The sequence below is a fragment of the Barbus barbus genome (genome assembly GCF_936440315.1).
Source record: "Barbus barbus genome assembly, chromosome: 3".
NCBI classification, from domain to species: Eukaryota; Metazoa; Chordata; class Actinopteri; order Cypriniformes; family Cyprinidae; genus Barbus; species Barbus barbus.
Genome location: NC_136731.1, coordinates 42,625,698 through 42,682,804, shown reverse-complemented (window position 1 = coordinate 42,682,804; position 57,107 = coordinate 42,625,698). Strand labels below are relative to the sequence as shown.

The 57,107-nt window shown below is 37.8% G+C and overlaps 4 protein-coding genes across 4 annotated transcripts; 1 reads left to right on the top strand and 3 right to left on the bottom strand.

The window, feature by feature from the left end:
- Positions 1-3,319: 3,319 nt before the first annotated feature.
- Positions 3,320-12,189, bottom strand: LOC306852235 (zinc-binding protein A33-like). Its single transcript, XM_079388944.1, has 6 exons — positions 11,561-12,189; positions 11,341-11,436; positions 10,642-10,872; positions 10,545-10,567; positions 10,351-10,472; positions 3,320-4,238 (listed from the first exon to the last, which is right to left on the bottom strand). Exons 1-6 carry the CDS (start codon positions 11,957-11,959, stop codon positions 3,736-3,738), a joined length of 1,374 nt encoding a protein of 457 aa, XP_079245070.1. The 5' UTR covers positions 11,960-12,189; the 3' UTR covers positions 3,320-3,735.
- Positions 12,190-19,261: 7,072 nt separating this feature from the next.
- LOC306850705 (CCN family member 1) lies at positions 19,262-34,165 on the top strand. The gene is made up of 5 exons (XM_079386517.1): positions 19,262-19,460; positions 22,281-22,494; positions 29,353-29,757; positions 30,848-31,026; positions 32,263-34,165. The coding sequence occupies exons 1-5, from the start codon at positions 19,404-19,406 to the stop codon at positions 32,566-32,568; spliced, it is 1,161 nt and encodes a 386-aa protein (XP_079242643.1). The 5' UTR covers positions 19,262-19,403; the 3' UTR covers positions 32,569-34,165.
- Positions 34,166-34,569: 404 nt separating this feature from the next.
- ddx39ab (DEAD (Asp-Glu-Ala-Asp) box polypeptide 39Ab) lies at positions 34,570-43,165 on the bottom strand. The gene is made up of 10 exons (XM_079381805.1): positions 42,942-43,165; positions 41,091-41,299; positions 40,878-41,005; positions 39,450-39,726; positions 39,256-39,374; positions 37,636-37,767; positions 37,270-37,379; positions 35,445-35,589; positions 35,219-35,366; positions 34,570-34,799 (listed from the first exon to the last, which is right to left on the bottom strand). Exons 2-10 carry the CDS (start codon positions 41,296-41,298, stop codon positions 34,783-34,785), a joined length of 1,284 nt encoding a protein of 427 aa, XP_079237931.1. The 5' UTR covers position 41,299; positions 42,942-43,165; the 3' UTR covers positions 34,570-34,782.
- Positions 43,166-45,674: 2,509 nt separating this feature from the next.
- On the bottom strand, positions 45,675-49,668 carry LOC306845508 (volume-regulated anion channel subunit LRRC8D; the record flags this gene model as incomplete). Its single annotated transcript, XM_079378363.1, has 4 exons — positions 45,675-46,791; positions 46,931-47,308; positions 48,190-48,440; positions 48,808-49,668. The coding sequence occupies 4 exons, from the start codon at positions 49,666-49,668 to the stop codon at positions 45,675-45,677; spliced, it is 2,607 nt and encodes an 868-aa protein (XP_079234489.1).
- Positions 49,669-57,107: the final 7,439 nt, after the last annotated feature.

Sequence of the window (57,107 nt, the reverse complement as noted above, 5' to 3'; positions counted from 1 at the left end):
CGCCTGCGTTCGGTCTTAAACACATCAGGTCAGTCTGTTGATCGATCTGACCTGTTAACAGATCAACCTCACCGAAATTCACTCTTCAGTGGACTCAAATGCATTCAAGACAAGCCACTGCCCAAAATTTTACATGCAAACCCTCAAAAAAATGAGCTATCCATGAATAAACAGCTACAAATGGTAGGCATTCAGCGCTGGCATCACGGCAGGCGGCTAAACGCTACAGCGAGGACCTGCAGCAGAGATACAGGAATAAGGACTGAAAAGGAAGAGTATTTGTATGAAGACCTTTGGCTGGAACAGGCGGCGAGAAAGAAAAATAAACATGTAAAAATGAAAATGAGACGACACGAGGTGTCAGACCTCAGCCAGTGGATACAGAGTTTAGAAATAACAGACAGCAAGAGGAAACAAACCACAAAACCACACTGGAACATCTTGAGTGGGCGTGGCAAATGGGCGGAGTCTTGGTGTAAAGGGGTGGGGCAAACGCGAAGAGACCGACGCCCACACTTCCTGCCGCCCATCACTCAAAGCGACTGCTTGCTTAACGTCCCTCTGCTGCTTCCAGACAATTCCCCGCCTCCGTCGCCCTGCTCTCCATCAGACATCCTGTTCTTCCCTCTATCGGTTCCTCACATCCAGCCTCTTCCCGGAGCTCAACCGGACTGACACCGTCACTTATTTCAAGTCCAACGTCATGTATGAAATATACATTATTGGTCAAAAATTTTGTTCTTTATTATTACCACATAAAAAAAAAAACACGCTGAAGTAAATGTAAATGTTATTTTACATGCAAATGTAAAATAAATGTACTGTAATCTGTAGAATTAAAAATAATGTATTCAATTATAGCATTAAAAAAGTGCTAATCTAATTCAGAGTTATTATAATAACCAAAATAAATACAATTGCTATTTAAAATAAAACAAATGATAACTAAAACAAAATAAAATATATAAATAACTTCTATTATTTTCACTAGTTGCCCCGGGTAATGTTTCTTATTCTAAATAGCTTACTTGATTTACCAAATTGGCTACAACTAATATATATATATATATATATATAAGCTGTATAAACATATTTACTAATGCTAACAAAAACACAACAAAATGACTAAAACTTTAAGGGAAATTGAAATGAAAATCATTCAAAATATGAATAATAATATAATACTAATGTCTATGATACGATAATATATTAATGTTCACATTTAACTTATATAATATACAAGAGCCTTCTAAACCAAAACTATAAGCTAACTTGAAAATGACAATAAATAAATGACAATAAATTCACCACATACACAAACAAGTTGCAGAAATAGATACAGTTTTTATTGATCTATTTTGGTTTAGAAAAATGTTTCTTCTTATAACATTTGAACCAAAATACAGACATTATTATATATATATATATATATTATAAAGAGGCTTATGTCTGTCACGGCTATGTTCAGTTTAGCTCAGTTCTGGTGATGTCTGTTATGAGTTCTCCTTAGTTGCCATGGTTTCTGATTAATCCTTGTCCAGCTGTTCCTGTTTAGCTCCCTCATTTACCATGTGTGTATTTATACTTCATACTATATTTCAGTAACATCTTCTTGGAAGTATGAACCCTCGTCTGTATTCCTCATTCCTCTATAACCTGTGACAATGTCATGATCAGCATGCCCTATGAAGTTTTTATACAGGTCCTGATATTAGTGCTCTCGATGGGCCAAAGTTAACTGTAGCGGTTCAGTTTGCCCCATGTAGATGTTGTTATTATCGCCATGTGACAAAAAGCATATTTCTCCATTGTAACGGTGTTATATCTTGCCGACATCTATAAATGTTAAATCTATGAAAGCCCCGAACCACAAAGTTAATACATATCGTAACTCCTAAAACAGGTGGAGATTCACAACACATCACTGTTTCTTATTGGTAAGATATGATAAATAATATGATTTACATGTGTTTTAATTCAGTGCAATGTAACACTCCATTAAATATCGTCAGGATAATGAATAAAAATATATTAACCGTAAAAGAAATGCATGGTTTTTTCTACAGAAGAGGATTAGGGCCAAGCAATAATAATAATAAACAAGTAACAAGCATCACACGTTTGTTTTCCAAAATGCCTTTCTGAAAGAGCTTCTTGGCACTCTGTAAGGCTAATGTTGCTAAAGCTTAAGTCTGTTTTCACTGAAGCTGCCTTCACGTGCTGCCAGAATGATTGTAAATAGGAATATGGTAGTTAAAAATTGCATATGAAAGCAATGTGAAGTCGACCGCTTGAATTTGTGGAGCTCATAATCACATGTGGGACTATAAGGCACAATGAAAGCAGCTGCCGTTATTTTTATCTGTGTAATTCATAAATGCTTATTCATTATGCACAGTACAATCAGATGACTGACGTTTAAACCAAGTATGGGTTCTGTAAAGATAACGTGTACTATAGTGGGATGTTTATTTGCATGCAGGAGCTTGTGCTCTAGAAGCTCCGCCCTCTTCTGAAAGTGGGCCAGGAGCACCAGCTCATTTGCATTTAAAGGGACACAGCCAAAAATGTCGCGTTTTGGCTCATACCCTAAAAGTGACAATTTTAAAAAGCTTTAAAAAAAAAGATCTGAGGTTTTTGAGATAAATATTCACATAGACACTCTGGGGACATCTTGTAAAAAAGGGCATAATAGGTTCCCTTTAAAGTCAAGAAAAATGTCAAATCAAAATGTTGCGATTAAACTATTATTTTGAGAATAAAATCATTATGTTTCGAGAAAAAAGTTGGTGAATTTAGAGAAAGTTGAGATAAAATCAAAATACACTCTGTTATTACTGCATCCTGTTAATGTACAACAATACAGTGCAAATAGCATCTGTCACTATTTAGAAGTATAAATAACATCTAATTAGCTACTATTTACACTTATTGGAAAGATCTGCTACTTTTACAGTGTACATAGAATGGCTTTTCACTCAGTGTAAATATCACATCTCTAAAATGCTGCTGGCAGGGGTGTCCAAAGTCCAGCCCGCGGGCCAAATACGGCCAGTGGATGAATTTCAAATGGCCCACAGCTTGTCTATTGAAATGTAGGCTATTATATTTGGCTATTAAATGCGTTTACTTGCAGGTCTCAATCAGACAGCGCTGTGAGAAGCATTCGAGTGCAGATCTCTCCGATACAAACCACAGATGTCACAGTGACTGAAACTATAGTTTAAAGGCGGATGAAACCGCGTTCTGGTAATTCAATGAGTTTATTCTAAACATTTTATCTCAACTTTTTTTCTTGAAATTTAACGAGTTTTTTCTTGAAACATAATGACTTAATTTTTGAAATTTAATGAGTTTAATCTCAACATTTTATTTCGACATTTGTCTTGAAATTTAAGTTTAATCTTGCATTATATTGACTTTAATCTCGAGATGGTTTCCTTTTTTTTATAGCTTGGCCCTAATTCTCTTCCATATTTTTTCCAGGCATGAAGATCATAGTTTTAAACTCATAATTAATAATTTTACAGTTTGATTAATCTCACTAAATCATTTATTGGTCTGTTTTATAACAGCAGTATGTTGGTGTGTTTGTATTTAGTGCTAGACATCAGTCATGTGATCAGCTGCGGCCCAATCGCAGCCGTACTGATCAACAGCACTCTTAATCATGTGATATGATTAAATATTGAAACATGATGAAAGCAGGAAGATCCAGATTTACAGCTATAACCATTACTGACTGAATGGTAAGATCCTCAGAGAGGAGGTACAACAGAAGAATGGGAAGACAGTGTCAGTGAAGGTGGTTGTGAATGTGTGTAGATGTGTGTTAGTTACAGGATCAGAGAATGACATCGTTCCTCCATCATAGTCCAGATACACTCTCACACGCTCAACATCCTGTTTAACATGAAAACCAGTGCGGGGCTGGAATAGAAAGGCAAATATAGAATTCTTATACCACACACTCCAGACATCAGTTTCAAAGCAACGTCCCTTCCTCTGGTTTGATGCTGTAGTTACTCCAACACTCCAGTATCGACTCTTTTCAATCTCTACATCCCAGCAGTGTGTTCCTGAGTTAAAACCCTCTGAACCCAGTACACAGTAATAATCATCAAATCTCTCTGGATTATCAGGAACCCGATGAGCCGTTTTAGGATTTCTCACACTGGTCAGATCCTCAGAGAGGACGAGACGAGGATGAGCCGTGTTTGGATCCAGAATCACAGGCGCTGATGAGACACAATCAACAGATGCTTTTATTATGATCTCCATATAATGATCAAGAGTGAACCAAACACAGATTATTATGAATTATGAAAATTAATCCTATTGATCAAACATTTTCCTCTGATCACTCTCATTTTTATTATCAGTGTTTAATGGCATCAGATACAAACCATAAATCGATGTATCTTGAGAAGTGGGACAAAATTGAAAATATAATACCTTGTACTCAGATAAATGACACTATATTTATGTATCTTATGTGTATTAAGCTACTGAGTTATGCTTTGATGCAGCTTTTCTCTTTTTTATCAAAATGTGCTTTTAACCTAAATATAATTTCAACTTTATCTTTAATAGCAAACAAAATATTTGTAACATTTCAAAACACATCCTCACGTTAGGAGACAGATTACACTTTCACATGTGACCAACAATTCCACAACGAATATAAAATATCATAATGAAATATTATCAAAATATTTCTCTGACAGTGGTAATGAAAACCTGAATTGTAGTCATTTTAACTAGCCTATCTAATAAATTCAATCAATTAATTACTGTATTTACAAAAACAACAAACAGTGAGTATGCTATTGTTTATAAAAGATTCACATTTAAGTATTTTGATATATCTTTGGAACACAAATGATCTATTTTCTCTCATCTCAGAACAGTATGTCTGCTGTGCATCTGCTATGGTAGCATGGTATCTTTTAAAAACTTATATGAACAAATAAAACAATTAGAAGTGATGACTATCAATCCACAAAAGCAATATACACTGTCAGGTCACATATTTAGTATTTATACATTATTAGAAAAGGTAAACACTATTTTATATTTAATATAATTAAAAATGACTTGAAAACTACAAAATTATGATGACTTTACATTGAATGTCAACTCCGTCATTGGTCCGTCATCACCAACAGAAAGAAAATCTTAAAGTGGTGACATCTGACAGTGTTGACAAATTTTGCATTTCTTTCACAAAACAAATGGAGTTCATGTAGTAGCCTGTTTTTTCTGTTGATGCTATTTGCTACTTGGGGGAAGGGGTGCACCCTTTAAAAAGCATTAAAAATAAATCCTAATGTTAAAAAGCAAGACGGAGCAACACTGGCTTCATGCACTCTCTGTATGATGTCACTTTTAACCTAACCGACCAATATATAACTCATTCTAGTGCTTGCTATGGACATAATTAAATGATCTCTCTCTCTCTCCTTGAATAGCTGGTCAATTAGTTGGCTTTCAGTGGGCATTAAATCAATCAGCCCTTTCCATGATTTTCTGATTCAGTTTCTTTGTGACCACAAAGAACAATACAGCAATGACAACAGAAAAGCAAAGTCTCACATATTTTTTTTCCAGATATTCTCTGTTCTCATCCACTCTCTTTGCATGTTTGCTGCTGATTGGAGTGGTGATGCTTCCTGTTTTGCTTGTCTGTTGGCCTTCCAATTTAATCCTGCAGAAACACTGCTTTTTCAAAGTTCAATAAATTGTTCAGTGGCGTTTTTTCCAGTTGCCAAATCCATTCACTTGAAATGTATCTGTCTTGAACTCACCAAATTCAAAACACGTGAAACAAAAAGGCTGATCAAGAGCTGCACTGTATCAAACCAGTCATAAATCACATACCATTTGTTCCTAAAGTTTCTACCATCCGATACTTGAAATGAAATTACTGGTTGATATGGCCCGACTTCAGTAAATTTTGCAGATATTAACTTCCGGGAGGTGCCATGTGAGAGCAAGATGCGTGCGAAGGCAGCTCCGTAATTTTCCATTGATATGTGAAGCAAAATTAAACATTATTTAATTTTCACGTCAAGTTCAGAATACCCACCTTAAGATGCCAAACCAACCTAAAAAAAATTTTGAACAAGCGACCGAAACCCCAAGAGACATTCAAGATGACTGTGGCAGCGAGGCTAGCACCGTGGCTAACAAGGCAGTGCTAGAGGGGATAGCTGCTCTCCAATCAATTTTTCAGTTATTTAAGTCGGAGGTAGTTGAGGCTATCGACAAGAGACTAGACCAGTTCTTGACCTCCATTAGACCAGAATTAACTGCTCTCAAAAAAGAGACTGATGTCACTATGTCGGCCATGAAAAGCACAATAGATGACCAAGCTAAAACAACAGCGGAACTCGAAAGTAGTGCAACTTTTACTTGGGATACGGTCTCCCAGCTACAAAAAGATGTTGAAAAGCTAACAAGCAGTGTCTCACAGCTCACTGAGAAATGTATGGACCTGGAAAGTCGCAGTAGAAGGCAAAACCTGCACATTCTAAACATTAAAGAGGGCGAGGAGACTGGGCGCAAGACCACAGACCTGCTGAAGAATGTGCTCTCTTTGGAAACTTTACCTTTGATCGACCGCGCTCACAGATCTTTGAGAAAACCTTCCAACAACACGTCATATCCCCGGACCTTCATTGTTAAATGAAGCTGCACTACTTTCAATATTGGCAGGACATCATCCGAAAAGCGGCTTAGCTCAAGTCAATCATCTACAACGGAGAGAAACTCCTGATATTCCCTGATTTTCCAGCTGCCATACTGAAACAGCGTGCTCGTTTTAACAGAGATAATGACCTATCAGGAGCCTGATCGAGACGGTACGCAGCACATCGCCCGCGACGACGATCATCGTGTCAGGACCGCTTCCCACGTATCGATGAGGACACAAAAGGTTCGGTAGACTTTTTGCTTTAAACGAATGGTTATTGTCATGGTGTTGTAACAGTTAAATGTTACTTATAGTGTTATTCTACTACCCACCATTAGGGGCACTATTGTTCCTTTTTGATTGAGCATAAATACAGGTAGGGAGTAGAAGAAGAGAGAGCTGTTTGGTAAGAGGAAAGCATGGCTTCCCTCTGGTAACCTTGCCTTTACTGATGTCCTGATTGGGAAACGTACCGTTTTATGCTCAATCAAAGACTCCTTTTACCTACCCTCTTTTGTACCAATGGTCCACTTTCTACTTCATGGTACATGTTGGGACTAGAAAGGATAAATTTACCTGCATAATATCTCATTTGCCTTGGGTTACCGAAATGGGATATTAATCAAGAAGAGAAGAACTATTTTCGGTTTGTGTCGGGAATTGCTGTGTGGAGTATTGAATTTTGGCCTGGACTGTTAACAAGGATTGAGTAATTGTGTGCATCTACATTGTCTAGACTAGAAGAGTTCTTCTTTCACCTATGGACTGTGGCATATAATTATCACCACATTCGTTGCATCCGACATTACATGCTCATATCATTATGACTATTCATTTTGTATGCATATTTGTTGGTTGAGTCATTTGTACTATTGGGTTATGGTTTGTTAATTTGTTTTGTGTTTACTATTGTGCATTTCACTATTGTTTATTTTTTTCCATAATACATCTTTGCGAAGAAAGTCAGTTTTCTGTTTTATTGTTTTTTTTTTACATCAAACAGTTTAACGAGTGTGATAAGTTGGTATGTAGATCCCTTCCCAAAAAGACTTTCAGATTTATAGTAAACTTTTACCCATAGAAGTAGGAGTTTGTTATAGTGTAAAGAACAGAAACTGCTCTTTGTTAATAATTGGAATCTTTTCTGGGAGCATCCTAGGCTTTTCCGTGCTGATGGCCTGCACCCCAGCAGAGTCGGAGCGGAACTCCTGTCGGACAACATCTCCAGGACGCTACGCTCCATATGACTAGTAAGCCAATTCTCAAATAACTGCTATGATGACTTTTGGTCTACCCACTTAAAAGATAGAAGTACTTGCGTTGTCCAATCTATACAGACTGTGTCTGTTCCCCGAATAGCGAGGTCAAAATATAAATTTAATGCATGATCTAGAAAAATCTGATCGTGATTAAACCAGAAAAATACAAAATAAATGAACAAAACATTTTTTAAAGCTTGGGCTCCTAAACATTAGATCACTCGCACCCAAAGCAGTTATTGTAAATGAAATGATCACAGATAATCATTTTGATGTACTCTGCCTGACTGAAACCTGGCTTAAATATTTTGAATATCTTGGTCTAAATGAGTCTACTCCACCAAGCTACTGTTATAAACATGAGCCCCGTCAGACTGGTCGTGGCGGCGGTGTTGCAACAATATATAGTGATATTCTCAATGTTACTCTGAAAACAGGATACAGGAGGTTTAACTCATTCAAAATACTTCTGCTTAATGTTACACTGTTAGATATGCAAAATAAATCTCTCCTATCTCTTGCTCTGGCTACTGTGTATAGACCGCCAGGGCCATATACAGATTTCCTAAAAGAATTTGCAGATTTCCTCTCAGATCTACTAGTTAATGTTGATAAACTGCTAATTGTCGGAGATTTTAACATTCACGTTGATAATACATATGATGTGTTAGGACTTGTGTTTACTGACCTAATAAACTCTTTTGGAGTCAAGCAAAACGTCACCGGGCCCACTCATCGTTTTAATCATACGCTAGATTTAATTATATCGCATGGACTTGATCTTACTGATATAGATATCGTACCTCAAAGTGATGATGTTACTGATCATTTCCTTGTATTGTGCATGCTGCGTATTACTGATATTAATTATATGGTGCCGTGTTATCGTCCGGGCAGAACAATTGTTCCAGCCACCAAAGACACCTATAACTATAGGACAGGAAGAGCTAAATAAACTTATCAGTGCATCTAAACCAACAACGTGTTTATTAGATCCTGTACCCACTAAACTACTGAAAGAGTTGTTGCCTGTAGCAGAAGAACCGCTTCTCAATATTATTAACTCATCGTTATCTTTAGGTCACGTCCCAAAACCATTCAAGCTGGCGGTTATTAAGCCTCTTATTAAGAAAACACAACTAGATTCTAATGAACTGGCAAATTACAGACCCATTTCAAATCTTCCGTGTATGTCTAAAACTTAAGAAAGAGATGTGTCTGCTCAATTATGCTCCTTCTTGCAAAAAAATGATCTCTATGAAGAATTTCAGTCAGGTTTCAGGCCTCACCATAGTACAGAAACTGCACTTGTTAAAATTACAAATGACTTACTACTAGCTTCAGACCAAGGCTGCATCTCATTGCTAGTATTACTTGATCTTAGTGCTGTGTTCAACACTATAGACCATGACACACTCATAGATCGATTACAAAACTATACTGGTATTCAAGAGAAGGCTTTAAGGCGGTTTAAATCCTACCTGTCCGATCGCTACCACTTTGTTCATTTAAATAGGGAGTCATCTCAATTATCACCAGTAAAGTATGGAGTACCACAAGGATCTGTCCTAGGTCCTCTGCTATTTTCAATTTACATGTTGCCCCTTGGTAATATTATTAGAAAATACAGGATAAGTTTTCATTGTTATGCTGATGATACTCAACTATATATCTCAACAAGACCAGATGAAACTTCTCAACTATCTAAGGTAATAAATTGTGTAAAAAATTTAAAAGATTGGATGACCAATAATGTCCTCCTATTAAATTCAGATAAGACAGAGATATTACTTATTGGACCAAAAAGAAGTACATAGAATCTCTTGGATTACAATTTACAATTAGACGGATGTACTGTTACGTCCTCTAAAGTAAAAAATTATTTATATTAGACAGCAACTTGTCCTTGGAAAATCATATTTCCCATGTTACAAAAACAGCATTCTTCCATCTTAGAAACATTGCCAAGCTTCGAAACATGCTACCTGTTTCTGATGCAGAAAAGCTAGTCCTGCGGGCCTCTCTGTTTAAATCTAAAACGGGCCCAGATCTCTTCCTGTTTACTTTTTCTTTTTGAGTAAATAAAACACTGTAGTTTATAATTATTATTATTATTATTATCATTATTATTATTATTATAGGCAAAGAAAAAAAGTCGAGCCCTTAACAACAACTTAAGAAATATTTTCTTGGACAATATAATGACAGGTTTCGAAGTTACTCATGAGGTTTGCATGTTTAACACGACAAATACGTGAATCATTAAGTTATATATATTTTCATTATATACCAGTATAAATAGCATGATCTTCACTCTGAAGATAAATTGAAATAATCTAGTGATTTTGTGTACTGATAAACTGTAAGTGCAAGAGCAAAAATATTCTGCAGACTCACTGTTGTGGACGATGTCCTGCATCTTCTTCCAGACTCTGAAGGACAGGTTGCCCAAGTATCGTGGCACATCAATCAAAGCTCCAGAAGGCATCTGTGGATCCGGCTGTGATGAGATCTGGACTCTGGAAGAACATTCAGGATCAGAACTGCAGTGGCTTTGACTTCAGAAGCAGAGACACCAGTAGATCACTCACCTTTCCATTGAGACTGGAAACTCCTGCAGAACAAACACACAATTTATCATCAACAACTCAATCAATCAATCAATCAATCTATGATCAGAAATCAGACCTTTAGAAAGCAGACATCACTGGCTTTCATCATCTCCTCCGTGTCTTTGATTGTGTTTGAAAGAGCTGAGATGTGTCTGTCCATCTCCTCCAGCTTCTCCTTCATCTTCTTCTTCTTCTGCTCCTCTTCCTCCCTCAGTGCAGTGATTGTAGCTTTTTCTTCATCTCTGAGAAACCGATGAAGCTTCTCAAACTGCTGTTTAATCTGACGCTCTGTGTGCCCAGCTTGAGACTGAAATCAAACCACATTCACTTCAATCGTCTCATTCTGGAGCAACATGAAGAGTGAGTAAATGTGGGTTAGTTAAAGACAACTTTCTGAAGTACTAGTATTGTAGTAGTAGATGTTCCGTCTCTGTAGGTGCAAATACACATAAATCATACTAGGTTTTCTTCAGAATGATGTTTTAATTTGCTTTATACGATATATTTATGTGAGACACCATTTGAAGGCATAACAAGCACATTAACCAAATGTATAACTTTTATGAATGCCAGAACTAAAAAGTTTCAATGATGCATGAATTAAAATGCTCGCAATGAAAACAATGTTTGTATGCATGTATGTTTTTTCACAATATGTGCATTTAAAAATGCTGCCCAACATTTCTGTTTCAGTCAGTATAGAAACATTGATTTATGTCAAACAAACCAGTTCAGCTGCTTTAAATTTGTTAATGTCAAAATAATCAATCCTCACCTTAATGTGTTGAACTGTTTTCTCAAATTCTTCTTTTATTTTGTCATTGTGTTTAAGTTTCTTTTGTAAGGATTTTAGTGCTGTATTGAGCTCCTCCTAGAGTTAAAAAAGGAATTCATGTAATACATAATACGAGCAGCATGACACTGAGAAATTTCTACATAAGGTTACGCTATTTCTGTTATATATGTTTTTATCCTCCTGTGTAAATCTGTCTCACCTTATATGATGGAACCACTTCACCGATGGGTCTGAAGGTGTGATTAACATGTGTCTGTGAAGTAAAGCAGACTAAACAAGCAGGCTGTTTGTCCTCCAGACAGAAGAGTTTGAGTTTCTCACTGTGTAAACTGCAGAGCTCCTCAGATCCTGATGAACAACGCTCATTTCTCTCCTTCAAGAACAACTCACACAAGTTTTTTAGCACAAGACTAATTGGAGGATCATCTTTTGAGGTTCTTCTCCTGCAGACAGGACACTCCCGAGTTTTCTTAGCTCTCCAGAACTGTTGAAGACACTCTTTACAGACACTGTGACTACATGATAAAACAACAGGATCCTTGAAGATTTCATAACACACAGCACAAGAAAGTTCTGCAGATACATTTATTGAAGCCATTTTCACTGTTGGAGCTCCAGCGATCTTTACTTTCGATGGTTTCAAAAGTGAATCACCACAAGAATCACAAAGATCTGCTTTCTGTTAAAAAAACAAACATCCCAAAAATTCTTCTTTAAACCTTTATCTTCATGCTCCACTGATCATGGAGTTTTGCTTTTTTTTAAGAGAGACAACACTCTTCAAGAGAGTTTTTTTTGACATAAAGGAAAAATAACAATCTCTTCCTTGTGAGTGCAGTAAGAGGGTGGCGTTCCAGATCACCTGGGTGTGTTAAAACAGGTGAAAGGATTTCTTCAGGTTCAGTGTTGTTAAAATGCATTCAAAATTCATGTACAATGAAACCCAATAAAGTAAAATGCTAGTTATAAAACTGGTTAATGTTTTGGGTCATTTGGCCAAAATGTTGCTTTAATCCATCTGGTAGTGCTATTAATATTGCTGTGTAAATAAATAATGTACAGCGTATGAATACATTGAAAATGCTTTATTATATTTGAAGTTGCATACACTATTAACTGAAGTTAATGATTTTAATTGTGTTTTTAATTTCTTATTACAGTTTGGTTGAAACAGGATGAAATAAAACCTAGGACACTAAATAAAAACCGGGAAAAAGGAACAAAATGCATGCTATGCATGTTAAAACAAACAGTCCAGCATTGGGGGGTGGTTGGGGCCTCTGGAGGTGGGGAAGGATACACTGTAAAAAAAAAAAAAAAAAAGAAAAGAAAAGTTGAGCCAAATTAAAGGTTTAAGGCAACCAGCTTCAGCAGATTTTTGAGTTCTCAATTTATTTTTTAGGAAATTTCTCAACTTTTTGTTGTATAAACTTAAAACAAGAAGTTGAGAAAACTCAAATCTGCTGAAGCTGGTTGCCTTAAACTTTTAAGTTTGCCCAACTTTTTTTTGCAATGGATTTATTTATTGTTTTTTAATTTTTCACAGAGTTTCTCCAGGGTCTGCCCTTTTGAAAAATCCATTATAAACCATGAATTCCACACTAGTCCAAACTTGTTTATGCTGGTTAGTTCGGGAATGCTGTTGTCTAGCTCAAGGGTTTTCAAACCTGTCCTGGAAGAGAACCAGCACTGAACATTTTGTATCTATTACAGTCTCTACTAATGAGCTGATGGGATCATAATAGCGCCTAAAAGATATCATATGCTGGTCCACCAGCACACCAGAATCCCATACAGATCCCAGCACTCAAAACATATCTTACGTGGTGATTTTTTTGTATATCTAAAAATTCTTAAATCAAGAAGGATTTTCTAGACAAGTAAAAATTATTGTCTTGTTTTCAGAAAAAAATAGACAAAATTAAGTGAGTTTTTGAGCAAAATAATCTGCCAATGGGGTAAGAAAAATAATCTTATGTCAAACAGAAAACAAGATTATTTTTCTTACCCCATTGACAGATTGTTTCAAGCAAAACTCATGTAATTTTGACTTGTTTTTTTCTGAAAACAAGACTATTTTTACTTGTCTAGAAAATCCTTCTTGATTTAAGAATTTTTAGATATACAAAAATCTAAGTCAAAAGCATTTTTTTGCAGTGTGTCAGTGTTTGGAGAGGCGAGCAGCACTTACAAAGACATCAAACCAGTTTCTGCCTTTCCATCTGTTCTGCATCGTCCTACAAGAAAACAGAAATAAATGTATGAAATAGTCTGCAGAGTATATGCCTACATTACCCATCTGAAATCTAGAAGCAGCTCTAATGAAGCTGTAGCAGGATCTGAAGCGTCTCAGCTCTCATGAGGACAGAGAGAAGAGAACAGAGTCCATGCTGTGCTTTAGCACACATCTCACACGCCACAATGCAGCACACGCAGTGCACGGCTAACTGTGTGCACTTTCAAAACTAACTAGGATTTAAAGGGTTAAATGGATACTAATCACAAGTCATTATGATGTCTATTAACATTCAAGGGGAGTTTCAAAGCTATAGAAATCAAAAATTAAGGCAGAAGTTATCTACAGAAGGTCTGAATAGAGTTTGTGAAGCACTTCAGGCTCAATTAATAATAACTTATCCAGCTGTGCTGGACCTTCATCTGAACACCACTGGATTCTCCTCGACAAATGCAACAGCATCGTTAGAGTGAAATCATCCCTGTGCAGATCACTAAATAATCATTTGTTACTGGCTAGTCACAGGTGCCAACTTATTTATATATTTATTATATTATATTGCATTACAGTCATTTTCTCAAAAATGAGAGAGAGTGTAACTGGGCGAACGAGACGAGAGATGTGCAGATCCATTTGCAAGCTTTATTAGACAGAGACATGGTCAAAAACACAGGCAGGTTCAAAACACCAGCTAACCGGTATGGCACGGGCAAAACACAAGAGCAGTCCACAGTGTTGCCAACTGCTTTCAATTGAAAGCTGGTAGCTAAATGTCACTAGATGACATCATCATGCCAAATTCACTGATCTACATAAAGCTGATCAGTGGGCAAGATGAGAACTTAGATAAGGTTGCACCAAGAAGTTGCTATATTTGTCCCTAAACTTTTGAAAAAAAGTCTCAAAAGGGGTGGGGAAGTCGCTAAATCTAGCTACAAAATAGCTAAATTGGCAAAACTGGCAGTGAACAGACGGAGTCGATCGGCGGTGAACATAATCCAAGGGGGCAAAACAAAGAGAGATAATCCAAATGCACAGTAATAGTCCAGGCAGGGGCAAACAGAGTCCAAACGACAAGGAGAGAGAAAAACCCAAGGCAGGCTGTAAACTTAAGAAAAGAACAAGACTAAACTAAACTTTAACAGGAAACCACCAGCTACCACTAGGAGAGTGATAAACGCAGAACAATACTCAGAGATCCCATAGAGGAAGTCCAGGGCTTGTAAAGCGTGTCTGATTGGATGCAGCTGTGTGTGTGTAATCAGTGCAATGGATGATGGGGACTGTAGTCCGGAGTGACATGTAACAGTCTGTATAGTGTGAGAGTCAATGTAATGGAAGGGCAACCTCCAATCACAAGCGGATGGAAGTCCATGGACAGGATTCATGACAGTAATACTGGCTCCAGTATAATTGATAACACATTAAATTTAATAGTTCTTCGTGGGATGTTTCATTTGTAGAATTTATTACTTTATCATGTATTATAAGATCTGTACTATTCCCCAATGCTGTTTACATTGTATGTTCTTTGAAAATAAATAAATAAATAATATAAATAAACAACCCTTTAGTATAGGATAGCTTCAATATAGGGACAGATCATGACGCAGTGCCTATATAATATTATTAAACACTACTATTATTTATATAAATATTATTTATTGAATAATAATATTAAATTAATAAACATAACAGCCATTACTAGGTCACAAGGGAAGAAACAGACATGTTACAGTGACAGGAAGGAAGTGAAGTTTTTCACCTTGAAATCCTTTATTTGGTTGTTAGCTTGCATGTCATTGAGACATCAAACATGGATAACAATCTAGAAAAAAATACTCACAAAAGGAAAATGACAACTATCAACGGTGGGCTTAAATGTGTAAGCAGAAGTAGGTTATAATGTCAATATGTCTGAAAAAAAAATCAATGAAAAGACTAATTTAGCAGCAGAACAAGATAATGATGATGGGTGAATCAGTGAAGCATGAAGAGGAAGTTGTTTTCAGCCAAAAGAAAGGTAGGTTAGTCACTAGCAGAATACACGTGCATACAAAAAAAAGACTATATGGGCAAATGCAATGCTTGGAGAAATGCACGAGTTTCACACAAGCAGAGAAACAGCATAAAATAAATGGACTTGATCATGATGAGGGACCATATGAAACAGACTAAACCAAGTCAGTGAGAAGGACTGAAATCCTCATACCACTGATTTTAAATCTAGAAATGATTGTAATGTCATTTCACTGAGAGATCCAGTTGCTTTGCCTGACAAAAATGACATGAAAAATCAGGACGCAAATGACATATTCAGGCCACAAGATATCGCTATTGGGTCAGCAATGCCTCAAACCTCAATACATGCCCACCTTGGATTAAATAAAAAGTATTTGCATGTAATAAAAGAGAACACCAGAGAAGACATTCAGAGTGAATTTGAAGAACAACTTCACTCACTTTTCTTTTGCGTCATGCACGTGACAATGTAAAAGAGCACAACAGTCAAACACATGTCTACTGTGTATTTAGAAAAACAATGTAAAAGAATTGGAACCGAGAAGCCAGTTCTGTATAAGCTCATGCTGCTGTTTTTCATCTCCATCTGTCATAGATGTCGCTGCGGCGCGGTGAGAGTGTGCGCCGAACACACGGCTCTGACGCGTTTCATGTGTTCACGCCTGCCAAACAAACACAGGAGCGGAAATAACAGGCATTTCTGGGATGTTTGCGGGCTACCGGTGGAAAGACGGGAAGGAGGCAGAACAAGGCGGCTCTCTGTGACAGCATCAGCTGAAGTGTGTGTGACGCGGTAAATCGATGCAATGAGGGACTGAATGATCGGTCACCACTGAGGCTGTGACGGGTTAAAAAAGAAAGAAAGAAAGTTCAAAACAGCGGTGATTCTGGTCACTATGACTTTTGACCAGTAGCGATATGTACCAACTTCATTAGCTTCACATATCATTGGGTTTATGTCCCCACCAATGTCGAAAGCAAACCTACGCCCTTGCCTAAACATATCAGATTATTTTACTTTATAGGCCTATGACATGATTTTCATGATTAAAAATGACTAAAATGCTAAGTGTGAAAATAATTAAAGTGCACATGCACTATATTGCCAAAAGTATTGGGTCACCCTCTTCTAATGAACATGTTTGACTACTTTAGTAATTTCTATGAGTATAAATCTTAATGTTGAAGCATATAATGATATTCTAGGGAATTGTGTGCTTCTAATTTTATAGCAACAGTTTGGACAGGGCCCTTTTCTATTCTAACATGACAGTGTCTCTGTGTATAAGGCACGGTTCAAAAACACATGATTGATTGAGTCAGTGTGGAAGAACTTGACTGGTCTGCAGAAAGCCAAGTCCTGATCCCAGCTGAACTCCTCTGGTGTGACTTTAAATGCAGACCTTGAGTCAAAAACTCATCACCAAACACCAATGACTTGTACATAAGGGTTCTGTCATTTTAGACACGTCCAAAACTGTTGCAACAGAGATGGAAATACAATTTTTAAATACATGAATATTATGTTTGTTGCCACAGTTTTATTAGTGCCTTTTTCTGTTCTAAAGAAGGGGGTCCCAACACTTTTGTCCTTATAGTGTCTATACAAGTCATTGGTGTTTGGTGATGAGTTTTTGGTTTTTGTCCTGTCCAAAGTGTTGCTATTACAGAAGCACACAATTCCCTAGAATATCATAATATGCTTTAACATTAAGATTTGTACTCATAAAAATTACTAAAGTAGTCAAAACTGTTCATTAGAAGGGGTGACCAGTACTTTTGGCAATATAGTGTATATTCAAGATGTAGCCTAAAATATATTTGTTTGTAGGCTAGTAGCAAAATAAATAAATAAAAATTAATAAAATTGTTTGTTCTTTTTTCTTACATTATGAAACCACCAGGAACACAAAGATGGCACCACTAATAATATGGCAGATGTGTTTTACTTTTAACACAAGAATGTTCCTTCGCTTCATCTCAGCCCTTCTTATCAGTTAATGACCCCTGAATGGAGTCGTGATATTAATCATCAGAGCCTCACAGGTCATGTGACTGTCTCTGCAGAAACTCTGTTTCCGGCGGTGTCAGGTGTGTGTTTGGGGAGTCAACACAGCAGTTCCTGTTCTGGGTTAAAAATAACCCACAGACTAAAATTCCTCTCTCTCTTTATCTTGGTTCGTCTCTGCTGGAGTGGAGCAAGACGGTCCAGCAGTGTGTTACACAACATCCAAAATAAAGGCTCCTTAGTGGTTCTTACGGTCAGGAAAGCCTCTTCATATTAACAACAATATTTGGCTTCATGGGAATCTTGAGATGTGATTTGGATGTGTGATATCCCTCTTGGTATTTCACCTCAGACACTAAAGCTCCAGCACACAGATGTTTTTCTAAGTAATAAGCATCTCTAAATAAATAATTTAATATATATACATATATATGTATATATATATATATATATATATATATTGAAACATTACGTTGAAGTTGAATTAAATACAAAGTATTGAACATTTCCAAAAAATAAGCAGAATTAAAAACAAAATGTAATACACATTTTTTCTTAAGCTTTTAATTCTACTTATTAATTAGAGAGAATAATTAAAAACTTAAAGTTATATACATTTCGAAAAAAGTACAACTTTGCAAAAATTACAACAACAAAATGAATTTATATGGCAAAAATTAAGACTTATGTACACTTTTAAGTACTGAATATACAACTATAAATATTAATATGTATTTACATAGTATCTGTTTCAAGTATTTATAAATTACTTTGTACTGAGAAATAATTTTGTTGCTGAATGAATTTGTGTTTATGTGATGACTGACACTAAAGTACCTGTGGAATCATTTCAGACTCTTTCTTTCCAGTTAATGACGTTCAAAAGTCTGAAAGTCTTTCCTTCTGTCTCTCTGTGTTTGTACCTTTGCTCAGTCTTTCCTCATGTTCTTAGGTTCAACCTCTGGCCTCCATCTCTCGCTGTTTTTCCACAGACTTGTTTTTGACGATCTGTTTGATCTGGTCCTCACACTCCTCCACCCACACCTTTTTTTCACATCACTCCATCCATCCTTCATGTGCAGTGTGTTTGCCATGCTGAGCTTTTCCACTCCTGAGGAAATGACTGAAAACATGACCTGGCCTGAGAAACATCGAAAGTACATTCAAATCTGAATACATTTGGGTTTACGTTTACTTTAATTTGACCTCTTTCTCTCACACGTGTGTGTGTGAGAGAGTGACTGTTGAATTCATCTGATCTATCTCTCCATCAGTCTGCTTGTTTTTTGTGGCCACGGCTCTATTAATGCTGCAAACATCACACAGCTGAGTATATTTATCTAGCCTTGTACAAAGCACACATCGGACAGAGCTATGCGTGTGAAAGAGACTTTAAAGCATCCATAATATTTTTATTAAAACATAAGTCAATAAACAGCAGACAGCAGCTCCTCTCTGGAATGAAGTCGTTTTATGAATGACTGCATTCATCGCTGACCACGCCCCGAATTCTCAGAACCCCGCCTCGACTGTCAGGCCACGCCCCTTTTGGAATCCTCGCCACACAGCCGCGCTCTGATTGGTGGTGGGGGCGGGGCTTCGGATAAAATCCCAGTTCACCCGTATAAAGACTCACTGCAGTAAGAAACAAGTGTTAGGAACTTCAGTGCTTTACTTTATCGTGCTGGAATAAACGCGCCTGTCTGGATTATTAACGCTTATCTGTGAGAGCTGAAGCGCTTTATTCGGACTTCCGTGGACATTGAAAGGTGTATTATGAAGATGAGGGATTTAATGTGTCTGTTGGTGGTTGTACTGATCATCTGCACGACGGTAAGTCACAAGAGTTTAATGTAAAGAGCAAGAGTTCATTGCATTTCAATCATAATAAATCATAATAAAATGCAGAGAGAAACAGATCATTTATCAGTCGCATAAAATAATAGTATTTTAATATTAACAATAATTGTGTGTGTGTGTGTGTGTGTGTGTGTGTGTATATGTATATGTGTGTGTGTGTGTGCGTGTGTGCAAAAACCTTTAAATGCTGTTTGAAATTTTCCTCTAAAATGAAAATTTTTATCATACTTATGTGTGCGGGTTCAGTAATTTCACTTGAATGGCAATGAATATGTTCTTTTCATTCCCATTATAGTGAAATAACTGAACATAAACGCCTGAGAAAAATGCTAATTTTACAAGAAAATTTCAGATGTCACTTAGAAGCTTTTGCATCTGAACTCTTCATATATATATATATGTGTGTGATCTGCACACCTGAGAGAGTTTGACCATCCTCATGGTTTCTGCTGTTCAGAAATAGATGAGAACAGGCTCAAAATAACCCAAGCACAACAATCCAGCCCTCCATCCCGCTCCATTAACCCCACCGGCCAGAATCGGTCAGGGAGGGTCCGAGTTATGCTTTGATCTCAGAGCTCAGATCCACATATGGGTCCCTAGTGACTCAAGAGCTCATCTCCTCTGAGTTTAAGATGCCTGGCACGGCGGTCATTCTCAGAGGGCTTGGCTGGGTATTTCACACAGCGATGGAGATGCTGAGGAAACAGGTGCAGCGCTATCGGAAATGATCCAGTGGAAATTGGCTTTAATGGAAAAACCCTTTGGAATGACGAAACACTGCTTTCCCAGAGAGAAATTACATTGTGAAAATGAATCGGGCTCATCCCAACTAACAGGAAACATTCTCATAACGTTCTGGCGGAAAGGTTGTCTCAACATTGAATGTTCATTCAAAGTTATCTTGTCTTTAAAAACGTTATCAAATTATTAGCGCAAAAACATCATACCTCATTCATGGAATGTTTCTTTCCTGTTGAAAAAAAACAGCATATGCTGGTTAGGTATGTTTTGAAGCATGGCTGTTGGTTTGAGCTGGTCCTTAGCTGGTCATGAGCAACTAGCTCCTGCTTAGGACCAGCTTAGGACCAGCACATGACTAGCACTTGACCAGCTTAAATCAGCTCATGGCCATCTAAGGACCAGCTCAAACCAGCAGCCATGCTTCAAAACATACCTAACCAGCATATGCTGTTTTTTTATTCAACAGGGGTTTTCTTTTCCTATGTTGGAATGTTCAGAGAACATTAAAAATTAACGTTCCCATAATGCTTGCAGATTGTAAAATGGAATGTTTCCTTTAATATTTTCCAAAAATTTGTTCTCCAAACAATGTTGTATGATAATGTGTTCTAAGGATGCTTTTTTAACATTCCCATTAAGTTGAGGAAAATCTCCTTTAAAGTTGTCCAAATGAAGTTCTTAGCAATGCATATTACTCAACAAAAATTAAGTTTTAATAGATTTAAAATAGGAAATTGACTAAATATCTTCATGGAACATGATCTTTACTTAATATCCTAATGATTTTTGGCATAAAAGAAAAATTTATCATTTTGACCCATACAATATATTGTTGGCCATTGCTGCAAATATACCCCAGAGACTTAAGACTAGTTTTCTCCAGGGACGGACACACACACACACACACACAGACACAGACACACACACACACAGACACAGACACACACAGACACACACAGACAGACACACACAGACACACACAGACAGACACACACAGACACACAGACACACACAGACACACAGACAGACACACAGACAGACACACACAGACACACACACACAGACACACACAGACACACAGACACACAGACACACAGACACACACAGACACACAGACACACACAGACACACAGACACACACACACAGACAGATACACACAGACACACAGACAGACACACACACAGACACAGACACACACACACACACACACACACGTCTATATTAAAAAAGTGTGAAGAATGAAAATTATTACTATTAGTACTGTAAAAAATATCAATTAATCACAATTAATTGCATCCAAAATAAAAGTTTGTATTACATAATATGTAAATATTCCTTAAATATTTACATGTGTTTTTATATATATGCACATATATACAGTACACACACACACATATATATATATATATATATATATATATATATATATATATATATATAAAACATTTTTATTTTGGATACAATTAAATCCTAAAACAAATGCTATGGCGATAGTACTTTTTTATGATTCAATAGCCATTGCACTTATCCACTTGAATAATTTTGTAAAGTATTTGTAAAAAAATGGAGTTTAGCTTCAAACCAAAGTCTGATGCATGTAAGTTTATTATTTGATCATTTTCAAACATTATGCGCATTAGTTTTGAATGTTCTCTAAAAGTTCTGAAACTAGTAGTGAGATGTTAGATGAATGTCAAATTAAAATGTTTTTAAAAAGCTTTCCATGAACAATGTATAATGTTTTTGTGCTTAAAGATTCAGAACATTATTAAAGATCAGATAACGTTGAAGGAACATTCTATTAACATTGCGATAACCTTTCCATTATTAATACATGTCATTTGTTTCAATGTAAATAAATGAACTCAGGTTTGGAACAACTTGAGTGTGAGTAAATGATGACAGCATCCCTTTAAATATTCAGAAATGATCATTGTATTAATTTATTTTATTTAAAAGTTTTTGTCTGGCAACATTAAGTTGCACCAAGCTCAAACTGAGCTCTGTATCTGTCTCTCTGACACTGTCTGTCTGTCTCCGGTCTGCAGGTGCAAGCGAGGTGTCCTAAGGTGTGTAAGTGTCCGGCGGAGCGGCCCGTGTGCCCGCCGGGCGTCAGTGCGGTGCCCGATGGCTGCGGCTGCTGTAAGGTTTGTGCTGCCCAGCTGAACGATGACTGCCATGAAGGCAAACCCTGTGACCATCACAAGGGCCTGGAGTGTAACTATGGCAACGATGTGACCAGTATCCATGGAATCTGCCGGGGTGAGTGAGCAAAACAACCCAAGTTTTGATTTTGGGAATCTTAAAAAATAATTGTATAGATATAAATTAATTTGCAATAGTGTGTGTGTGTATGTGTAGATTAATTTATAATGTAGAAAATATATATATTTTAATTTCTATTTATTTTCATTAGTATATATCATTTGCATGTATTGCAATATATGCTAATACATATTAAATTAATAAAATATTTATTTTTTAATGTAAAACATTTTAAATTGCAATGAATTTTCGTTCGCCTATAAATCACAATATTCTAAAGAAAATTAAAATGTTTTTCTTATAAATTTAAATATTTACTTGCACATATCCAAAATAAATTTATAATGATTTTGCATTAGTGTTTATCACAAAATGTGATGGTGATGATGAATTTGATGATATAAAATAATTTCATAAATTTAAATACATTTTCATTAGCATAAATTAGTGTTGTCAAATGATTATTCACGATAATTGCATCCAAAATAAAAGTTTGTTTACACAATGTGTGTATAGTGTTTTTATTATTTTATATATATATATATATATATATATATATATATATATATATATATAAATACAAACACATGCATATAAGAATATAAATATATAAATGTATATACATGTAAATATTTAAAAAATATATACTGTATGTGTGTATTTATATATACACGTAATAAATATACACAGTACACATATATTATGTAAGCAAAAACTTTTATTTTGGATGCGATTAATTAATTGACAGCACTACCATAAATGTATAACAATATATTCTAATGCAAATTAATTTAAATGTGTTTTGTTTGGCTATGACAAACTAAAGGCTACTGGAAATTTACAAAAAATTAACAAAGCCTTTGATGTCCCACCCAAACTTCCTGTTTCAATAGGATATATTGTCTAAAAAAAATGATCTAATTTTATTTTCAAAAATTATTATATTTATTGAAGGGTTTGGATTAATTCAAGTAATTTCCAAACCTTCCAACAATTATCATAAATAATAAACTGAACGACAAGCTGCTGAATAATGTCATTCTAACTTGGGTTATAAAGAGGACTGATGTAGTTTGGTCACCCTGGGCTTCAGGGTTTATCTTTATTAAGACATGCACATTCATTTCCTCACATACAGAGGATAGTTTGTGCACTGGGCTAGTTTCTATATTAAGGCAGTTATTTGAGTTGGACTAAAGGGGGGTTTTAGGGGGCGTCTCACACACCCAAAGACTATCTGACTCTCAACGACATCGTAAACAAGTCAAAATTCCACTCTGCCCTAAACATAGAGCCTCTCTCATAAAAGCAAAGGATAGAGTGTCACTCTCTGTTTAACCCCTTACTGTCACTCTGTGCAGGTCATCTTCTGGACGATAGTTCAATGCAAATTATTCAAAAGACGTCAAAATTAATGGCAGTTTATCTAAAGAATGTTTAGATATTTTTACTGGAAAACAACATGAAATACTGAGACCGTAGCTAACAAATAGATGTTTCAAGAGTGATTTGCATAACCGTTAGGTTATGAAAATGTTATTTCTGAATGTTCTCTGAACATTCAAAATGTAGGTTTTTAAAAAAAAATATTTTAAATAGTTCTGTCAAAATTTGTGCATTAACGCAGGCAATTAATTTTTCCAGTATAAGGGCATAAAAATAGTTAACGCAGTTAATATGGGGCAGGGCTAGGGTTGGCCACACTCACAACTGCTGCTTCTGTCGCTTTTATTGAAGAATTGTGTTTCTAGATGCAGAACAACATCAAACAGGAGACCTTTAAGACATGCGCTCCACTTAGTCTCAGACAAACGAGCGCGGAAACAGTACAGTTAACGAGGATCTTCAGTAGAAAATCAGTGAACTGTGGCCAGATGAGTAGGCCATTAGTCAGTAAAAATGAATTGCCCTGTCCTGTCAGCCGTTATAGTCTGCTTGTAGTGCGTGCTTTTCAATTGCACACACAAATACAGCAGCAAGTGCTGTAGCCTGTATCATTTCATATTAAAGCATGCGTCAGATCCACGCCACATTCAGCAGCGGCATCTCTTAAAGTCATAGCAAACAAATCACCTAATAACCAGCTGCTGTGATGTCTGTTAATCAAAGAACAAAAGAAAAAAAAGGAAATCAATAACTTTTGTAGCTTAAGGATTCATCTACATTTAATTTAGAATTTAGTGTTTGATAACTTTATTCAATTTCTGCATATTTCCTACATGCTGAAGGGCACAGGTAAATATGACATTTATTATAATGGCTTTATGTGAAGATCGTTTTAAGTTCACCTAAATTAAAAGTTGTGATTTTTTTTTTTTAAAGTCTAATAAATGTTAAAATTGATAGCTCTCAAATATAACAATGTTGAATGGCTAGAGACAATGATTAATATGATAATCATTGACATTATTTATTTATATATATATATGAGCATTTTATTTTTATCTTATTTGTATCTGTTATATTTTTATTTAAAAAAATTAGTTTATTTTAGTTTTATTTAATTTGAATTATTTTAATACTTCAACAAACTAAATGGAAATTAAATATATATATATATATATATATATACATACACACACACAGTGGTGTGAAAAAGTGTTGGCCCCCTTCCAGATTTTTTTATTTTATTGCATGTTTGTAACACTTTAATGTTTCAGATCATCAAACTAATTTAAATATTAATAAAAGATAACACAAGTAAACACAACATGCAGTTTTTAAATGAAGGGCTTTTTTTATGAAGGGAAAACCCAATCCAAACCCCCATGGCCCTGTGTGAAAAAGTGTTTCTTTTTTCAGTCCAGTTCTTTTTCTTTTTAGCCCATGTAAGACGTTTCTAACGCTGTCTCTGGTTCAGAAGTGGCTTGGTAGCCCTTTTCCTGAAGACGTCTGAGCGTGGAGACTCTTGATGCACTGACTCCAGCTTCAGTCCACTCCTTGTGAAGCTCTCACAAGTGTTTGAATCAGCTTTGCTTGACAATATTCTCAAGCTTGCGGTCATCCCTGTTGCTTGTGCACCTTTTCCTACCCAAATTCTTCCTTCCAGTCAACTTTGCATTTAATATGCTTTGATACAGCACTCTGTCAACAGCCACCCCTTTCAGTAATGACTCTCTGTGACTTACCCTCTCTGTGGAGGGCATCAATGTTCGTCTTCTGGATCATTGCCAAGTCAGCAGTCTTCTCCATTATTGTGGTTTCAAAGAACAAGAGATACCCGGAATTTATACTGTAGAGATGGTCATTAATTGAAACTCAAATGTAAATATTCTAATATTTTGAGATACTGATTTTTTACTTTCATCAGCTGTAAGCTCTAATCATCAAACTTTTAAAATGTTTTACTCAGTGTTGGGTAAGTTACTTTCAAAAAGTAATTAATTACAGTTACTAATTACTTCATCAATATTGTATTTAAATTACTTTACTAATTACTCTATCTGAAAAGTAACTTAGTTACTCAATAAGTAACTTAATTATTCAAATCACTAATTAGGCTACATCTTAAAATCCCTATAAACCTTAATATAAATTAAACTCTATATTCTTTCAATTCGAGTCAAACATAGAATAGTTTAGCCTTTTAGCTTTAAAACAACTGTAATACTTAAACATTTTTATGAAAAAAATGTAACCACCTTTGGTTAACAAATAGAAATACTCTGCAAAATATCTGAATAACAAAAAGGCTTAAAAGTTAAACAATACATTTCAGTTTGGCAAGAGGTTGAGGAAAAGCCCAACTAGTAAAATCTGTACAGGTTTATGTCAAAATAACACGTTAACTAATGTAGGAAAGAATAAATTACAGAAATGATCTTCTCTGCTGCATAATGTCAGATCGCGCTGTTCTTATGAGGCAAATTTCTCATAGCAGGTCTTCTTTCAAAAATGATGAATATTAGATGATTTTTTTTTTTCTTAATATTTTACTTTTTTTTTTTTGTATCTAGGTGAGGGCATATGCGCGCAGGTGACTGCATATAATGAGCTCAGACACGGGAAAGACTGTGCCTTGCTTTAGTTTCATACGGATTGCATAATCAGAAACATTAGTTTTTAATTTGAATTCGTTCAAGTGTCAAGTAGACACTTCAAGATTTTTAGATTCTATTGATTTTAGTCTTATATGTATCTGAGTCAGAGCTGGCGCCAGGGCACCTCCATCAGAGGGGCATTTGAATTTCTGGGGGGGGGGCACAAATCACGTTTTGTGTGTGTGTGTGTGTATGTGTGTGGTCGGGGGGGGGGGGGGGAGCGTGCAATCTGTGATTGCGTGCAGTTTCTGATGCTCGCTAAAGCGTGCAATCGCTTTCTTATGTGCGCTGTTTTACCGGTTTCACTTTCGCTTTCGAAACGATCACGTTCAGCATGAAGGGGAGAGGATGGAAAGTGGGGGGCACGGTAACTCTGCCCGCGAATGCCCCCTCTTGGTGCCGGCCCTGATTTGAGTATTTAAGGTTTCTCTGTGAATCAGGAAAATCTGAAAGTGAACGCACCCGCACGCGGAGGGTTAAAGCCGCTGCATTCAATATCTTTAGACGGTAAATTTAGATTTCAAATTCAATATTGCTTTTAGAACTGTTGAAATTATTTACTGTATGTAACGCAAGTACTTTATAAGTAACTGTAATTAAATTACCTAAAAATGAACAGTAATCCCTTACTTTACTTTTTCAGTGGATAAGTAATTTAATTACAGTAACGCGTTACTTAGTAACGCGTTACACCCAACACTGGTTTTACTTTACATGCAATGAATCTAAAATATATGAAATTTTCACTTTTTGAAATAACTTAGAAGAAAAAATTTGCTTTTTCACAACATTCTAATTTGAGATGCACCTGTAGATGTTTTACCAGCTAAGAAGTTCAGCACTTTTAGAGTTTCATCCCTCTATCTGATGTGAGCATAAGTATTGGAGCAGTTGCCTCACAAGTCTTTCTAAGTGATCAGCTGTGTCCTGTTGCATTAATTCTTCAGATATTAAAAGCAGGGAATGTGTCGTATCAGTTATATCCATTACTTCTGTATTCTGAATCTTGCATTCGATGATGACACACACAAACCAGGATGAAGATGAGGGAGCTGACTTTGAGAGAAATGCAAGCAATTTGGATGCTAAAAGAAAAGAGGAAGAGCTCTGGCAAAAACAAAGGGCTTGGAGAAATCAAGAGTTGGGAAACCACCAACAACCTGGGGTGCCTTTCCCAAAAGCAACTATGGTCGCAAGTTACATCGTTACCAATAGAGTTCAATGGGACTTACCACCATAGTTAGCTAACGATGCTTTTGGGAAACGCACCCCTGATCGGCTGAGAAAACAACAGTAGTTGATTACAGACCAATCATAAAAGCTGTGAAAATGAATCCTAAAAGACGTGTCTGTAAAATCACCAACAACTTCCAGAAAGCTGGGGTGATGCTCTGACAATCTACTGTCCTCAGGAGACTTTGACACAGAATTACAGATGCTACACAGCAAGATGCAAACCTCTGACCAGCACCAAAAACAGAAAAGCAAGAGTAGAGTTTGCAAAAAAGCACAAAGGTGAGCCAGAAGAGTTTTGGAACTGTGTTTATGGACCGATGAGACAAAGATGAACCTTTATCTAAGTGATGGGAAAGCAAAAATGTGGAGAAAAAAGGGAACTGCAATGATCCCAAGCATACAGCCTCATCTGTAAAGCATGGTGGAGGTGGTGTCATGGCATGGGCGTGCATGGCTGTCTCTGGAACAGGCCCTCTCAACTTTACTGATGACTTAATGTATGATGACAGTAGCAGAATGAATTTGGAAGGGTACAAAACCATCTTGCCTACCAATATTCAAGAAAATGACATCAGATTCATTGGGGAGTGCTTCATATTGCATCAGGACAATGACCCAAAATACCTTGCCAGTTCAGTCAAGGAATTTATAAGAGCAAAGAAATGGAAAGTCTTAGATTGCCCAAGTCAATCTCCAGATTTAAATCCGATTGAACATGAATTTCACCAGCTAGAGAGGAAAGGCAGAAACTCCCCAAAACAAGCAACAATTGGAATTGGCTTCATTAAAGGCTGGGGAAAGTATTTCAAAGGATGAGACCAAGAGTCTGGTGATGTCTATGGGTCACAGACTCACTGCTGTGATTGTGTGCAAGGGATCTGCAACTAAATAATAGCTTTTAATCTTTTATATCTGCCTTATGTTCAACTATCCCAATACTTATGCTCACAACAATGAGAGGGATGAACTCTAAAAGTGCTGCTCTTTTTATTTGGTAAAACATCTATGTGTTGAAACGGCTAATAATAAAATGTGACATTCTGTAGTTTTGTCTCATATTCATCTTTTAATCATATTTGCAAATGACTCCACAGCCAACAGAGCAATTTTGTCTTTACTGCTCCAATACTTATGGAGGGCACTGTGTGTGTGTGTGTATATATATATATATATATATATATATATATATATATATATATATATATATATATATATATATATATTATATTATTGAATTGTTTTTAGCTTTACTTTTTTTGTTTTTCAATTAAATGTTAAGTTTTGAAATTTAGTTGTATGCATTTATAATTTTTATTTAATTAATTTTTTTAATCGATTGACTGCAATGTATAAAAGTTTTTCTGTTAATTTTCAAACAAATGTTCTATTAACATTACTGAAAGAACCTTGAAGGACGTTCTAAGAACATTCGCTGCTAACTGGGACAACATTTATTTACACAGAAAAAATAAATACACTGTAATTAATAAAACTTAAAAATAACTAAAATAATTTATCTAATTTTAACATCAGTTCCCTTCAATTGAGTCCTGCTCCTGTCTGTCCTTTGTCTTTTCAGCCAAACTAGAAGGACGCTCTTGTGAATACAACGGGCGCATGTATCAGAATGGAGAAAACTTCCACGCAGGCTGCAAACACCAGTGCACCTGTATCGATGGGGCAGTGGGCTGCGTGCCTCTTTGCCCCACCGATATTCCTCTGGCATCACCATCCTGTCCTGCACCTCGACTGGTCAAAATCCCTGGCCAGTGCTGCCTCAGCGTGGACTGTCACGGCGAGTCCTCCGTCCTCCCACCAGTGTTCAGATGGCCCCAGCCTCCTCCGTATCTGTTCCCTGACCTGCACACCTACAAAAAACCCCGACCAAAGCCGTACCCCTACAAGCCCAAAGACTCCCTGAGCAACGAACTTATAGAGGTGGAGAAAAAGTGGGACAAACCACGCAGTCGAAAGCATTTGCCAGGTGAGGGCACTGTTCTGTGTGTCCCCACAAAGTTTCGTAACTAAGATGTATGCTAATATGCTAACTAATATGCATGCATATTTAAGAGGCCATTCTTTTAAGGCAATGCAAACCAATTTTGAGATTTTGGGCTATTTTGCTTCTATAAAATGTCTTCTTTCAGACTAGTGGAAAGAAAACCACTCTATATTCTGAAGGTTTTTGAGGAGTTTGTTCATACATCACTAATACTGATTTACACAACATTTTATTCCATAAACATAGTGAAAGTATTTCCTGATTTATGGAGTGAAGTTATCAAAAATCCCCTCTAATTTGCCAACAAAATGAAACAAGAATTTTGAACCTGGAGTTATTCAATATTCAGATTTATATTCTGGAAATGACTGCATATTTAAGTAGCAGTACTGTCTGACTGGCTTATTTATACGCACATTTTCAGAAAACGTACAATTGTTTTAAATAACTGTGATTAATTAACTAGGGAAGTGTGATTTATATCTATTAGTGCCATTTTCCCCATGTTTACCTGTGGAGTCTTGCCTTAACATGGAGCCAAACGTGGGGTTCATTGCCATACTTCAAGTTAAACTAAACGAAAATGAGATTTAAGACGCCTAAACATTAAATAGGCTTAATATGCTTTAGATTTTTAAGTTACAAAAAGTGTTTTTCATAGTTTTAGTTTGTTAACGATAATATCCTTGGTTCAGGCTGTGATCACTACCATAAATGATGTCTGTTTAGCATGTTTACATAAATCAACAATTAAAAATAGTGCAGCAGAGTGCAAGAATGTGTCCTGTGTGAACGACCCCTTTGGCTGCCTTTTGGGTTTCGGTTCAATTAACAATCAGTCCCAATGTGAGCTGTGGCAGTTCCTCCTGCATGTGCTTCTGTGTGGGTGCCTGTGTTTAGGAGCCCGCCGCTTCTTTTCCATGAGATCCTTGTGAACCAGCCCCACACACGGTGCCTCTGTCAGGCAGCTGTTTCCCTGCGCGCCGTAATCACTTTCTCTGTGCGTCAGTGTTCCCTGTTGGCTGAATGGTGCCTGTGTACTAACTTACCCCGTCTCTCTCACTCTTCCTAGCATGGAAGCAAGCCGGACGGCAATGTGTTGTGCAGACGACAAGCTGGACGCCTTGTTCACGCAGCTGCGGGATGGGCGTTTCATCTCGGGTCACCAATGAGAACGCGCAGTGCAAGCTGCTGAAGGAAACCAGACTCTGCAACATTCGTCCCTGTAGTTCTGTGGCTGTGCCTATAAAGGTAAACATACCAGAGATATCTGCAGAATTACCACAAGATCTGCTGAAAAGACCAGTTTGTGTTTGCTTAAATCGCTTGAAATCTTCCTTGCTTCACCAAAAAGACCAGCTTCTAAACTACATGTTTATGTTGGTGCACCAGCACCAAACTGGTACTAACCAATATGAAAACATTCATTAAATTAAATCCATAAATCTAAACCATGCAATCATCATTTGGCTCTTTCTAGACCAGTTTCACAATGGAAATGTTGCTCTTGCAGTGTTTTCCAATGTGCAAGCAAAATGTCTGTTTTTAACATTATTTAAAGCATTGCTTATTGTTGAATATTATTAGGTATCGGGTATGTTTCTGAATGTGGAAGTAGCTTGAACAAGAGTCACATTAGCAGTTAACATGCATGATGTAACATTTTATTTAAATGATGACATTTTCACTGCAGATACTGCTGTTCTTCCTCAGTATTCTTATCTTGTACTCCTAGTACAAATGTCTAGCATTCTTCATTAAACATATGTTTACTGGAAATGCAAAATGACAAGAATTCTTGTTGTCTCAGAAAATTCAGAATTAAGAGAGTTTATGATTAAAACAAGAACACATAATTGCCAATATGAAAAATATATCAATGCAGTAAGAATGAAATGCATTCATATTAAAGAAAAAAATGCAGTGTTGCTTCTCTAGTTAATTTATCTTGTTTTTTTCATTTTTAGATTTTTTTTTTTTTATTTATCTAAAAAAAAGAAAAGGAAAATCAAGAAGTCAATTTCAGTGGTGCACACTGCTAAAGTGGTTTCATTGTGACTCTTCATAGTCTTAGGGTATGTTTACATGACAACCATGTACTAAAAACAGCAGACAATGTTGTCAAAATGATCCCAATTTACGTGTTTCTGAAAACGACTAAAAACGCTGTATTATGGATGCCAGGCCAGTAGTTGGCGATGTCACTTTGTAAAGAAACACGACTGATGGAACACGTGTATGACATCACCGTTTTCACAAATTTGTGTTTTTGTTGTTTACAAAAAGGGTATCTTTTCAAAAACGTGCATTCTCTGGCCAACAAAATGCCACCCTCATGAAAATGAATGGCTAAAACGCAAAAAGATTCCCATTTTTAGTTGAAAACACTGTCGCGCAAACGGTCCCTCAGCCCACTTACGTTATCACTGCACACTTGTTTTCCTTTGCAGATGTGAGCATAACCTGCCTTTTGTTTTTGTTTAACAGAAGGGGAGGAAATGCTCTCGTACCCAGAAGTCTCCAGAACCACTTCGTCTGCGCTACGCTGGCTGCCGCAGCAAACGCCTCTATCGGCCCAACTACTGCGGGACGTGTCTGGATGGGCGATGCTGCTCGCCCCGCCGCACACGGACGGCCCCAGTGCTGTTCGTCTGCCCTGACGGAGAGCACTTCGAGAGGGCCGTCATGTTTGTGCAGTCCTGTAAATGCAACGATGAATGTGGCCACCTGAACGACGCAGCGCTCCCGCCCCAACGTTGGCTGTATGGTGACATGCACAAGTTTGTTGATTAACATCTTGTTTGTCCAAAGACTTGCCCCCATGTCTTTCCCCATCCAATAGAGTAGCGTTTCGAAGTGTAACTCTGAGTAGACGCTAGGCCAAGGCCTTATTATAATGCAAATCAATGTGGAAAAAGGGCAATTTTGGGTTTCCAATCCCTTGTGCCGAGAGCCTTAGAGTAGATGTGCTTACTGCAAGGATCCAGGGTGGGATGAATCCCAGTTGGGAATATATACCATGGATTTTCTGATTGACTGGTCCTTACCACGAGCAGTGATGCATTCTGAGGCACCTGCACAATCTAAGTAAGACTTTAAACAGGCTTGAAGGAAACAATTGCCTCAGCGGGACGCTGATTAGATGCTTAAATGTGGTGGGACCGACTCTCAGCTTCACACGAGCTGGTCTTTACTTCTTCTGCAGTGATTGCTTTGCCTTGACGTTCAAAGAACAGCCGGCAAATACAAGGGAAACTCATCAGGAAGTCGTTTTAAGCTACCCAAGGTTTGACTCAGCTGCTTGTGGATTCGACGCTGAGATTGTTGGTTTCGTGAGCCCAATGGCTCCGTCAGCTCACCGAGGGATATTTGCCAAGTGCCGCAGCTCCCTGGCGTCAAAATGTCGGCTCCTCAGCTCCCAGCTAATTACAATCCTCTTCTTTGGGGGCAGAAAGAAACCCAGTAACCCTTTGGTTTGCAATAAAAATATGTTTAAAACACCAGCATCTGATGTAAACATGTAATTTGAAAGTAATGGGTGGGACGGTTCTTTCAAACGCTGGTCTGTAATCTACCACGTGATGGCAGAGCCTCTGCAAATGGCACTGGTGTCTGTGTTTTCAGTCTCTATTTCTGCCTGGCATTGGTGCATGAACTGACCGTCGCACCATCTGCCCTGAAGAATGAGTTTGATCAGGCTTTGAGACAAAAAAAAACATTTCAAAAACCATGTTATCACTGAATAATTATTTTGTTTGAATTCCCAATCTCAAATGAGTAAAATGGCATTTAAATAACTTACATTTCAGATGCCACGTTCTTTATAAAAAGCAAATAACTTAGTTTGTCATTTTAAATTAAATTATGCATGGTACTTTGGTAATTAAGCACAGGAAATTACGATCTTCTGGTCCCCAATGTGCGTCTGTGGGATTTTCTTCACCTGTTTCTCTGATTTTAAATCAGATTGATTGCAATAATGCTTAATTGGTAATCAGAGAAACACGTGAAGAAAGTTTTTGTACAGCCTTGTAAACAAAGTCTTGAGTGGAATATATCAGGAAATGACACTGAGCAGCCAACATGAGATTAAATGCATCATAAATACCACATCCATCATGCTACACACGTCGATACCTTTGAAAACAATATTTACTTGTATTCAGGTCTGGTCTAAAATGGTCTGGTATAAGTTGCTCTCATTTTTTACCTCTTAACACCGAGGACAACCTCTCATCAAATAAACTGGCTTGTAAAAACGACTCATTGCAGATGCGTGATTATAATGTAATACTGTGTAGTTCTTTACAGCTGTAACCATTTTAACAACCTAGTCAAATTCAGTTTACATCAAGTTTAAATGCAATAAAACCAAGTGCTTTATATCATCAACCAAGTAATATTTTAACAGAACTTGTTCAATTAAAGCTATTTAAGGTGAAAATGTTTAAAAAGTTGCAGGCAGTCACCATATAGTGAACATGTTACTAATAATAGAAAACTACATTCTTCAGATTAATCAAATTCACTTCATGAATTACCAAGAGGACTTCTTTTGGAAATAAAAGTCCATTTCCTATTTTTGGAAAAGGCGCGTTTTTAGTTGACATTTCAGTAATTTGCAACCACACAAGTCTCAATGCGTTAACCTCAAACAATGGCGGTTACGACACTGGCCTGCAAGTTTAATAAGACGAATTTCTGGAAACATTTCAGAGTAAACCATTATACTAAAAGCATTTGGAGACTCATTACAAACCACTTTCATACAGCGAAAGAGGACAAACACGGCTTGTCAAGGTGTAGTATATAAAACGCTTTAATTTCATTAAAACCCAAAACACAACATGATTTTAGGACAAAATCGTAAAACTTGACAACTCGCCCCGGTCCTCCGAGAAAAGCAGTAAAAACAATTGTGGGTTTGAGGTAAAAAGGAGGCTTTAAAAACAGAGGTTCTGTGCCCTGCCGTGATCAACAGCTGCGATTCTGGAAACATCAAGACCTTCATCTGGACTGTTCAACTGCACAGAGAAAGAGACAAATGTCACTTCAAACACCACAAACGCTATTCTTTTCAACCAGTCAAAGGGTTTAAAACACTTGGCAAGAAACCAATGGGAATCAAACCAAACTTTTGTAACTGGGAAGGATGATACATCAGCACAACGAATACAGCTATCGGGGATAGTTACGTTTGGGGTCTAGTTTAACTTTGCAACGCTTACTTGACCAACCCACTCTAATAGAGCCAATGCTAAGAACCTCAAAATATCTAGCCTCACTTCAATGACCACATTAGTGTCCGCCAACATTACTGTTATTCATTCATCACACGCATTAGGTTACATTAAATTTGGAAGCAGATAAGAGTTTATTTCTTCATGCTCAAAATGTGAAGTATAATATGCTCAAGTATAATGAGACGAGACCAAAGACTCACTGTAAGTGGAAATGTCGATCTCCTCTGGTAACTCGGCCACGTTGACCTCGAATCGGTCCTGCACATCGTTCAGGATCTTCGCATCAGTCTCATCTGACACGAAAGTGACGGCCAAACCCTTGGTGCCGAAGCGACCCGCACGAGCCACCTGAGAACGGGACGAGACCGTGAGAGACGTGCCACTTCAGAGATCTGAAACACTTCTGGAGAGTACATGGATACGTACCCTGTGGAGATACGTGTCGGAGTCCTCTGGCATGTCGTAGTTGAAGACGATGTTGACCCTCTCGATATCCATTCCTCGCCCGAAAAGGTTTGTGGCCACTAGGATCCTCCTCTGAAAGTCTTTGAACTGCTGATACCGAGACAACCTAAGAGCAGAGATGAGACGAGACATAAAATATCCAAAATGAGATTAAGGAGATGAACATCATTGCTACAAGCTGTTAACTACAATGAAAAGCTAATCACAAATGCATGAGGAAGTACAGAAATTGTTGCTGGAAAGGAAGATACATGGGAAATCAATTCTATATTCTTAACGAGTAAGCAATAATAACAGTGAAAAATAATTAAATGGGCATCCAATTTAATGCATTTTGTGCCTTTAAAAGGGTCATATGAGGAGATAAATTGTTCCTCTCTCTTTGGAGTGTTAGATAAGATCCCTGAAGTTGCAAAGACTAAAGTCCAGAACAGTACAACACAAACATTAGAGTGTGCAGCGCATTTTACGGAGGACTATTTCCTGAACCTCAGGGCTCAACAGTGCGACCATTTCAGTCGATTGAAAACTACTGCGTGCGACTATGAAAAAATATTTAGGAGCACCAGCGCGATCAGCATATTTGTGTTTGTGCTGAGGGAGCTTTAAAGGTTTCTAACGCAAGTCCCAGCTGAGCCGCTGCACATCTCCATTCAAACAGTGGCGTTTCATTTATGAACGAACTACGTTTTTAAATAAGCCACTCGTGTTCTTCTGTGCCACCTCTGTAGTACAAATTTCTAAAACACTGATTTCATTTGATTGACATCTTATTCTACTTGTTTGTATTCTGTTGTTTTAATCAGAAATGGTAACACTTTAGAATAGGGAACACTTATTCACCATTAACTGACTTTTCCCTCAAATTCCTAATTTGCTGCTTATTAATAGTTTGTAAGGTAGTTGTTAAGTTTGGATATTAGGGATGCAGAATAAACCATTAATGTGCGCTTAATTAGTACTAATAAATGGCTAATATTCTAGTAATATGCATGCTAATAAGCAACTAGTTAAGAGACCCTAAAATAAAGGGTTACCGAAATGATAAAAAGCTTATATATATTTTAATTTGACAAGATGACATACTTTTAATAAAGTTAGAAAAATGCCATTACATAAGGTAAAATCAAAATTCCCTGTAAATCACTTTGAGTCAAATATCACCTTGTAATGGGAAGGTTCATTTTTGATTACCGATTTGAAGGCGCTCCTAAATTTGACCGTGCTCCTAATTTTTTTTTTTTTTATCACAAATGCAGACATGGTAATGTTTATGCAGCGTGATGCGTAAAAAGACAGCACAAGTCATTATAATCGGTAATTATGTCCCCACTGGATGCAACAAATGCCTCGTTTATAATGGTTTTGTTGTTTTTGTCATCGCGCCGGGACATGGCATCGCAATACGGTGAGGGTGTAACATTTCAGTCTCACGCTTGAGGTATTCAGCCTATCACAACACATTGGATAGCTGGCCAATCAGAGCACACATCACTTCTCAGAACGATGAGCTTTGTAAAAATTACCTCGTTTCAGAAAGGCGGGGCATAGAGGAGCAACAATAATGTACAGTATGTGGAAAATGTGTTTTTTGAACCTTAAAATCACATACACATTGCATTTCACCAAATACAAAAATTAAATGTTCTTTTTAGCAACGTCATAGGACCCCTTTAAGCATTGCAACTTTGGATTTATTTCTGTTTAAGCAGTGACACAATATCCTCACTAGTCAACTGTCATATTTCATTACATAACAGGACATTCAGCCCAAACGAGTACACACCTCTCTTCCTGTGCCATTCCTCTGTGGATGGCGATGGCGGGGAAGTTCTGCTCCACCAGTAACTGTGAAAGTGCCACACAACGCTGAACAGACTTCACAAATATCACCACCTGCAGGACAACAGCAGAATTAACCCAGAGAATATGAAACATGCATTTGAGCTCATTCTGACTAACTAAATTCTACAGGGAAAAAATGAGTGGCAGAGAAAAACTAATAAACACACAGATCTGGAAAAAAGATCACTGACAAATCACAATGAAATTGAAGTAAACAGGGTCAGGTTTAATCTACAAAATATTTGCTTGTGTTCCTCATTTGCAAGTGGCTTTGGAAACTCAAATGAGCGTTCAATGCTAAACTCACCTGGTTGAACTCCAGCACGTCAAGCAGGTCAAAGAGTTTGCGGTTCTTCTCACTGTCCTTCAGTTTACAGTAGTACTGCTGCAGACCGTGAAGAGTCAGCTTCGTCTCATCGTCCACAAACACCTCCATCGGCTGAAAACACAGCAAACATCAGACAGGATGCTCTATATGCTTTAGAGCAAGTCACTGCACACTTCAGTCTGAAATTTTTGCATGCATTTTGAGGCGCGTTTTGACAATTCTCCAAAAGTGAACGCCAAAATCCAGAATGTCATCTGACAAGTTCATCCACTTAGTCTCGAAGCACAAAGCACTGTAAAGATCTTTGCGCACGGAGTTCACAGAAATCGGTAGTCTTTAAGCGTGGCTACAGTATCACTAGCAAAGCATGAAACCAAGCCACTGACATCCTGAAATAAACTTTGAATCGCCCGGGAAAATCCCGCTGCTCCCTAAGGAGGTGGAACTCTTTCCTCTCCATCTCAGGATTGGATGGACCCAATATTTCCTCTTTATATTTTTAAGAGGAGGGGAAAACAATTATCCGCACTGCTTGAATTGGTCTCATTGGATTAATACGCATTGGACTCAATGTGCAAGGTTTCAGCGCGTGATTAAGTTTTAAAATGACAAATACGAAAAAACACAAAGTTTGGGACTCAGTGTGCAATGACCTTAAGTCTCAAATTATCAGTACTAATATAGATGGGTAATAAGGTTACAATTTCAACCTGACAATTTTACTTCTAAATGCCCAAATGGCTTAATAGATACGTGTCCGATAACTTCCATGAACTTCATGCTGTATCCAAAGACTTTAGATTATTTTTTTTAAACTGCCATGTTTTCACCACACTGTTTTGAGCATACTAAAATAGCACCAGAATATCAAATTACTCATTAATTGATATACTATTAATTTGGTAATACTTGGAATTGTTTTCATTTTAGTGGAATTGCTGCATGTTTGTTATTCAGTTTCAGTTAATTAAACCGAGAAAAATGTTTACTTTAACATTTTTTAACAAATGTGTTGCTCATTGTTAGGTTATGCATTAACCACCAAGACAACGAGGATGAGAAATGTGTTTGAATATTAAGATTAAGTGATATACATTTTTTATTAAATACAACTTAAACTTCATAAAATTAATCTAGTTTCCAGAGCAACAGCTCATTCTGGTTTAGTTTAAGAATTACTAAAGTATTGCATAAATAAGCCACAATTTTCTGAACAACAAAAACGCTGAAAAAAATAAATAAAAAACCTCATGCTGGTAAACAATGAGGCAAGAAAATACAATTTTCATAAAATTCAGCTAGTCTTTAAAGTAATATCAATGTGTCTAACACTCACGCTGGAAAAATGATCAAACAAAAACGAACAAACAGCATATGGCACTCATTAAAGCATTAGCCTCAAACTCCATTCCTGGAGGGCCACAGCTCTGCATAGCTAGCTCCAACCCTAATCAAACACACCTGATCCAGATAATCAAGCTCTTCAGGATCACTAGAAACTTCAAAGCAGGTGTGATTTGGAGCTAAACTCTGCAGAGCTGTGACCCTCCAGGAACGGAGTTTGAGACGACTGTATTAAAAAAAACAGGTGTTACTCACATCCTGCATGAACTTGCGGCAGACGGGCCGGATCTCTTTGCTGAGGGTGGCGCTGAACATCATGCACTGCTTCTCATGAGGGGTCAGTCTGAAGATGTCCTGGACGTCACGTCTCATATCTAACAGTCAAACATCACTTTAAATCACAGACTCCGCTCAATGCAGCTCGGAGCAGATTTTGGTCAAACACTCACCCAGCTGCTCCAGCATCTTGTCACACTCATCCAGAACGAAGTGCTTGACGTTCTTCAGGTTGAGGGTTTTGTTTCGGACCAGGGCAAGGATTCGTCCCGGCGTGCCGACCACGATGTGAGGGCAGCTCTTCTTCAGGACATCCTCGTCCTTCTTGATGGACATGCCGCCGAAAAACACTGCCACCTTCACGGTGGGCATGTACTTGGAGAAACGCTCGTACTCCTTACAGATCTGAAACGCCAGCTCACGCGTGTGACACATGACCAGCACCGACACCTGAATCACAGGAAAACAGTCAACTTCATCTTCTACAAGCTTAAGGTTCACGCATTACATAACATTAGGGCCACAGATTGTTAAACCACCAATATAAATATCAAAATTTGGTAACTATCAATTTAATGTCAGACAAAATTAAATTATTTTTCCCCCTAAGGTGGTTAATATTTGAATAAATTTCATGTAACCTGACATTAACCAACAGAGATCCATGAACATGCAGGAAAAAAAATAAAAATAACTTGGGTTTAATAAAATAATCTTCTGCAAGTTTTATTTTAAAATATTCTAAACATATTTAAATTATGATTTTGTCGTAACCTAATCTTGGTTTTATTTATTGTGTGGTTAATTTGAAATAACGCAACATTTAAAATGACTAAATTGTTCAGTTTGTTCATTTATACAATCACAATACATACACAAATAAAATGTAATCTTCAATAAGTCTTATTTTTATCCGAATAAAATTAAATAACATTGATATTAACACCATTTTCCCAGTTATCTGGGCATTAATTGCAATGGCCAAACATTTCATCTTCAATATTAAGTTTGTTTTTTATTTTTTTTTAAATATTCTAAATCAAGCATCTTATTAATTTTAATTATGATTTAATATTCAAGTAATTTAACACGATTCAAACAAAACGTAGGCCTGGTTGCAGAGACAGGGCTTAGACTAAACCAGGATTAAGCCATAGTTCAGGCCAAGCGATTTTTATAAACGCGCCTTAGAAAAAACATTACTGGTGTGCATTGAGACAAAAAGGCACTGATAATTTAAGATCAGTCAGAGCAAGTAACTTTCAGCTGAAACAGCTCAGGCTTAGATTTTAGTCTGGGATTAGATTTAAGCCTCGTCTGTGAAACCTGGGGGTTAGTCTTTAGTAAGCATTTTGAAATAATTCATTTTAATTTAACATTTCTACAATTAAACAGTTGTCCGTTCATAGCTATCTGACAAAGTAAGGGTCACAACAAGTTCAGAAGATCATTTTATATAGGCTATAGTGAATAAATATAAGTTACTAGCTTCTCTCACCAGCTCACAAACTCCAGTTTTTGAAACTCTGAGTTTAGTAATTCAAAACTAATACTGTACAACAGTTGTAATGTTTATCACAAACCAAAACAGATATACTAACCTGTCCGTCCACCGGCTCGATCTGCTGTAGGGTAGCGAGCACAAACACGGCTGTCTTTCCCATACCGGACTTGGCCTGACACAGGATATCCATGCCGAGAATGGCCTGCGGGATGCACTCGTGCTGCACTATAAAACACACATAAGAAGTTTACTTAAGATGCTAATCAACATATATTTACATTAGGAGAACCAGCATCTCAGAGTCTCTTACCTTCAGACGGATGCTCAAACCCGCAGTCCACGATGGCCCTCAGCAGCTCCGGCTTCAGCAGAAAGTCTCTGAAGCCCGAGCTGTGGATGGACACATACGAGCCCTTCACCTCCTTCTTGCCCACCGGAGGGGCGCTCTCCGGGGCTCCTTGAGGCTCATCATCCTCTTCATAATCCAGCAGCTCGTTGTCAACATCATTCTCAGCCATTCTGGAGAGAAAAGGAGCGAGAGAGCAATTAAATCACACCTTCAGACGACTCGCATATTCATGGTTCAATGGAGGGACCACCTTTGAGAAATTGGACCAAGCCTGGAGAAGGTTAGAACTAAGTCTAAGCTGACATTTATGCAATAAAATTAAATACACAAGAGAAACCATGTAAACAAATCCAACTGGTCTTATCACAGACACACTTTTGAAAAGACAATTTACAAGAATTTGCCATTTTACTAAAAGTACTTCGGTGGTACCAATGAACAATGCAATACGTTACACTGAATGAACTCAATGCAAAATGACAATTACGTGGTTCTCAAAGCCTAAAATAAAAATAAAGGTTTAAGACTTAAGGAAACCAAATGTTTGGTCACTAAAATGCCCATCCTGAACACTGAATATTGGGGTGGTGCGTCTACTTTGGAAGAACTACAGCAAACAAGTGTGTGGGTCAAAGACAAAAAAAGGGTTTTCAAGCATCAAAACAATAAGTGTAACAGCTTTGAATAATCATTGCTCAATACTTTAGAAAGTGTCCTGTTTAAATAGTTTTCTGTGCAAAAAAATAAAAAATCATACATTTATCATCATCATTTACAGAAAACAGCCACTAAAATATCATTCAGCGTAACAATTTTGTCAGGTTTCAAACAAGTTTTGGGAGAATAAAATCAAAATGTGGGTGAAACAATGTTCAGTTTTCATTCACTTCTATAAAATCTGAAATAACATACTTACGACCTGCACATATTACGATATATAACAGAATAAGTGAGCGTACTACATTTCCTTGAAATTTAAATGACTACAAAATTCTTGCTGTCAAATGGCCAAAATGGAGTCGTGGCAACGTTTAATAATTTAAAATTTCCACTTAAGTAGTATTTGGGGTAAAACTTAGTCTTTAATGCGTCACAAACTGATTCTTGTGGTAAATGAACCTTAAAAGTAGACACTTTGCTGGCACTTACTGTGCTTTCTATACAGATAAAATCACTTCTGTAATGTATTTTGATGTGGTGGACATTTGATGGGTTTCTTTGACCCACGAATAAATACAGAAAGCCAAATCAGTCCAAGAGAAACATGGTAATACCATAGTACCTGGTGTTATTATACCTGGAACGGGTTTATATGGGCCTCAACCACCAACATCCACAAGAGGCTCAAGTCAACGACTAAAATATTTAATTTTCTACACAAAGCTGCGATATTGTGCTGTAGAGAAACGGGATCAGACACCGACTCTGTGTTGATCAACAGAGGAACTCGTTTAATTGTAGGAGCCGTGTAACAAACGCGCAGCGGACAATAGACCGGCGTTCAGCGACTCTTATACATCAGAAAACTAAACATACCCGAGGTTTTTAACTAAAACTCAACGCGGGCTTGTTATTCGTGCGGTTTAGCACCCCCGATAACGATATAGGGTTTACAAATATACATATAACTCAACAGAAAATAAATGCGCGCGCTCGCTCGCTTCGGTTAGCATGCGCAGCTAACGCGCTCAATGACACAACGCATATAACGTTAAAACTTCCCTGTTGGATAAACCCACAACGTTATATACATAAAAAAGACGTTACGGAAGAAATAAATATATTTGTAAACAATAACTAAACTATAGTTACCTTTAGGTGACGGTGCGTGAGGAATACGAACGCAGCTGTTGACTCAGAACGCACGCGCAAGGCCGCAGTTTATACTACCGCCCGGAAATCCAGCCTCCTGAAGAACGCGCGCTCTCATTGGTAGAACGTACGCGGTCGTTGGCTTAACGCACGCTCCCATTGGCTTGCGAACGTGTCAATTTAAATCTAACCGTATTGTGATTGGATGTTGGGACTGGCACGTGGTGGCGTTGAAGTCGCGCTGGCGTTGGGCGCAATTGAGCTTGGCGGGACTTTTGTAAGTGACAGAAATTATTCTTTTATTATAATTTAGGATTGGATATAACTGATTTAAAACATTTAACTCGGTGTAATAATATGATTGATATGTTGCTTCATATTAAGGAACCTATTCAAATCAAACGTGGCGGTAAAATACCATAAATAAACACTGTAAATGACCTCAGTAGCGCCATAATAGATCTACCATGGTAATTACATAATATTTTTTATTATGTAATTACATAATGTTTAATTATGAGAGAAAAAATAGACTGGAGAGATGTTTAATGTCCACATATAATGAGAATATATCTCATAGGTATTAGCATATATCCACGCGTCCCGATATTATTGAATTCATTTGTTTCAAATTTTGCAAACTAAAGTTTTATTTATACTTTCAGCCTAGTTATTACATAAAAAAAAAATAAAAAAAATACTGTGGTTGGTTTAAAGTTTGGAAAAGCCCTAGAAAAGTGGGTTTTTTGGACAATATTGGCATTAATTATTTTTATTTTGTGATAATTTTGCACTGATAAGGGACAACACAAACTACGAAAACATATTTTATTACATAAACAGTTTATACATAGAAAAAACTTACATTTTTTATTCATCAAAATATCCACCATTAGCAGCTATTACAGCTCTACATAATCTGGGTATCTGAGCTGTCAGTTTATTCAGACATTGACTTTTAATTGGCAATCAATTGTTGAAGCTATTAAGGTGTGCTGACCCAAAAATCTTTTAAAAACCTGGGCTGAGTTTAAACCAGTAACCAGGCATCACAGCTGGCAAAGGGGCATATCTGATTTTGACATGTATATATCGCCATTATTATGTTTTATTGCTGGTCTTCAATGATAATGTCAAGTTATTTTAATGTATTTGCTCCAAAAAAACGATAAGGATTTATGCAAATACCGTCAAAAACCACACTTTGTCAGGGGTGTTTCCAAACTTTTGGAGGGCAGTGTAAATAAATAAATAAATAATCAAATAAAGTTTGATATTTTAAGAAATTCATGCATATGCAAATAATTGAAACTATTTCAGCATAAGCCTTTAGATCACAAGGTTTTAAGAGCAAACATTTGACTAGTACTGTACATGAAACCATATCAAATGTTGTGTTATAGTTTGTTTATTTATTTATTTACTTATTTGATAGTGTAAGGATACACCTAGCGTGTCTTACACAATATGTATAGGAAACAAATTTATGGTTAAACTTAACTGCCTGTCCCACTTCTTAAGCAAAGACCTAATAATGATATTTCCAACTTAATTGTAAATCTTGAACGTTTTGAAGCACAGACTTAATTTTGGCAAGTGGAAAATGGATAAAGAAATATATATACATATATAAGTTCATGGAAATGTAAAATAATGCACTGCACTACATTTAATTATTTTTTTTAAATATATATTTTACAAAACATACTACAAAACGAAATATTGTGATCCGTGTTAGGACTGTAAAGGACATGTAGAAAGCAGCCATACATAGTTTGCATTCCATCATGAATGGAGATTCTGTCAGTAATTAATATATATAACACATTTTAGACATAAAATTATAATGATGTTATGTTTTTGAACTTTAGGCATAAAAAGTAGCCAAGGTTTCTATGGGAAAAATAAAAATAAAAAATCAGTCACCAAATATGAAAGTTAGAGTCTTGCTTTTCAAAATGATGATTAGAAAGGTTTACAATGGGTTAATAAGGCTAGTGACAGTTACCCGGTTAAGTATATAAACATGTTTCTAATTTTTTTCAGTCATCATATCAGTGTATCCTTATGAGTGGCATTTAAAGTCTTCTTGGCAAAAGACTGGCTTTTCCTGACTCATTTTATGGCGCTTTTCCACTGCGTGGTATGACTCGGCTCAGTACGGCACAGCACGGTTCGGGTCGGCTCGGTTTGTGTTTCCACTGCAGTTTAGTACCACTTTAGAGTGGGCGGGATTATTCACGTTGTTATAGTTGCACCGCATCTACTGCCGTGACTCCACGTCGCTCCATCAAGTTCTTGCTGGATCCACTCCTCAGCTATCAACGAGAGGAACATCTGTACTTCCTTAGCAGACAATGAAACAGACATTTTTTGGTTGTTAAAAAAAGGTGTGCTCATTCAAAACAGTTGCGTTTGATGCTTCGAGGGCTGTGTTCGTTTAAATCTAGCGGGTCTGTTGTGTCTCGTGTTGCAAGTTTAATGAAGCAGGCAGTGACGATTTTCTCCGGTCAATCAGTGATCAGCAGAGTTTACACGACACGTTTTGGTAACGGTACGGCTCGCTTGGAACCTCAACCGAGGTGGTACTGAAAAAAGTACCAGGTACCAGGTACTGTACCCAGTGGAGACCTCCCCAAAAGTGAACCGTACCGTGCCGTAACATGCAGTGGAAAAGCATTATTAATAATATTATTTAGATATTGTTCATGAGTTCAGTCTGAAGCTGATGTTTTATATCTGAGATTCCAGTGCGGAGTGGAAGCTCCACTGTGCAGCTGAAAAGGTAGGAAAGCAGTCAGAATTAGGTCGTGATGGAGGTTCAGAAGAGGGGCAAGAGCTGGGCTGCTGTAGGACATCCCTGACCTGCCGAGGTAGGGTGTGCAACAGCCAGTTTTCCACCAGCAAACCACCTCCACGAAGCCCAAAACAACACCCCAGCTTGACCGGCAGTTCCTCTAGGCTGTTTCCCCGTACATCCAGACGCAAAAGCTGAGTCAGGCCGTCAAAACCAGCAGGCAAAGACCCTAGAGAGTTATTTGCGACATTCAAGTTGCGAAGCTCTGCACAACTTTCAAACAGTTCCTTGGGGAGACGTTCAAGCCTGTTGGCGCTCAGGTCTAGTTCGCCAAGAAGCTTCAAGGCTCCGATTTCAGCTGGCAACTCTTCCAAAAGGTTTCCTGCCAAAAGCAGGCGTCGCAGCTTATGCAGTGTAAAGAGCGCCAAAGGTAGGTTTTGCAGCTGATTGTGTGCCAAATCCAAGAGTTCCAGTGAGCGCAGCACTCCTACACTGGCCGGAAGAGCCAGAACGCGGTTATGTGCGAGTCGTAGGCAGGACAGACGCCGCAAATGCTGCAATCCTAACAGCTCTTCTAGAGTACGCAGACTGTTGTGTTGCAGGTCCAAACTGCGTAGACCTGTAAGCGCCAGCAGCGCTGATGGCAGCCTCTCCAACTGGCATCCTTGCAGTTGCACTTCTGCCAGTCCAGACAAACGCCTCAGTCCTGTAAGTACCAATAACCTGGTGCCCTCGTTATATATCTCCAGTTGTAGCAGACTCCCTGCCAATTCGCTCAGCTCCCCTGGAACTTTCTGCAGCATGCCTCGCAGCACCAAGACGCGGAGATGACGCAGTTGTCGAAGGCTGCCAAGGGCCCATCCGCGCCCCATCCCGCCCTCATTGCTCAACCTCCCGTTGAGGTGCAGCTCTTGCAGGCCGCGGAGGGAATAAACCCAGACTGGGATCTCTGCAGCTTGGGTGAAGGTTAGATGTAAAGTCTCTAGATGTTCCTGAAGGTGCTGCAGTGCTGCAGGCTCCACTGATGCAGTGCAGTGGTAAAGGTGCATCTCTCTAATGAGAAGAGAATCCAAATTAAAATGTTTCTCATCCTAAAATGTTATACCCTCATTATTAGTCTGTGTTAGACTGCAAAATTATGTGCAATTCAATTATGTGCAAAATTAGGTGCAACTGAAATTAAAATACTTACCTGAGTGCTGTCATGTTAGATATTTGTGCTGTCAGTTTGGCATCTCCAATAAGTTCCAACTTCAACACCTCTAGCTGGCTGAAGGTGAACAGGGCCGCTGGCAGGCGAGGAAGGGCCACGAGCTGCAGCAGAGAGCGTCCCTGCTGGTCAGACGTGATCATTGACCGCAAGCGATCAGCTCCCCAGCGACGCTCCAGACTTTCTTCCAGCAGTCGAGTCTCACTGACCGGTGAGAGGAAGACAGACAGGCGCTGGGCCAGTAGAGGGTCGTACTGGTCGGCCATGTGCAAGAGGAAGGCGAGGTCATTATGAAGGTCAGGTACATCTAGCATGGATCCTTTCTCACGTAGACTCTGGAAAGAGTACTGCCTCAAAGACCTGGGAATTAGGCAGATTTAATCAACATTTCAGAATAGCTTTCTTTAAATTTACAGAATGCAACAGTTGGGTTCCCAAGTCGAAATTCATTCATTTTCTCCATAGGGACACATAGTTCCAATGCTGTTAATTAATGGTATAGGCCAGGACTGGGCAACTTAGGTCCTGGAGGGCCGCTGTCCTGCAGAGTTTAGCTCCAACCCTTATTAAACACACCTCAACGTCAATCAATGTCTTCAAGATCAGTAGAAAGCTATACGCAGGTGTGATTGATTAGGGTTGGAGCCCTCCAGGACTGAAGTTGCCCAGTCCTGTAACAGGCATTTGTTGAATCAATCCTTTTACATTATTTCAACTTATTTTTAAAATAATGTTTAAAAGCTGAATTTGTAGTGAAAAGAGAAAATTCCACAAGTCAGAGAGTTGTGGCAAGCAAATTGCATGTAAATAGTTGTATATTTCTACATTATTTTATACTTGATTATGCCATTCATTATGCTTCATGGTTTTTTAGTTATTTTTCTCATTAAAGCCATCCAGTTCAGTCTTGTGCCTTTGTCTTTTTGTCCAATTCTCTAATACCTTTTTGATTTAAATAAAAGTGTATAATGTCGTGATTCACCTCAGAAATGGTTAGTTTGGTTCATGGCTTAAAATGCTTTTAAAATATGTTTAAAATCCCTTTGGAAAAAATGAATGGAAAAAAATTCCAGTGCCGCTGAAAAGGTGGCCTGGCTTCAACTTTTTGCATTTAGTTCTTAGTTCTTGGAACACAAACAGACACGTTAGTCCAGTCACCAGAATCTCTCGACACTCACACATGGTGAAAGACTACAGACTACATGGACACACAGTCCTCTCGCGTCTTGGGGCACCCATACTTTTGGAAGATCCAGAACAGGGCATAGATGCCCAGCAGACCGAACAGAAAGAGCAGCAAGATGTAGGCCTGCATTAGCTTGCGCAGGACGGAGGACAGCGAGTGACTGCACTGGAAGACGCTGTAGCCGATCAGAGCAGAAGAGTGAGGCTGGCAGATGTGACTAAAGGAGATTGAGCCCAGGAGAGGAGTGGTGTAGCTCACAATCAGAATAAACTTCAGAACCTTGAACACTGTCTGAGCAGTGTACACCTACAGAAAGAGATGCAGTATTTGTAACATTATTTTAAAAACAGTCTTTTTACATCCTCTAAACTGCAAGTGCAATTGTCACCATGGTTTAATGAGACATGCAATTTCTGAATGAGAATTTGCTTGAATTAGAACTGGTTTGCATGTTAAGACCAAAGTATACCAGTTATCAAATTAAATCAGTTTTACCCGTATGTGAGGGTCCGCATACAGTGTGCATGATGCAAATTTTGTCATCAAAATAGTACGTGCGTACTGTACTACATGCACAATCCGATCTTTTTTACAAGCAGGTCGCATGTGCACATTAACTTGGTTTTGTGCTAATCAGTTTTTCAACAAGGTGTATGTATACTTTGGGCGTTACCTTATAGATAACATCTGAACTCTCGCAGTGAGCACGAAACCTGCGCACTCTCTCAAACAGAGCTCTGGCCTGCTCTCTGTCGCTGCGGTCCAATGTGGCTCCCTGTCTGGAAGTGTCCGGAACAACTTGCACAGGCATAACTGGCTCCGTGAGTGACATGGCTGAGAGCGTTGAGCAATGAGACAACGTTGAGGGACACGGAGACGGTTGCGTTGTAGTGGACACACTATCAGTCCCTGCCAACAGAGGGCTGTCCATCCCTGAGTCCAGACTTGACTTGCGCATTTTGTATGAAGATGTTACCTGAACTTTGGCTTGCACTGCTTGTTCTGTCTCAGAGAAGCGTGTGTCCAGTTTGGCCGTAAGAGAAAGTGCCCTTGTTGTCCAGGGTGATTCGCAACACTTGGCGAGAAGTGATAGGAAGTGCTCGATGCGAGCAGATGTGAGCGGAAAGTGGAACCAGAAGCAGCCACTGGCCAGGAGAACTAATGTATGTAGCAGCGTCACATATGGTAAAAACCGCGAGTACCAGGGCAACGCCTCATGATAGCAAACCTGGCTGATGTAGATGTACTGCTGGAAGTCAAGGTTGGTACGTCGCCCCCTCATCTTGGGTGGCTCTGGTGTGCTTCTAAAAACAGTATCAGACACATGCTCCATGGGAGAGCTGTAGTTGATAGAAGAGGAGTGTACAGGGACGCACACGACTCCATCCCGTGACAGCTGGAGCGTCCCGGCGAGGATGGACACCATCAGCATGAGCACCAGCAGATAGTCCATGAAGACCTCCCACCACGGCTTCAGCAACTTATAACTGCCCTGACGCTCACCGCCGGACCACAGCTCAGATAGCGTGAACATCTACAGTCAGACAGAGGAAGACATCTTTTTAAACACTATTCAAATCAAGGTGACACTTTATTAGATTCAAGAATCTAACCATTCTAACAATTTAAGACTTCTTTCTTAAATAAAGATACATTTACTTGAGATTAAGGGGTTCCACCCTTCATGACATCATTTGATCCATGATCAAAAAAAAAAACTTTCAGAAACTTGTACGAACCCGAAAGGAGTGTATTTGGCACAGAAATCCTCCGTCATACATCCAAAAGGTTTTTTGAAACTTTGGCCATGTTTATCATGAAAATCAAACTTTTTAACAGTGTACATAACTAATAGCATTAGGCACCCTTTAATAAAGAAATTGCACTCTTAATTTGAGGAATTATTCACAAATGAGCAATAATATCAGCAATATCTAACTTACCAAACACACCTTAAAAACCAGATATTTGCTATAAAAGTGTTACTACAATTACTAATCAAATGGAATGGAATGTCACTTAAAACAATGAATGGTTTCATATAAATTGACACTTCAAAGTGATGTTTAGTTTTGTAGTTTGCTGCCTCCTTTTAAAGTATACGTTCTATTAATGCATCTAAAATTAGGTTTGATTTGACACACTAGGTGACGTGACAGTCAGTTGAGCTCATAAACTGCAGACAATCTACATGCACAAATAAAAGTGAAATGTACTTACAGTGATGTATTGTAACTCTCAGCGTTTTCAACTCTAAAGCTGAACCTTCATGATGTAAGCCCCTGGTTTCCTTGCACTCGAGTCCGGCGCAGGCCGGTTTGTTCAACAATACGTGTCCAACTTCACTAACTTCGACACAGAGGGGCCCCAGAAGCTGCTTTGAAGTTTCCATGACAACCTGCACACAATAGCCACATTCACATCATAAAACGTCAGCGAGCCACTGGACTTGTAAGAAATACACAGAAATAAACAGTTTGAAACTTATATGTAAATGTCAGGTTTTATATATTCACTCAGTTTGCTAGAACTTTGAGAAAGATCATTGCCATCACGTGCACAGCAGGTGGCGCTAATTAGTCATTTTAAAGGATGAAGTGTTTGGACTTTATATCTTCGTGCTTGAAAATCTGATTTAGTGTCATTGTATGATTTAGACTTTTGTATGGAAACTAAAATTATGTCCTGAATGTCAAATAATTTTACTTGAAATTGCGCTTATGATCAGAGTAAAGTGTTGCATTTTGATTGTTTTAATACTTTGTTTTAAATTTCACTTTCTGAACCTGCCACTTACATGCATGAGACTTCTGTGGTTCTTAATGTGTTCTAGGTGTTGTATTTTTATTTTTTTCCATTAAAATTACAGATCTTTGTGTAATTTCAAATGCAAGGTCATTTTTTGAAAGCAACGGTGTCAGAATGCAGTTACTGAGGTACAAGTTTCTAGAAGTATCTTGAAATGTGTGTGTGCACAGTTCACAGTGTGAAAACAATGTTAGTGTAGGAAACCCCCGTTTATCATCATGTTGCACATTTTTAGTTCCCTCGCGCTGGGGATTTACAACAAGCCCACACATCAGATTGAGACACATTGAAAGATTTGTGAAAACTAAAAGGATTTTCATTTTCATAACTAGTGATTCATGTTGTATTTGAACTGAACTGAGCTGGATGATGACATCGCTTTCAATGCCTTTATTTTGCATTATTGACACACTATTTTCCTATTTAATATTGTTGCTGCTTTGACGCAATCCGTATTGTTAAAAGCAGTATATAAATAAAGGTGACTTGACTTAACTCACATAAAATCATGAGTTGCTTTTTCATTGAACATTGCATGTATGACAGTTCAAAGATACAATTAACAGCAGGGTTTGCATCGTTCATGTGAAATCTGTTTTTTCATAAAATATGATACATTTCTTTTTATATATTAAAAAATAAAGCCTCATTACACTCTTCTGCTAGAAGTTTTAATGTTGAATATTAAAGTGAGTCAAAAATTTAAATCAATCAATAAATAATTAAATGGTTTTATTTTGTTGAACACACACACACACACACACACGCAAATGAATGAATGAATAAATAAATGTTTCAAACAGGTTTGGAATGACTAATAATGTGATGCAAATATACTTTTATTTCATTATTTTTCTTAATTTTGGGTGAATTATTCCATTAATATTCAGATTCATCCAGCTGATTTATTTATTTTTGGTGCCTCCTTTTTTTTAATACAGCATCTAGACTTCAGCATTAAATTTTCAGCTGTTGTTGAAACAGTGTTTGTTTTTTTCAGTGGTTTTTGTTATGTGTGTGTGCGTGTGTGTGTGTGTGTGTGTGTGTGTGTGTGTATAGATAGGTAGTTATTTTACTACATAAATTTGAACTATTAAAATGAGAAATGTTGGCTTGGCAACTACCTGAAATAAAAAGTTTGTTATATTTAATTTCAGTGACCGTCTTTTTATGGTTTTAATTTTCAATTCAGTTTTAGCTAACTGTGATAACCCTGCATCTGAGCAAACTCTGTTCAATAATTGAATATTGTTGAGTTTCGTGTCTCTCATAATCGTTCAGCGCCGACTCGCGAGGACTGAATTTTCTGAACAGTAACGTTCTGATGTTTATGCATGTTTCTGTGAGAATTTGTGCTCATTTTGAGCCCCACATGTTCATGCAACAGAAAAAGCATCCATCTCTATCTCTCTCTCGGACGTGTGGTTTCACACCTTTTGACTCAATCTTACCCTCTGAAAGAGCAGGGTGTGTTTGTGTGAATCGACACACGCCCTCCTCCAGTCCTGCTCCTGCTGGGGCTTTTAGAAGCAGCTGCTATAAATAGCACAGGCCCATGGTTTTTAGAGCAAAACCAGCCTGAGATTCACACCAATTTTTTTTTTTTTTTTATATATATATATCATTATAAGTTATTTGTTTTGAGATTTTATTTTTTTTAAGAAACCATTTAGAATTTTGCTTCTACATTCAGATGAATGTTAAATGATTTTTGGCCGTGATGGTTCAAAGAACATAAACTCACAATCACACAAATCAAGCCTCACAATGGAAAAAAAGGTGTAGGATTTAGTTTGACAACATATTCAGAAATAATTACACAGAAATCTAATTAACAGATTGAATTTAAAGTAAAAAGACTTAAATGGCCTTTTCTTGGCCATACTCCAATAATCTTGGTTTTATTGACAACTTCACAAAAAAGTTTTATAATGGATTCATGAAATGGCAGAATACATTTATGTGTTCTATACACACACACACACACACATACTGTGTATATATATATATATATATATATATATATATATATATATACACACACACACACACACACACATATACACATACAGTTGGGCAAACAAGTATTTAGTCAGCCACCAATTGTGCAAGTTCTCCCACTTAAAAAGATGAGAGAGGCCTGTAATTTTCATCATAGGTACACTTCAACTATGAGAGACAGAACGGGGGGGGAAAGAATCCAGGAAATCACATTGTCTGATTTTTTATTAATTTATTTGCAAATTATGGTGGAAAATAAGTATTTGGTCAATAACAAAAGTTCATCTCAATACTTTGTTATATACCCTTTGTTGGCAATGACAGAGGTCAAACTTTTTCTGTAAGTCTTCACAAGGTTTTCACACACTGTTGCTGGTATTTTGGCCCATTCCTCCATGCAGATCTCCTCTAGAGCAGTGATGTTTTGGGACTTTCAACTCCCTCCAAAGATTTTCTATGGGGTTGAGATCTGGAGACTGGCTAGGCCACTCCAGGACCTTGAAATCCTTCTTACGAAGCCACTCCTTCGTTGCCCGGGCGGTGTGTTTGGGATCATTGTCATGCTGAAAGACCCAGCCACGTTTCATCTTCAATGCCCTTGCTGATGGAAGGAGGTTTTCACTCAAAATCTCACGATACATGGCCCCATTCATTCTTTCCTTTACACGGATCAGTCGTTCTGGTCCCTTTGCAGAAAAACAGCCCCAAAGCATGATGTTTCCACCCCCATGCTTCACAGTAGGTATGGTGTTCTTTGGATGCAACTCAGCATTCTTTCTCCTCCAAACACGACGAGTTGGGTTTTTACCAAAAAATTCTATTTTGGTTTCATCTGACCATATGACATTCTCCCAATCCTCTTCTGGATCATCCAAATGCTCTCTAGCAAACTTCAGACGGGCCGGACATGTACTGGCTTAAGCAGGGGGACACGTCTGGCGCTGCAGGATTTGAGTCCCTGGCGGCGTAGTGTGTTACTGATGGTAGCCTTTGTTACTTTGGTCCCAGCTCTCTGCAGGTCATTCACTAGGTTCCCCCCGTGTGGTTCTGGGATTTTTGCTCACCGTTCTTGTGATCATTTTGACCCCACGGGGTGAGATCTTGCATGGAGCCCCAGATCGAGGGAGATTATCAGTGGTCTTGTATGTCTTCCATTTTCTAATACTTGCTCCCACAGTTGATTTCTTCACGCCAAGCTGCTTGCCTATTGCAGATTCAGTCTTCCCAGCCTGGTGCAGGTCTACAATTTTGTTTCTGGTGTCCTTCGACAGCTCTTTGGTCTTGGCCATAGTGGAGTTTGGAGTGTGACTGTTTGAGGTTGTGGACAGGTGTCTTTTATACTGATAACGAGTTCAAACAGGTGCCATTAATACAGGTAACGAGTGGAGGACAGATGAGCATATTAAAGAAGAAGTTACAGGTCTGTGAGAGCCAGAAATCTTGCTTGTTTGTAGGTGACCAAATACTTATTTTACCGAGGAATTGACCAATTAATTAATTAAAAATCCTACAATGTGATTTCCTGGATTCTTTCCCCCCCCGTTCTGTCTCTCATAGTTGAAGTGTACCTATGATGAAAATTACAGGCCTCTCTCATCTTTTTAAGTGGGAGAACTTGCACAATTGGTGGCTGACTAAATACTTTTTTGCCCAACTGTATATACGTATATTTATATATATATATATACACACACACACACACACACACACACACACACACACGTTGGTTTTTGTGGTTTATGGGGACTCTCCACAGGCGTAATGGTTTTTATACTGAACAAACTGTGTGTGCTATTGCCCTACACCAACCCTACACCTAAACTTAGCCCTCACAGGAGACTTTGTGCATTTTTAGATTTTCAAAAAAACACCATTTAGTATGTTTTTTAAGTCTTTTGAATTACGGGGACATAGGCAGTGTCCTCATAAACCACCTTCATATTGTAATACCTCTGTCATACCCATGTCATTATACACATTTGTGTCCTCATAAACCACATAAACATGCACACACACACACACACACACACACACACACACGTGCATGTATAAGGATTTTCGACAGGCCAATTTTTAAATATAAAAAATAATAATATATACTGTAATTGTTCAAACATTAAGAGTGTTGTGTACACAAATTCATATAAAAAATTTAAATGAAGTGAATTTAGTTTTTTTTTTTTTCATCTAGATGAATTTGGGCTTAGCCTTAGAAAATGTCATGTAGTGCGACCATGATTGATATTAAAATTAAATAATTTCCTTAACATGCTTAACATTTTTTTTTTTTAATGTTCTCAGTAATTAAAATGTTTAGAAAAAGTATTTGCATTTAATTTGAGTTTTTGTAAATTATGATCTCTTATTTTTGTTCTATAATTTCAGAGTTGCCTTAAATGTAGTTAGCAGACCTATTTTCCTGCAAATTGCATAAAACTGATAAAAATGTTTTAAAATACCATTCACTTAAGCATACTGTAGCAGTGATTCATATTTCAACCACAGAAATTAGATATTTTATTTTAATACAGTTATTGCTATTATTGGTCGCTCCAAATGACAAAAAGGTCAATTTAGAGTAGGGGGAGGTTGCTGGCTCAGGTTCTGAGATGACAACGTTAACATCTTTCTAATAGTAGAAAATGACTTCTGGAGTTTGTGCTAGACTGCTGGGTCAGAATTAATGCTGTCTATGGTGACTGTTTATTTTACTTTGCTTGGCAGTATAATCTGGTAGAATAGATTAAAATAGTTATTAATAAATAAATAATAAATTACTAATAAATGCATAATTACCAAACTAAAATTACATGCTCTGAATTATTGCATTTTTCTAATATTTTACAAATATTAACAGTCTGAAGTGAGCCAAATTGCATAAAATATATTCCAAATTATACTAAACTAAAGTTTTTTATTTATATAAACCATCAATTGAATATATATATATATATATATATATATATATATATATATATATATATATATATTGTGACGAGTCGGCTGCATCCCCCCTTATCATCATCACCACCCCGTCCCGTATTCGCTGCCCTTCACCAGGCTCCCGACGGGAGTGGGTGTGTGAGAGAGGAGGGGCGCTGAAACAGCCAGGGCTGGCGGCGTGTGATGAGGCGCACTTGATGTGAATAGAGCCTCTTCACCGCCGCTGTTTAAATGCCAAGCGCGCCTCTCCTCGGGAGCATGCACGCTGGTGTCCTCGTGGATCCAGGAAGGGCGCGTCGAGTAGGAGGACTGCCGCACCCGTTAGACGGCTGACGGGCCAGGATGCCGGGCCGTCGAGTCCCCCAGAAGCTCCGGGGACCTAGGAGTAGGATGAAGCCGCTGGAAGAAGCCGCCGCCACTCGCTCCCGGACCCGAGAGGGGAGCGCGTGCGGCCACTGGACTCCGCCCCTTGCCTGGACCCTTCCCTCCTGAACACTGCCCGCATTCTCCACCACTGTGGCAGGGTGGAAGAAACACGCAACAAGGGTGGCAGATATCTCCCAGCAAGCTGAGAACTAATGTGCCGTCCTCTTCTCATTTTGCAGATCCCAGCGAGTGAGCGATCCTGCCCTGCCACAAGCACCGCACAGACACACCGCCCTGGGAAGAAAACGCACCAAGAAGAGCACCACAGCACCTCAGCCACCTTTTTGCACCCAACACCTCTATTTGTTAATAAATCCACCCTCCGGGGTATTTATTTTGAGCCACCCTTGTTGCGTGTTTCTTCCACCCTGCCACAATATAAAAAAATAAAAATAAACTGCCAATCTGGGATATATATCTATAATGGAAAACACTCTGCAGTGGTCGCACCACATGATATTTTCAAATTCAGTCAGAATTTACAAGAACAGAATTGGTCACCTAAACAAAACAAGCTGGCTTCCCACAAAAGGTCACTATGAAATGTATAATGAAAATAAATAAGTGCAGAAATAACTTATTATTCATTGTTTTTTGAGGTCATACCACATGATATCCAAATGTGGTAACTACATACCAGCCATTAAAAGATTATTTTTTTGAGAATTTGAAAGAGACTTACAAACCTGCCTGATGCTTTCATGGTCCTCTGGAAATTGGTATATGATGTAAAGTCTTATCTTTGAATAGATTTCAACATAAAAGTCCCAAAATGGTAGTTTCTTGATGGTCGCA

Excerpts from the sequence above, each read along its gene's own strand:
- LOC306852235 (XM_079388944.1), bottom strand. The coding sequence starts at position 11,959 with ATGGCTTCAATAAATGTATCTGCAGAACTTTCTTGTGCTGTGTGTTAT. Across the intron at positions 10,873-11,340 it reads AAACAGTTCAACACATTAAG|TCTCAAGCTGGGCACACAGA; the intron begins GTGAGGATTGAT and ends GTTTGATTTCAG. Across the intron at positions 10,473-10,544 it reads TTTCCAGTCTCAATGGAAAG|AGTCCAGATCTCATCACAGC; the intron begins GTGAGTGATCTA and ends ATGTTCTTCCAG.
- LOC306850705 (XM_079386517.1), top strand. The coding sequence starts at position 19,404 with ATGAAGATGAGGGATTTAATGTGTCTGTTGGTGGTTGTACTGATCATC. Across the intron at positions 22,495-29,352 it reads TATCCATGGAATCTGCCGGG|CCAAACTAGAAGGACGCTCT; the intron begins GTGAGTGAGCAA and ends TTGTCTTTTCAG. Across the intron at positions 31,027-32,262 it reads CTGTGGCTGTGCCTATAAAG|AAGGGGAGGAAATGCTCTCG; the intron begins GTAAACATACCA and ends TTTGTTTAACAG.
- ddx39ab (XM_079381805.1), bottom strand. The coding sequence starts at position 41,298 with ATGGCTGAGAATGATGTTGACAACGAGCTGCTGGATTATGAAGAGGAT. Across the intron at positions 37,768-39,255 it reads GCCGCAAGTTCATGCAGGAT|CCGATGGAGGTGTTTGTGGA; the intron begins GTGAGTAACACC and ends CTGTGTTTTCAG. Across the intron at positions 35,590-37,269 it reads GGAATGGCACAGGAAGAGAG|GTTGTCTCGGTATCAGCAGT; the intron begins GTGTGTACTCGT and ends CTCTGCTCTTAG.